At 36.3% G+C, this 61,048-nt stretch overlaps 1 protein-coding gene and 1 pseudogene across 4 annotated transcripts; both read left to right on the top strand.

Moving 5' to 3' along the window:
- Positions 1–14,269: 14,269 nt before the first annotated feature.
- LOC136205139 (non-functional pseudokinase ZED1-like) lies at positions 14,270–17,979 on the top strand. Of its 4 annotated transcripts, none has more exons than XM_065995626.1 (3): positions 14,271–14,457; positions 15,656–15,823; positions 15,964–17,929. In XM_065995626.1, exon 3 carries the CDS (start codon positions 16,006–16,008, stop codon positions 17,047–17,049), a length of 1,044 nt encoding a protein of 347 aa, XP_065851698.1. In that variant the 5' UTR covers positions 14,271–14,457; positions 15,656–15,823; positions 15,964–16,005; the 3' UTR covers positions 17,050–17,929. The 4 variants fall into 4 exon arrangements, with proteins under 4 accessions (XP_065851701.1, XP_065851698.1, XP_065851700.1 ...); XM_065995628.1 differs by having other exon boundaries at positions 15,598–15,823; XM_065995627.1 differs by having other exon boundaries at positions 14,614–15,823.
- Positions 17,980–40,799: 22,820 nt separating this feature from the next.
- On the top strand, positions 40,800–44,076 carry LOC136207316 (uncharacterized; annotated as a pseudogene).
- The last annotated feature ends 16,972 nt before the right edge of the window (positions 44,077–61,048 follow it).

Raw genomic sequence — 61,048 nt, 5'->3', positions numbered from 1 at the left:
GGTTACTGACTAATAATTTGATTTAGTCCCTAAGTTACCGACTAAAAAGTCAGTCGTAAACCCATAAAACGCGTTCAGTAACTGTGCTTCGGAACTATTTCCAATCCGTTGCTTACCGACGGAATTCACATAATTCCGACGAAATTAGCCGTCGTAAACTAAATTTTTTTTTTCTTATTTAAATGTTTTATTTTTTACAGAAATAGAAAGTTAAATTTGGATTGAAGAGAGTTCCTTTACAACAACAACAAAGCCTTAGTCCCGAAATGATTCGGGATCGGCTAACATGAACCATCATATCAAACCGTGAAATCAAGTCGGTAATAGTAATACAAGCTATAAGCATAGATAAACAACTCAATTAATCCATCACGAAGAAAAAGACATGTAACAATTAAAACATTTCATTCTATAACCTGGCACCACATCACAAAACTAGTACAAACTCATGTATCAAATTGTTATTACCTTATAATAAAATTAAAATAGATCAGATGGACCTTTAGTACAATGGAACTGGGAGACTGGAAACCAGATAATATATGTTATTTAACAAGTAAAATAACATGTAAGACCCAATCATACATTTATGATGAAGCACCACAACCAACAATGAACGGAGCCCCAAAAGGATCCTTTGAAGAAGCCCAGCATCCTGAACCATAATTTGCTGCCAAACCCACATGCCCACTGACCTGATACCAAAAAAACATCTTATAGTTTGTCTATGACTAACTTGTACGAGACTATCACTATAACAACAACTAGCAATAATACAAATCAGACTATAAAGTCAGGCTTTTTATTATTAAAGGCTATTACAAGTGCTGAAACGAACGCATAATATCAACATAAATTTTAAAGCGAGAACGAATAATATATTCAAAGACAATCAAACTGGTTAAAAAAACTAATGGCATTTTGCAGATACCAAACGTGAGAATGGCAACATATCTTCAACCGCAGATCCTTATGCCTCGCCGCTCTCTTGAACTGCAGAGGATCTCCCAAGGCAAAGCCCTACACTGGCTGCAACAAGGAAAAGGAATAAATAAATACTCCACAAAGCAACCCCCCACCCAACCCAAAATAAAATAACTACTGACCTTGACTCTTTTAAGCTAAGAGAGTTATCCACATCTTCTGCAGTCAATGTAGTTCTCCTTGAGTGACACATGCAGTTAATAGCCACCTTCAAAATCCAAAAGCCAAGTTAATTTCAATCTTCCAAGTGACCAATTGCCTAAATATTTATCAATTTTTTTTTCTTGTGAATCCTCTCCGTGGTGTTACGACATTCAAAGCTAGGTTTTCTCTTTGCTATTTTTCAATCGATGTTCATTCTCAACCAACATCAGACTTACCGTACGTTCTCCTTCATTTTCTTTCCAAATCCAGGTTTGTAATATTTTTACCTGTAGGATTGCTTTCTAATCTATTTAAATTTTAAATTATTTATTCTTTACCAGCTACTTTTCCTCGTTTAGATCTCAAGATTATTGTTTTCTTTTTGTTTTCTTGATATCTCTACGGTACTTCAAAAAAAAAAAAAAAAAAAAGAATATATTGGTTAAATAAATTAATAGGATGGAAAGTGTGGATTTGAGAACATCAAGTAGCCATCCCAAATGTTTGGGAGATATTATATTATAGCATCTGCAATATACAAGTAACTTCAAAATTGATTAAAAAAAAAAAAATAAGAAATTCGGGTGGTGATCGAAATGGATACGGAGGAGGTGGTGCTTGCTGTCTATTATTTTTTTCAAAAGGTCTGATAACCAAGTTGCTCATTTGTTAGCAAATGAAGCCTTGTCTCCGGTCACACCTAGTTTTTGGCAACAGGAACCGGAGTTTATTCAGTCCTGTTTGTTAAAAGATGTAATGACTATTCATTAATAAAATTCAGTGATTCTTTTTCAAAAAAAAAAAAAGAAATCACAATTTTTTATTTTTTCTGTTATTTACAATACATTTGTGAAAAAAAAAATAAAAAAATATTCAACGTTGAGCAATTCTAAAAAGTTAACATTGTAGTTCCACAAATCATTATTTTTTGAATAATTTATTTTAAAGAATGGTAAAAAAGGGTAAATTTTAAATAAAACCCATGTAGTTTCACTAATTTTCAGATAAATGACTGCGGTTTACTTTTTGTCAAAACAATGATTGAGATTTTCAACTTTAGCAAAATAAGGACTTTTTTTATTGATACTATTAAAATCACCCTTCACGATTTCAAAAATGACAGATTTTAAGAACAACTAATATTCTAAGCAACTTTAATTCTTCAATTTTTTTATTTTAAGATTGTTTAGATGATGTTTGGTAAATAGAGAGAAAGTTAATGTTTAGAGAGAGAAAGTTCCAAAAAAGATGATTTTTGAAAATCGAAAATGTAGTTCCATAAAAAATATGATATTGAACAACTTTAATTCTTGAAAATTTTCATTTTCAGATCGTTAAAGATGGTTTTAGTAGCATTAATCCAAGTGTGAAACCTCAATCCTCGTTTTGACAAAAAGTAAACCATAGTCATTTATCTGAAAATTAGTGAAACCACAGAAGTTTTACTTGAAATTTACCCTAAAAAAATAACGGTAGTTTCAGCTATTTTGTGTTTTTAAATGTGACAAACAAAAGTTTTAAATTTTATTCTGTTAACAAATAAATGTGTTAAAAAAAGTCAAAGTCAAAACTATATCTTTTCTCTCTTTCAAAAACTAATTTCATAAACTGAGAAAACTTATCATTATTGTCCTACCAATAATGTATAGGGATAATTACTAATCTAGCCCAATGAAGAACCCCACTTTACATATCTAACCCACCTTCCTTTCATTTTACCAAATTAGACAAATAAACCCATTTTGGACAAAACTACCCTTATTTTAGTTTGAAGGTTCATCTCCTACCTCCCGCTCCTTCCACTTCCACTTCCTCACCTGACCTTTCCCATTCAACTTCATTGTGGTTCATCTTCTTCATTTTCAGTTCGTTTCAACTGCATTTTACGTTTTGAACTCATCACTATATATAATCCGGGTTGTTCTTCTCTACATTTTCATTTTCATTTTCTCCTACCTCAACATTTTCATCTCCGGTTTCTTTCTTCCCTGCGAAGCGCGACTGTGATGGCAAGAAAACGGAAGGCGACGGCGACGGCGGCGGCGGCAAGCGAAGAGGAAGGACGGACAAAGCATAAGGTAAGCATGCATCATCTTCTTCCCTGTTACCGCCATTAATGGATTAAATGCGCTCGAATGCGCTCGTATGTTAACTGTATGTAGATATGGTCGCATTTGTTACCTAAATGCGCTCAAATGCGACAAGGTATAATAGGCGAACATAGTGTCGCATTTGTTACCTAAATGCGACACATGCGACGAGCCATTCCATTAAACTTTATTACCTAAATGCGCTCAAATGCGACATTATACACCATGAAACATTGTCGCATTTGAGCGCATTCACAGACGAATGCGACATGATTGTAAGCCTTATACATAGAATATGTCAGTTTTGTTAGAGAATTTAATATGTGTATGTTTAAAATTGTTACAGCATGATCCCAGTGAATCTAAAAAGAGAAAACATAGTTCCATTTTCAAATATCCCAAGGCGGTTAATTCGGATGCTCAAGTAACAGTCAAGTTTAATATGGATTCTAGGGTCATGATAAAGAAGTATTTGAGTGAAAAGCAGCTAGAAATGTATAGGAAAACATGTTTTGGTCAATATTTGGATATGAAAGTTGCTAGTTTCTCTGCTGGAATAGTGCATCATGTCCTATCACGAGAGATTAAACATAAAGAAAGTAAACACAGGGAGATGTGGTTCAGGGTGAGGGGAGTTGATATGCGGTTTGGAGATTGGGAGTTTGGCCTGATAAGTGGTTTAAGGTTTGGGGTAAACATTGGGGAATTCATGGAAAGAATGTATGAATTAGAGATGCCGCATAGGTTGCAAAATAAGTACTTCAAGAAATACGAGACAATAACGACAATTCACTTCTTTGAAGTTTTGAAAAGTGTACAATGGAAGAAGAAGGATGCGACCGACCGATTTAACCAAGATGCTGTGATGATTGCCATGTTGTACTTTGTGCATGGCAATGTATTGGATAATGCTAACGAGAGGCATGCAAAGGATTGGGTTTTGGATCTTGCAGATTATCCAAGCCTGTTTAATGAGTTTCCATGGGGGACGTTGGCTTGGGAGGAGACGTATAGGTTCTTGGACTGGGCCATTAGCAAAAGACTGAAGCAATTAGAGGCAAATGCAGCGGGAAATAGGAAACGTGTGCCATATCAACTTATTGGATTTGCACACGTATCCCAGGTATGATTTGTGTATAATTTGTGTATGATTTGTCTATATATGTTTAGTGTTTGAATGCGCCCAATTTCCATCTGTGTCGCATTTATAATGGAATGCGCTCAAATGCGACATGATTGAGTTATAACCGTGTCGCAGTCGAGCGCATTGAAAATGGAATGCGACATGATTAGGTTATAAACCGTGTCGCATTCGAGCGCATTGAAATTGGAATGCGACATGATTAGGTTATAACCATGTCGCATTCGAGCGCATTCAAATGGAATGCGACAATGTTATAATTCTTATCAATGGATACATCTTATTTGCAGACTTGGATTATTGAGTTGTGGAATGTGACTCATGCATATTACACAATGAGAAGTGGCAGCCCACTTCCACGCTTGTTTAGATGGTCCCAGAGAATAGTCCCCTCAAACAAAGCAATCAAAGAAACGTTTTCTGTAAGTGGAATGAGATTCGTGTGTTTCTCTTTACTTTGTATTTGTTTACCAATACATTGCTATTTTTTTTTTCAATGTAAGGTTGCTGATCCTCCAAACGCGTGTCTTGTGGTTGAGGATAGAGAGAAAGAGTTCGATTGGTACACGTATTTGGTGGACCATGTTGAAGGACGGGAAGTTGATATAAATGCTATATTTGCCCCAATAATGAAAGGTAAGGAGAAGGTTGAAGCTGAGGAAGAGGAAGGTGATGGGGAGGAGGAAAGTGATGAGGAGAAAGGTGATGAGGAGGAAGGTGATGAAGAGGAGGGTGATGATGGAGGTGATGGAGGTGATGATGAAGAGGGTGGTGAGGAAGGGGATGAAGTTGATAGATATATCATTGCATCACGGTCACAAACGACCGAGATAAAACAACTTCAAAAAGTTCTAACGGATGTGCTTGAGAGGCATCATACGTGGTGCAAGGGACAATTTAGTAAGGTCGGCAGTATGTTAGACAACCTAGATGAACGGGTATCATTGATTGAGGGAGATATAAAAGAATTAAAGGCGATGGGTCGACCCAATGCTAATGTGGAGAATGAGGAGGCTGAGGCCAGTAAAATTCGGGAGGAGCCAGTGGTCGAAGAGGGGCGGATGAAAGATGGAAAGGAACAAGAGGCAGGTATGGTTCAAGAGGAGCCGATGAAAGATGGAAAGGAACAAGAGGCAGATATGGTTGGCTGTATTTACTTAGACGACAGTCAATACAAACTGATGTGGCTGCAGAATGGACCACTGTTGATACTGACTTTGTTGGATGTATGTGCCAAGCCATGTTTGTGAAGGGGTTCAATGAACCGGGGTGGGATAGTGAAGACTATTTCGTACGAAGGGTAAAAGGTGATGCAGATAATTTTGTACGCCCTTGGCACACAGTGAAGAGAGTGTTTATTCCGATAAATTACAAGCAAGAGCACTGGATCCTAGGAGTGTTCGAGTTGGGGAATATGCACTTATATATATATGACAGTCTTGTATCAAACATGTCGGAGCAACCTTTGGATGCGGTTCTCCAAACACCCTTGCAAGTCATTGTTAGAGTAATGGAATTGAGTGGCTATTTCGTAGATGGACGGGAAAATGTGCGACGGATGATCACTTGGAGCAGAGTTACAGGGGTGCCACAACAAATGTCCGGCTCAAATGACTGTGGCGTTTGGACTTGCATAAACGCACAATTCTTAAGTGGATTACATGATCTCACGCATGACGACTCTTATGTATATCCATACAATTCTACGGATGGCGCTTTCTTTCGTTTACGACTTACGGTTGAGTTGTTTCATGGACGTTTGTTAGACTTCAAATGATATTGTACTCTGATTCATGATGTTGTTATATGTGTAATATTTATGCACAATTTGTTATAAACCCTGTCGCATTTGAAAGGAATGCGCTCAAATGCGACGTCAAGTATTCACAATGAATTTCCTGAGTCGCATTTGAGCACATTCAACGCACAAATGCGACTAGGATTCTTCTAAACCCTGTCGCATTTGAATGGAATGCGCTCAAATGCGACGCGAAGTATTCACAATGAATTTCCTGAGTCGCATTTGAGCGCATTCAGCGCACAAATGCAACTAGGATTCTTATAAACCCTGTCGCATTTGAGTGGAATGCGCTCAAATGCGATGTGAAGTATTCACAATTTGTACAAGATAACAAGATAAAGTATTATACAATATAAATTTGTTTGTCCCCAATAGAATCATACAAGCACATGATAAAGACAAATGATCATAAATGCTTCGAGGTAGTAGTGTTAGAACAACTTGCTGAACTTGAGATTACACTAGGAAGCCGACTAGTGTTTGGAAGCATGGATGGACAATTCAAACGATTATGACCGATGCTTCCGCATCTGCTACACCTTGTGTGAATTACATCTTCACCCACAGATGGCCTTCTTTTTTGACCTTTTGGTCGACCAGCAGACCGTCCCTCCTTCTTAGGAGGAAGCACTTTCATAGGATTCTCGTTCACTTTCCATTCTGATTGATGACCAAGTGGATATATCGACTCACCCCATGCCAACTTAACTGACTCGTTGGTGTAGTAGCGATGTACCCACCTATAGGCGTTATCCATCCTATGTTTGGAAGCAATTTTGCATATGTGTTCACATGGAAATTGTGCTAGTTGCCATTTCCTGCACATACATGTTCCTGCATTTAAATCAACAAGTCCCCCCTTAACCCGATCACCGATTTGAAAGGTGTGATTATCCACAGGGAAATATGAACAACGTATCGCTGTCTCTACACGCTTTATCATCCTTTCTTCCGGCTTCCTTGCCAAATAGCCCACACATTCTTCTGCAGAAACATATTAATCTCGTAAATAATTACGTATGTCTAAATAAAATAAAATAAAATAAAATACACGTTTATAACCTGCTTCTGTACGTCTCTCGTAAAACCATTTTTGTAGTGTCATGCGTATGAACTCAACCAACATTGTGATTGGTAGACGTCTAGCCTCCACCATTAACGCGTTGAATGATTCTGCCACATTCATCGTGATAATGTTATATCGACGACCACAGAAGAATGCACGGGACCATTTCTCTTTTCCAGCTTGCAGTAAATATTCGGCAGCACCGGAATGTAGTGAACGAAGTGTTGCAAAGGATTCCTCAAAATCAGATACCCGATAGGATTTTTCACATTTCCAAAATGCCTCATCTATCTTACGAATTCCACGAAATTTGGCCTTAACATTTTGTTGCAGATGACGTGCGCACGTCCCGTGAACAGCATTAGGAAAAACCAAACTAACTGCATGTATAATGCTTTGGTTCCGATCTGATATAATGGCTAGATCTTCAACATCATTCAGACACTCTTTCAATTTGTTGAAAAACCAGAGCCATGATTCATTACTTTCTTTCGGTCCAACTCTAAATGCAACAGGAAAGATCATTTTGTTCGCATCAACACCAAGTGCAATGTATAATATGCCGGGATATTTACCTTTTAGAAACGTTCCATCAACGGCAATGACAGGTCGAATATGTAGTTTAAAACCTCTCAATGATGCACCCATAGCCATAAAGAAAAATCTAAATTGATCATCATCATCTGTCTCGATATGTGTCACGGTACCCGGATTTGTACTTTTCAACATCTCACAGTAGTCCGACAACAACATGAACGATTCCTCCGGGGAACCACTTTGTGCTTCCAATGCCCAGTGTCTTGCTCTCCAAGCTTGCATATAAGAAAGATTGACGGAAAAATCTCGTTCAAAATCAAAAACAATATCCTTTGGTCGATGCACCCGATTTTCCAAATCAAACCTGCTTCGGAGTAGTATCCCTGCAACACGTTTCCCCGCTTGCCTATGGTGCGGACATATCTGATCTCTCCCACAAGCATGCATGTCCATACCATCTATTCTTGAAAGCCTGAACAAATTGGAACCTGGAATGACGATCCCTCTAGCCCTCCAATTGCATTTTCCCACATCCTTACATTTCACCTCAAACAAAGACTTGTTTGATTTGTAAACCTTCCATTCAAACTTATTTTCAATTGCATATTTTCCAAGTGAATCTTGCAATTCAACTTTGTTTGAAAATATATCATTGACCCTCAAAGCAGTACCTCTGTTTGATTGTTTAGGTGCAATCATATTCACGGGCGCATCGCATGGCTTTGGACACCTTCGAAATGGATCAGTCATCCTTTTCATTCTATCTTCATCGCCATCCTCATATGGGATACGTTGGACGCATTTAGATTGCTTAACTGTTTCGTGAACACTTTTAACAGGAATTTCATTCTGAGTGGTATCTTCATTCTCCACATTATCACCATTATCGTAACAATAATCATTATCATAATGCTCATCATAATGATCGTGATTATCATTATTCATATAATCATCGATGCCATTTCCACAATCGTTGTCATCCTTACCATGTATAGGAGCATCCAGTTCGATGGTGGGATCATTACTTACTACTTCCGTTGGTTTGCTTTGACCAACATGTCCATCCTTGTTAGGTCGCAATGTTGAAGCTTGTATTGTTCGCATGTTTAGAGTAGCATACAATGGAATCAAATCGGTCGGATTCATTCGGCAGTACTCTATGAATCCCATGACATCTCCATCGTCATCAATATCTGCTATCCCACCACGCAGTTTATTTGGACCATATGTCGCCTGCATTGACATTTGGAGATCATACGAGGTTGAGTCAACGCGGAGTGCACCATAAACTTTCTCTTTCAACTTTTGCAAGTCAATGTCTATTGGCAAAACCAACAACTTCGCTTTACCACCCACGTATGTCATCACTTTTCCTTCTGTAGTCCACTGTCCGTTCCAAGATAAAAAACACGTACACCTCTCTTTGGTTGACATACTTCTACATTTAGTAAAATGGACACGTGATCAAAACATAATAAAGCCAATTCATATGTAAATGAAGCTCAAATGTGACATGATACACCAAAATGCGACTCAAATACGACAAGCTATACCAAAATGCGACTGCCAAATGCGACATGGTACATCAAATGCGACCGCCAAATGCGACCGCAAATGCGACATGGATATGAATGCGACAAGCTATATATTAGTCCTTGTCGCATTTTATTATCTGTGTCGCATTTGACCATCGAATGCGACAGATCGGGAGACAATGGCGGAATCGGAAAATGTCAAGATTCAAACAAATGTATTCGAAAACCAACTGTGTATTTCTAGTAATATGTATGAAAAATGAGGGAATGATACTTACATGAACTTGAATGGGGTATGGATATCTTTAGATCTTGGGTTGAGTTGATAAATTTTTCTGTGAGAATGTGAAAGTAAATGAAAGGGAAAGAGGAGATGGTTGTTATATGAGAATAAGGGTAGTTTTGTCCAAAATGGGTTTATTTGTCTAATTTGGTAAAATGAAAGGAAGGTGGGTTAGATATGTAAAGTGGGGTTCTTCATTGGGCTAGATTAGTAATTATCCCTAATGTATATGCATAATGAATTTGGTTGATTATAACTACTAGTTTTCAAATAATGAGTGTAAAACTAGTTTTCTGATCGTTGTTGAACTTCTGCTTATTTTCTTTGCGACAATAATGTTGCTAATTACTTGAACTTCAAGGGCTTGCTTGATTTGACATGCTAGACAATTGTAGACATGATCAAAGAAAAGACACCAAAGGAAATTCTCGAAAAACATTTAACATCAAGAATGACTTTACTCCCGAGGAGGAAGAAGAGGTTCGTCGTGAGAATCAATGGGCATTCGAGTGAATCATGGTGTATGCAAGCAATATCTGTGTGGTTCACAGTGAATTCCGTTAAAATTTTAGGTTAAATGAGTGATTAGAAACTGAAGTCATTATTTGAATTAGTGTTTCGAGTTTATTGTTGTTATATTATGATAACATATTCTCTTTTATCAGTACTATGTCAATTATCTGTTCTTTAGTTTTAGCCATATATAAGATATTCTTCTGGTTGGCATTAAGCAAATATATCACTTTCTAGAGGTAATTATTAAGTGTTATTACGATATGCTTGAGCTTCAATTTGCTACAATATTCTTAACATTGCAAATCATTTCAAATTATAATAAATTCTAGCTAATGTCTATTCAAATTAGTTTTTGGAAGAGAGATTAGAGAGAGAGAGAAAGAAAGAAAGAGAGAAAAATGAGAGAGGGAGTTAAAAATAAATAAATTTCAGTAGAAATTAGACCTGATTATAATCTGAAATGATTTGCAATGTCAAGAATATTGTAGCAAACAATATGCATTAAAGTCCAGGCACATCGTAAAAATAACACTTAATAATTTCCTGTAGAAAGTGATATATTTGCTTTAATGCCAACCAAAATATCTCACATACAAGACACTGATAAAAGAGAACATGTTATCCCCCATAATGCGAATATTATTTACATAATGTAACAACAATAAACCCGAAACGGTAATTCAAATGATGACTTTAATTTCTAACCACTCATCTAAGCTAAAATTTCATCCAAATTCACTACGAAACCACATAGCTACTACTTGCAATAAACCATGCTTCATTTGAATGTCCACTGGTTCTCACGATGAACCTTTTCTTCCTCTTTGGAAGTAAAATCATTCTTAATGTTAAATGTTTTGCGAATCTCCTTTAGTGTCTTTCCTTTGATCATGTCTAGAATTATCTGACATGTCAAATCAAGCAGGCCCTTAATGTTCAAGTAGTTAGCAACCTGGAAAAGCATTGTTACAAAGAAAATAAACAGAGGTTCAATAATGTACCAAAAAACTAGTTTCATGCTCATTATTTGAAAATTAGTAGTTATAATCAAACAAATTCATTATGCATATCCATTGTTGTTAAGATGAGAGTGACAAGCTTTCTCATTCTATGAAATTAGTTTTTGGAAGAGAGAGAAAAGAGAGAAAAAGTTATAAAAAAACTAAAAATAAATAAAAGAATAAAAATAACTATTTGATCTTGAACTTTGATTGCCACTTAGATTTATTTTAATATTGTAAGTTAGTTTAGACTACCTTTATTAATGGAATGAACCTCAAACCATGTTTATCATGTTTTGAAATATATGACTCTATTTGAAAATAGCTGAAATCGCATGGTTTATTTTTTGTAATTTACTCTTTATTTTAATTATAAATATTATCACATTAAATAATAGAATATTTTAATATTTAATTGTGTTTTTTTTATTTAAAAAACGAGCTAAATGAGTTCCAAACACTCTTCCAAATATTTCTTATTAGAGATGCTTTTAGTAACTAGAGGTTTCAAAGGTTTTAAAGAACCGATGATGAGCGCATCTTAATGATGAACCCAAATTACATATATTTATTAGTTTTCTTTCAAACTTACATATAATTCTATGTATATTCTCAATTCTTATGCTTACTTAAACGTGCATATCTCAAAAACTTAGTGTAAATTTCCTTTGAATAAGAAAATAGTCCATTTATTCTATTTTATAAGTTATTCTAGTAAATTAGTTTTCTTTTTTTAAATATAAATCATTCTAGTTTTTTTAAGAATTTTTAGTTTAACTTTTTGATTCAAACATTAAATTTTTGTTTTGGTATATGTTTTTACTAATATTCCAAAGCTTATTTCTCGAGTAAATTACACCAAAGGTACTTAAACTATACCACAACTCGTACTTTGGTATATGAATTATATTTTTGTCTCAAAAATATACTCTAAGTGTATGTGACTTGACATTTAAATACATTTCTTCGGTAAATGGTTGATCAATGACTTTTTGACCACTTTTACACAAATAATTGGTCTCACTTTACACTTACTAACCTAAAAAACTATCATACACTTAAATAAATTTAAAAAAAACTATCTATCTCCTTTGAATCTTTCTCTCTCTTTCTCTCTCCTTCTCATCCTTGGCTACCATGGATTCTTAATTTTCAAATTCTAATTCTCATCCATGGTTATCAATTCCCAATAGGAAATTTATGAAAACACCAATTATGGACAAATGCTTTCTTTCTCTCTTCTCTCTTTCTCTATCTCTCTCTCATTATCACTGATCTTCTTCCACTTCTTATCAATCAACAATGCTTCCTTTTTCCTTGCTCTATGGAGTTCTTCACTGATTGAAAAAAAAAAAATCCACCATCTACATTGAAAATATGAGGAGATGAAATGACAAACGACTTGTAAATTAAAGGGATCCATTAATTGGATCAGTTTTGTAATTTACTCAAATTTTATTCATTTATGGCTGTTAACAACGGTTAATAAGAACTTTAAAACATCATCAAGCAGTGCATGATTTTAGGACTTTCTTTCTGCACCCTACTTTTCCATCTTATCTTGAACGTTCCTAATTGATCATCCTTATCCTGCTATTTCCTCTATTTCCAATCTCCCGAAATTATTTCTTCAATTTCTGACTTTTTTTTTCTTTTCCAAATTTCCATTACAATTCAGAAGAAAAAAAACAATTCAAAAACCCGTTACAAAATGGAAACATTACAGGGAGCCCAATTGATGATGAGCGAAGGAATGGGGATTCAAAGTACATGAGAGAGACGCGGTGAGAGATAGATTAAAAGGGGGAGAGAGAGTAAGTCTTCTCAAATTTTTATTAATAATTGTCAAATAAATAGTCAAACATTTAAAAATGGTCAAAATATATAAGGAAATTCAAATTGACTGGTTATTACATGTTAAAACAATTAAATTGTCCAGTCATCCATATTTCGGATATATTTTTAGAACAAAATGTAATTCAGGTATCAAAGTGTGAACTGTGGTATAATTTAGATATCATTAATGTAATTTACTCCTTATTTCTTCAACCATTATATTATATTAGAAAAAATAGTTTTTAGTTAACTAATATAAATTTATTAATTTAATTCTATATTAATTATATTTTTTAATAAACCGGAGGAAGTATAAAATATCATCACTATGGTTGATATTTTAGTCAATCTTATATTTTCAACTTTATTTTGTTTGTATTAATGATAAAATTACTCTCCTTTCAAAAGAAATAATAATAAAAAATTAGTTTAATACATCATTTGTTCTTAAACTTGTCTAAAAAACTTGAGTAGCTTCTTGAACTTTTAAAGTATTCCGATAGCCTTCTCAACTTACATAAAATGTCCAAATAGCCTCCATAACTTACGTAAAATGCAATCAAACTCTTACCCATTAATTTTTTTTATTACTCGTACCCATCACATTACCCTAATAGGTACACTTCATGAATTTCATACCCGTCTCATTTTAATCACAGATACTTGTGGGTATCCCCGTTTGAATCAATAATAAAATAAAAAACATTACAAATTAAAAAAGATAAATTTAATAAACCATCCATAAATAATTTATTTACAAATTTAACAAATATTCCAAATTCTAAAATTCTAAATCAACCTTAATTAATTAAAATAAACTAGCTTAGTGGTTAAAGATAAAAGTCAAATATATGGCGTACTTAGATTTTCATACATGTCTCATACGTGTCACATATAATTTTTTCTAGCCCATATCACGGTCTCTTTTATACAGGGCACGAGTAATCTCATTAGGATCAGGTACCCGTGGGTAGAGTATTCGTTGGCATCCTTAATGCAGAAGGTGCGTTATGTTGCATGCGTCTTAAAAAAAGTAAAACGATCAAGGTTGGGGTATGAGATTCTAATATTAGAGAAGATAAGTTTTACCGTTAAGCAAGTAAAAACTTAATTTTTAATATGTTTTTTCTATGAATTATGTAATAAAATTTTAAGACATATGCAACACATTCCTCATACAGCTTATTTTTTTATAACCATACGATAAATTGATTATATTTTAATCAAAATATGGAGACTATCGGAACATTTTAAACAATATGTACATACTTTAAAAGTTAAGTGAACAATGGAACTTTTTAAACAAGTTCTAGAACAAATGATTATTAAGAAGTAAAATTAGTCAACCTTAGAAAGCCATAGTAAAGCCTTCCTCAACGGCCGCCTGATATTCCCTTTTTCTAATGAACTCACTCTCAAAGTGTTTGACCATAAAAATTCGACTAATAATTGAATCTCGTTCAATTGTCCTCTCTTCATTCACCTGCAAGCTGCTCTTCAACATCTAAACTCTCCATAAACAGGTCATCAATCTTCTTGTGCTTTGATTTATATATGTATCTCTTCTTCAATTTGTCTATCAAGATATATATGTTTGATTTAAGACTTAGAACAAATTTATTTTCTCTTATATAGTTTTGCTAACTGAAAATTGAATTTTTCAATGAATTTGGGGGCAGAAAACAATATGATCTCATTCTGTGAACAAACGTAAATGTGGAGAAAGATGAGGGAAGAAATCTAATCAGAAATAGAGAAAAATGATGACGCGAAATACCTAATTAGTTCTAATTGAAGAAGAACTCAATCCAGAAGAACTATTGCTTTTAGTAATGCTTTTACTAATGGAGGAATTAATTGCTTTTACTAATGCTTTAGAGTCGTATTACCTTGTGAAACTTAGAAAAGGATAAGATAACTAATTAAAGAACTTCAGCCACAGAAGTATTCATCACTGCTCTATCTTCACTGGCAGTGACAATCAGGATTTCCTGGGCGGGGTGCTTATTATGATTTATGGGTGCTATATTTTTTTGGAGTATTTTTGCATAAAAAAAATTGAAGTCCGTTCACATTTTTCATAGAATTTTCGACGTTTTTCTCAAGCACCCCTACTCCTTCCTGGATCTGTCCCTGTTCACTGGGTCAAGAATCCTTACCGAGTAGGATTAGGAATACTGTGAAGGAATTGTTGATTCAGCCCTTCAGTACGGGAAGGATCCGGTCTATAGTGACAGATCCAGAATTCAGGGGTGCTTGTGGTCCTCTGGTGTTCTAAGGGTGCTCATTTGATATTTTTTTGAATACTTTTGCAAAAAAAAATTAAAGCCATATACACAGCTTTCGGCCCTAGCCCCCTCCTTAGTTATGTCCCTGCCGGTCCATAATCCTAGAAGGACCGAGAGATGATATCTGCTATGTTATCAGGCAGAAATTTGTATTACTCATCACAAGGGAGAAGTGCATAAAAATGTTCTCAAACTGTTAGGTTGTTGCTTAGAGTCTCCAATTCTAAAAAGCTAAGTCTTTCCAGGTACATTTGTAGAGCTGATTTAGGACCATTATCATGGAAAATTGGGTTAAAGATTGGTTTGGATGTAGCTAATGTGATTACATTTAACCCTTGGTTCATAGTGACATCAAAACCATAACTTTCTTGTTAGATGAATGAAGATTATGGAGCCAACCTGACTCACTTTTCATTTCCTTTATCTATACCAGAAGGGGAAAGCCACATAAATAAATGATATATTACAAAAAGGAAATATACAATCAGGCGGTATGTTCAACAAGAAGGTTGATGTTTATAGTTTTGGCATAGGGGCCTCTGACTCAGGGGAGAATTAAAGAAAAAATGAGAATTCATGATAGAAATTCCCGTCTCTACAGGTAAATTTTTTGTTGGGAAGTTTAGTCTATTTGTAATCTGCATCAGTGGTGGAATCTGGACGGAAATAGCGGTTTCTGATGCTTAGTAAAACAATCTGCAGTTTTCAACATATTCTAAATTTCATGGTTTCTTCTTCCAGATTGTTACAGTTGATTTATAGCGTTTACATTGCGATTTGGTGATGAGTTGGTGCTTCAAAGTCAAGAAAGAAAGAGGAAAGGATGAGAAAGCACTAATAAGAAATGGAGGAATGTTATTAGAGAAATTAATAGCTCTTAACAATGGCAGAAGTAATCCTATCCGTTGCTTTTCCATCAAAGAGCTTAACGATGCAACAAATAACTATGATCAAGATCAAGTGATTTCCAACGATGAACACTACACAATGTACAAGGGTTTCCTCCAAGACCGCCCTGTAATTGTCAAGAAGTATAAAGGCGAAAGCTTCCTAGAAAATTCGATAAATGACATCGTGTTTTCGTCGCAAATGAGTGTGCACAACAATGTCCTCAAACTGTTAGGATGCTGCCTGGAATCCAATACTCCAATCCTCGTTTTGGAGTATGCAAAGAGAGAAATTCTCAAATATTATGTTTACAGACACTACCGGACCGAGTTCAAACCATTAACATGGAAAAACAGGTTGAAGATTGCAGTTGATGTAGCTAATGTGATTGCTTATCTCCACACTGCATTCCGAAAACCCATTGTTCATAGAGATCTTAGAATCTCAAATATAATGCTGGAAGAGGAAAATATGGCAAAGGTAAACGATTTCTCGTTTTCCATGTCGATTCCTGAAGGCGAAACACATATAATCGACACGGTTAAAGGAACATTAGGATATATGGCTCCTGAATATTATAGTTCAGGTGGTACTTTCAATGAGAAGATTGATGTTTACAGTTTTGGTGCACTTCTTCTTGTGCTTTTGACAGGACGAAAAGCACACGAACGTGTTCCTATTCCTTGTCCGTCTTCTACAACCGATGAGTATTATTATGGTCTAGTAGATTATGTAAAGAAAAATGTAGAGAAAGAGAAAGTGGATGAGATATTAGACCCCATAATTGTCGAAGAGGAGCTTTCGCGCCCGCGACTAAAAGCTTTTGCATTGCTTGCTCTTCAATGCACTAGCATATGTGCAGAGGATAGGCCAGAAATAACTGATGTTGGGAAACAACTTGGACAGATGTATAGATCTCTTATTTCAGATTATTCATGATCCAGCTCTGTGAGTTCTTTTAATATGCAAATTTTGAGTATGTTAGTGAATATAATTAAGGTAAATTGCATAGCTAATACTGATCATTTGTTATGATAAAGAAAAAAGAGTCTAGATTTGATTGCATAGCTAATACTGATCCTAACTCTCACAATCCGGCGTTCCCTCTCCGACGCCTAAGTCGGTAAGATACTTGGAGAAAGTAATGAGACTTGAAAGCAAAGTGTTTGGTAGAATGATTATGTACCTTGTGATATCTCTGGATGAGCTATTTATGAACACTCAAAATATACATGTTAATGAGCAACCTTACCATATGGAAGTGATTGATTGGCAATTGCACCATGCTTTGTATAAACGGCGTAGCATCAGGATTAGGAGCATATCTTTAGAATCTGGTATTATCATTAGTCATCGTGTCCAGTTAGTTATTCCTTTTGTTTAAAGTATTTTATTAGCGCACGTGTTCGGATCCAAACACCAAATTTCATATGATATCAGATATTGTATTGTACAAGAAATAGTCATATATTTTGCTGCAAATATTTTCAAGAAAATGTTTTAATATTAAATAGAACGGTTTGGTTGATTTACAAAATCGCAGAATTTAGGTTAATATAATATGTGATGCTGCTGACATGGTGAGAGATAAAATGGTAAAAGAAAATATATGTTTGGCTCTCCACGCTATCTCTCAATCCGACAAAATCTCAAGGATTGCCTCCTTTTTCTATCCTTATAGATTTAGGATCTGTTTGGTGTACATGTTGTTTGATGTTGTTGTTACCGGTTGTTGTTGGAAAAATAGAGTTTCTACTTTTAGAAAAAACTATTTTTCATATATAAAATGTTTGGTGTACATGTTAGAAAAATAAAGTTTGTATTTTCAGAAAAAACTACTTTTCATATATAAAACAATAATTTTATAATCAGATATTTAAAACTCTTCTTTTTAATAATTCATCCATTCATTTATATAGGTCATTAGTTTTTTTTCCAAATATAAGTTATTCTAGGATTCCAAAAACTTTTAGGGGGTGTTTGTTTACCTACTTTTCACCTCCTGTTTGCCTTTTCATTTTAAAAGGCAGAGTTTTAGGTGTTTGGTTAGACTCCTCACGTTTGCATTTTACAGTTGAAAAACAGTATTAAGTGTTTTGGTTAGTGATCTCCTGTTTGCCTTTTACACCTGAAAAACAGCATTTTACAAAAGCAGACAATCTCTGCTTTTTGGAAAAACAGCCTTTTCCAACAGCAACCAGCAACACAGCAAACAGCAACAACAAACAGTAGGTAAAACAAACGGGCCTTAGTTTAGTTTTTTGGTCTAAATATTAAATTTTTTGTATTGGTTCATGTGTGTTTTTAATAGGAAAAAGTACAAAAATAAACCTTGTGGTTACACCTGTTTTCGAACAACACTCATGTGGTTTAAAAGTTTGCAAAATGGTACTTTGAGATTCATTTCGTTAGCAAACACATACCAAATTGACTAACGGTGTTAAAAATCAAAGGAAAAAGAGTTAGTTTGCTCCTTATATTTATTTATTTTATAAATTAACCTCATTTATTATTTAATTATCACAAACAAACTCCAAAATAAAAAATAAAAATCAATTATACCATTTTCTCCATCTCATTGATTTCTTATTTTTTTTTGTTCTTTCTCTCTCTTCTCTCTTAATTTTTCTCTCTCTAAAATCAATAGGAAAGAATACAAAACAAGATTCTTAATCTTAATCTTCGCAACAGAATCAGGATTAAAATAAATTAATTGAGATTAATGACAAATACAACAAAATAAGAACAGCCGACATATGATAATAATAACCTAAAGAATAACCTAAAGAAGAGGAAGAGCTGGTCCTTATTCGCACGTTCTCTGAATGTGAACATTCCTGTGGAGCCGCTAGAATTGAAGAAGAGGGAAATCCTGAGAGTTTGTGGTGGATTGCCAAATGCAATTGTCAAACTTGCAGAGCTTCTAGCTAGGATAATGGCCTTATTGTCAAACTTGAAGAAGCTAATTTTCTGAACGATAATGGCCATATTGGTGACAATTTGGGCACAAGCAGCGGCACAGTTCGCCGTCTTGTTGATCATCTGGACCCTAGGCAAACCAGCTTTGATCACATCCATGGAGACAATGCTAATTCCTCATCTTTGTACTCTTGTTACAGAGAAACTGTTTCGTCTTTATCGTTTGATACTCGAGATGGAAGCAGACCTGGATAAGATGTAGGTAATTTCGTTATTATTATCATATGTCGGCTGTTCTTATTTTGTTGTATTTGTCATTAATCTCAATTAATTTATTTTAATCCTGATTCTGTTGCCAAGATTAAGAATCTTGTTTTGTATTCATTTTAGAGAGAGAAAATGAGGTGGAACAATAGAGTGTTTGTTTGGTGGTTCAATTGATTTTAGAAAGAGAAAAATTAAGAGAGAGGGGAGAGAAAGAAGAAAAAAAAAGAAATCAAAGAGATGATAAGACGGTATAATTGATTTTTATTTTTTATTTTGGAGTTTGTTTGTAATAATTAGATAATAAATGAGGTTAATTTATAAAATAAATAAATATAAGGATCAAACTAACTCTTTTTCCTTTGACTTTTGACACCGTTAGTCAATTTGGTATATGTTTGCTAACGGAATGAACCTCAAGGTACCATTTTGCAAACTTTTAAACTACATGGATGTTGTTCGAAATAGGTTTGTACTTTTTCCTTTTTAATATTCAAATGTCTATTCTCCAACAGTGACATGAGAAATAATTTTTTTTAGTTAATCAATATTTTTTTTAATTTGTGTGAAATACCCTAAAATGATTTATATAAGGGAACGGAGGAAGTATATATATATATATATAAAAGTAAAACATGAAAATGAAGTAACAAACACCCTTAACTTAAAAAGATATTTAACATTTGTATTTCAGTTGCATTCACATGGACCCTGGTGACCACGTAAATTTAGTCATTCACCGTTAGATATAGGCGGATTAAATATAAGTCTTATAAGAAGCTAGAAGTTTTGAATCTCCACCTTAGGATTTTAATCCGTCTAGATCTAACAGTGAATGACCAAATTTACATGGTCATCAGGGTCCATATGAACGCAACTGTTTATATTTTCAATCAAATTTTTTTATATAAAAAAGGTAAAATCTATGCACTAATATATCTAGCATTTCTATGTGTGAATGATTTTATTTTTTTAGGAGTAAAACATATTTTGATTTTTTAGCATTAGAACTTATTTTAGTTTTGTGAAGACTAATATTTACTTCTAGCTTCTTTTCTTTTTCTTATGTAATGTTTTCTATTTAATTTTGAATTATCTTTCCTCTACCAAAAAAATCTTCTCTCTCTTATTTCCAGTCAAAATTTTGATTTACTTAGACCGGACTATTTAATAAATATCTTTCCTCTACCAAAAAAATCTTCTCTCTCTTATTTCCAGTCAAAATTTTGATTTACTTAGACTGGACTATTTAAACACCAGTCGACTATTTAAAATAGTACTTTATGACATGTATTGAAAAAACTTTGAACCCTATGTTGACATCGTCGCTCACCAACTCGTTGTTGGCCTCCTCCCCACCCCCTCCTCTGTTGCCAATCCCTTCGGACGATGGTCGCTACTAGCCTACGCCCCCAATCGTTATCTTCTCGAACTTCAGACACATCTGTTCGGATGCACAAATGCAGGAAAGTTGTCGAGTCCCTACTGGTCTCAGAGCCTCAGGCAAAGGTTGGATAGGTTGTGTGAATGGAGACATGTTCTTCCCCGATATTACAATAGCAGCTGAGTTAGTTGATGAATGGTCGCAAGCCTGGTCTAATGCTTTGATAATCAAAATCCTAAGTCGCAACGTGGGATATATTGCTCTCTGTAACTGTGCTACTAAGATATGGAAGACTGAAGGGGATTTCTCCATGATCGACCTTGCTTATGGTTTTCATCTGGTGAACTTTGATAATCTGAGTGATCGTGATCATGTCATCCAAGATGGTATGTGGCTGGTACAGGGACACTATCTTACAGTCACGACCTGATCATCGCCCTTTGTTCCTTCTACTGCTACGATGGATTCGATGTTAGTCTGGGCAAGATTCTTAGATCTTCCCTTACAATATTACCAGGAAGATGCATTGATGTTTATGGGCAACTCCTTCGACAAAGCTATCCGAGCTGATAAAAATACAACAGGGAAAGCTCGGGGGAAGTTTGCCCGCGTTTGTGTGGAAGTGAACCTGAATCAGCCTCTTGTTTCCCAATTCTATTTGAATGGCCATACCTACCACATCGAGTATATGGGCGTATATACTGCATGTAGCAATTGTGGTCGATACGGCCATTTGAAGGATGTGAGTACAAATCCTAGCATCTGAAATAGGGAGAAATTGAGATCTTTCCACCCCTCCCACAGTCTCTGGCAGGGTGGTCCCTTATGTCCCTATTTATTCATTCTATGCTTAGAAAGGTCTAACCACATGATCACTGATGCAGTTCAATGAGGCTACTGGAAACATGTACATCTTTCTCGTGGCGGGCCTGCTCTTTCCTATATTTTCTTCACAGATGACATTGTTTTGCTTTCTTAAGTGTCGGTTGAACAAGCTTATCTGATTCGGGATATTCTGCATGGATTTTCTGAGTGCTACGGGCAGAAGGTAAGTCTTCCTAAATCAAGAGTTTTCTTTTCTACTAATGTGTCTGATGTAACTAGATGAGGAATCTGTGATACCGTGAGCTTTGCTAGAATATTTAGGGATGCATGTTTTACATCAGAGGGTCATGAAGGAAACCTTCAGTTATATGGTGGACAGGCTTCATGCTAGACTCGCAGTTTGGAAATCGAACTGTCTCAATCTAACAGGTAGATTAACTCTGGTGAAATCTATTATGTCTAATGTCCCTACTTATGCTATGCAAACTACCCTCCAACACAGTAGTATATTTAATAGGCTTGATGGGTGTAATAAGCATTTTTTCTATGGGGCTCTTAGGGACACATAAGAAAAATCCACTTAGTCAATTGGAATATTGTTGTAAAAAGAAGAGCAATTGAGTGCTAGGAGTTCGTAAGATGCACAGTTTTATTTTAGTGATGCTTGCTAAACTTACTTAGGCGGTTCTAACCGAGAAGAAATCGCTTTGGGTGCAGGTTGTCAGAGCTAAGTATGGTGGGAAGCGGAGAGGAATGGACGTCTTCCGAGCAAACTCATCGCATTCATTTCCTTGGCATAACATAGTTATAGGGGCTCGATTTTGATCCCAATGGCTACAAAATTGATTTTTAGTGGTCTGGGCACTCATTTTTGGACTAATACCCGGTGTGGTAACTCTCCTCTCATTGCTCTTTGCACTACGACTACTAAAGAGGACCAGGAGGAGACAACATGCAAGTTTTGGGTTGACAGAAACAATAGATGGGACTTGGAAATCTTGCGAATGCGACTGCCTGCCATGACTTTGCTAAAAATCGCTACTTTCGCTGTCAGTCCGAGCAGTCATATAGCTAACACGTGGTTCTAGCCGTTGAATGTTGTGGGATAATTGGGATCGGTCAATAGGGTTAAATTAGTCATCAACTAATGCAGATTTATGTAGATGTTTGTGAAGATAACATCTCTTAATATTTGGTTAATCTTTATATTTAAATTAGATTAGATTTTATCTAATTTCTGTTGGAACAATTCCCATGTATCCTCCTTATAAGCACACCTTTATCACAATATAGATTTGTTCAAATCTGGACTATTTCATGGTATCAGAGCTATCTAATGTCTAATAACCCTGCAAAAATTCTCTTCTTCCTTCCGCCACACCATGTCCAACGGTAACCCCACCACCGAAACCACCACTCCCGCCTCCCAAATCTCCCACAACATCCTCACATCTCAGGTTTCTAAAAAATAACTTCCACAAATTACCTACTATGGAAAACGTAGATTATGTCCATCTTAAGAGGTCAATAGTTGGCACATCATATTGATGCAATCGAAATACCTCCTATCAAAGAATTGTCAATCGGAACTGTCAATGTGGCTTAAAAAGTATGGGAACAAAAGGATCGACAAGCAACAATTTACACCAAATTGTTGGTGCTGAGACTGCACTTGCTGCATAGAAGAAGCTAGTGAAGACATATTCCACTGGCTCTCGGTCGCATATACGCGATCTGAAACATATATCATAATTTGAAGTGTGGCAATGACTCAATTTCATCATATCTCCAAAATGCAAAGCACACCAATGGTCAACTCACTACACTTAAGAATCTTGTCTCATTAGATGATCTTGTTGAATCAATTCTTGACGGCATTGGTATCGCATAAAGACCATTTGTGCATGCTCTAGAGGCTCGAATGGAGTCTGTTTCCTTTGATGATCTCAATGGACTCTTTCTAAGTGAAGAAAGACAGCTTGCTCGTGAAACTCCTTTTTTGACTTTCATAACCTCTGTTCATTTTGCGACATGCAACAGTAATGGAAGAGGCCAATTTTACTATAATCAAGGTTGAAGTAATTTTTCTAGCCACAATTCTAATCGGAATAATTTCACAACAAATTCTCCTTTGGATATAATTACTACGTCTGCTCCGTTGGAACTGTCTGTGCTTGATCCGCCGAACCTCAATTCCCAAGGTTCTTTATGCACCAAATAAATTGGAAGTTCTGCCTCTTTGGGGTATTGGAAATTAGTGGGGTGATCGGCTACGAAATATGCAATAACCTTTCCTTTTACAACATCTCGGGAAGATAAACTAGCATGAACTCGACCAATGCTAGGGACCACTTTCCTATTATTCCAAAAAGAATGGATTAATTTGGTATATACTTGACCAAATATGTGCTAGCAATCATGTACACTCTTAACATGATTTTCAAACATATAATTTTGAATAGAAATATGATTTTCAAAAATATAATAGTAAATTTAGATTTATTACTTGGCATTTACCACTAAAGTATAGCTAGATGAACATATTTATCATGTTATTAGGTTAGTTTTAGTAAAGATATAAAACAACATTTATTTTGGTAAAATGTAGTAATTAAAGATTACAAAAAAAATTCTGTAAAATAGATGTTGCACTAAGCTAATTGAAAAAACTCATAAAATTAACTTTTTCAAAATTAGAGGTTTGAACTAAATAAGATCTTTCAAACCACTTTTCATCCAACACCACTACTAGAAATTTGACTAATCAAAACATTTAAAAGTGATCCAAACCTCTAATTTTATCTCAAACCACTTTTTGCCAAATAGGATCAAAGTGCATTGTAAATTTAAAAAACGAAAATTTTAGAACACCATATCTTTGGACAACCCACTCATTCTGCGATATGGAGCAACATGTGTCATATAATGAGTGTGGTTTCTTGAAAGGACTCGGTCCTCTCTAAAAAAATTCACTACAACAGTCAGTTTACGTGGTTGAACGTAACCTCATAGACTCATATATTAATTTTTTTTTTCTTTTTTGGTTGAGTAAAGGAGGCTTAAAGCCCAGTGAAACAAATGATTATATAGAAACGGTCCTATTCAAAACAAATCCTCGACAATGATTGGTGAGGAGTTTCTGGAGGTCTGCAAGTGGTTCACCAAACTCATGGTGACCCAAATAACAAGAACTTGCGAAGTTCGCCAATCAGTCAGCAACCATGTTACCTTCCTTATAAGTGTGAACAAATTCAAGGCTCCAGTCCCTATCTCTAACAGTAATGCAACACCGCATAAGCCACGAATAGGGATGATGATGAATTTCACACATACATTAATTAATAGCTAGACTAATTAATCTGAAATTAATGTTATTATATTGACTAATTAGACTGACTTCTTTGAAGGATATGTATACTCTGACTAATAATTAGTCTGAAATTAATATTTTTATATCAACTTGACACATAATCTTTTGTTTTCTTCTATCTATTAGTAGAGTTCAAAAGAATGAAGGTTATTAGTCTGAAATTAATATTTTTATATCAACTTGACACATACTCTACTAATAGTTAAAATTCTTGTTAAATGACAGGTCGCTATTTGGTCGCTGTCATGTGAGGCTATTATGGATGACAGAACGCGATCGTCATCTGAAGTATCATCAGATGGCAGCGAGCCCCGTGACAGGTTTATATCTTGCGTAATTGTCATATGAAGGGGTTTTTGGCGTAGTGAATTAAAGGAGAAAGAGACCTTTGCAACCAAGAAAGAACCAAATTATTGCACATCTTCCACGCAACATGCAAAGGAGAATTTTGAACAGGCGTCAGCAAGGTTCCATCCATAAATTCAAGCTTGTTCTTGAAAAGAAGGGCAATTGTCATATTGCGACACCAAACATGATAATCCAGACCCAAAAGAGGAAGGGAAACCAAAATTAAAGAGGGGTTTTCCCCTAGATGAATATAATAAGGGCTGGTAGTTTGCTCTTCTACTCTCACCATTGAAGAATTAGCTATGAAGAAATAGATCGAGAAAGCATACCCAAATCGAGAAACTAAATATCAAGAAAACAGAGGTAAAAAATACCCAGATGAAGGCAAAATACCTAATCGCAAAGAAAATCACAACATGCAAAAAATCTGGAAAGAAGAAATCGGAGAAAAAGAAGAAATCAGAGATAAATAGGGTAAATTTCATCAATGGTGTACAACCTTTGCCTCATTTCACACTTTGGTGTACAACCTTCAATTTGTCTCACTAATATCTACGAACTTATAGGTGACCTCCCACTTTGGTGTATAGCAGGTAAAAATGACCGGTCAACGTGAAGTCAACGCGCCATGTCAGCAGTTTGACCGGTCAAAAAGTCAAAATTTAACAACCTAATATAAAATTATTTCTTTACCCTCTTCTTCTTCTTCCTTCCCCTTCCCCTCTCCCTTTCTCTCTCTAACATCTCTTTCTACCTTGTTTCTCTCTCTACCAAAAACAGAACTAATATTTGTCTACCAAAAACCATTATACATTCAGTTATTAGCTATGAAAGATTTATAAATCCAAATTATACAAAATTAGCTACTATCATAATGTTTTTCTGGACAAGTTGTTTTTCATTGTGATAAACCATTTGAGAGCAGAACTATAGTTTATATATAAATCATTCCAACATCTCCTAATTCTCAATCATCATCATTTCCTATAGCTTTCACAGCCCAATTCTCATTGAATCATTCAAGCTAGGCATTAATCAGTTTGCTGATCTTACTAATATGAAGAATTCAGAACCTCAAGAAACAGATTCGTATCACCGAGTCTGCTCTTTCCGATTTCTCTGTTCTTATTGGCTTTTGCATATTTGGCGTCTTCCTATGGATACCATGAACATCGTCAATTCCTTGCAGAACCTAATCCTTCTCCTCCTAAGTCTTTATGTGGGTGCTGCTGTTTTTTTCTTTTCTATTATTTTAATCTTTTTCTTTCACTGTTCAATTTATAACTTTCAAGTGTTCATAACTTCTACTTGCGGATTCTATAGTTTGATGTCATCAATTTCATGCCAATTATCAAAATTTCAACCATTACTCCGGGAATCTTACTAACCATTTCCATGAGCTCTTTCTGCCCTTTAGCAATCGCTTGAGCTCTGGAAGATGGGTAATGGTTTCTGGGTCTGGGTGCAGAAAATAAAGAAGGTTATTGAATGGTGCAGAAAATATTCCGACGATATCGGAAATAAAGAAGAATACAGGGAATGGATGAGCTTTATTATATTCTGAATGCTTCCAATTATTTTTGGGGGGCTGAATTCTCAAAATTACCTTAAACATCAAAGAAGAAAGATAAAGATCAAGGGGCAAGAAGGAGTTAGAGAGAGAAATTTCGAGAGAGAGAAAGAAAGAGGGGGGAGAAGATGAAGGAAGATGATGAAGAGATTGAGGTAAAGGGTAAAAAAAGAAATAGATAAAATTAATTTTTTTTAATTTGTGGGTTCCACTTTTATTAATTAATATGATAAAAAATGCTGATGTGGCGCATTGACTTCAAGTTGACTGGTCAAACAGATCATTTTTACCTGCTGTACACTAAAGTGGGAAGTCACCCCTAAGTTCGTATATATTAGTGAGACAAATTGAAGATTGTACACCAAATTGTGACTTAGGGTAAAGGTTGTACACCATTGATGAAATTTACCCGAGATAAATAGGAAAAAGAGATTGCGGAAGCGTTTGACCACTCAAATACCATCTTGGTAGAAAAACTCGTTACACCAGAGAAAGAAGAAACCAAAGTGAACTTAATGAAGAAAGATAAAAATACTAGAAATTCTGAATGAATGAATAATAAAAAAAACATCGATAACTTACCTATATACCTATAATCACTATAGTTAACTTAAATATAGTTAGCTTACGTTTTATCTATATGGTTAATACCATCATTATCACTTAGAACTACTACTTGTTCAAACCTGTTACCCGACACAATCCGCTATGTTCAAACCTTTTACCCGACTCGATGCGCTATGTTTGGTTGTAATATCTTCATAAAACATAAGAATTGTCAAGAAAAAAAAACAGTTAATAAACCGTTTTTTTAAAATCAAATTGTACACATTGTTTAAGAATATTTAACACTATTTGAATATTAAACATTTCATATATTTTTTTTTTTGTCTTTACCATATGGTTGGATGGTGATTTTACTATCCATAATTGCATTATAAAATGAAGACTAAAGCATCTAAAAAAATCCAAAGATTGCAGGCCAGCAAAACATTCCCAATAACAATAATATTTCTTGGATGGCAACAGCTTTATGAAATAAATAAATATAAAAAAAATAAAATAAATATAAATTGTTTTTACTATTTTTGTCATTTTAAGAATTATTAGAATGTCTAATTTTATTCGAAGCGAGATGAACACCGCCGAAGTTAAAGCCGCCTTAGGGCTTTCTTCACCGGACCGCCGCCGTCATTCCCACTCCGTTCCTCCCGACGACCCTATTCCCCCCTCTCCAAATATACCGCAAACCCAGAATCTCACATGGAAGGATATCGCCGCTGCAAAATCGTCTGGTTTGCCTCCCCGAGCTCGTAATGACCTGTGCGCCGCTGGGCTTATATGTATTGAAACCAGCGGAGACGACCCGCTTATCCCAATCGTGAAAATCGACCCTGAGCTGAAGAGAAGATTGGCCAAACCCTGGGAGGATGCACTCATAATCAAAATCTTGGGTCGGAACCTAGCCTATGTGGCCCTGCAACGAAGAACTTTGGAGATGTGGAAGCCTATTGCAGGGGTGAGCATGATGGACTTAGGAGAGGGATTTCACTTGGTCCAATTTGACAATGAGCTGGACAGAAGCCATGTGATCAATGATGGCCCCTGGATGGTCCAAGGCCACTACTTAACGGTCCAGACATGGTCAGTTGCGTTCAATCCGTCGGAAGCAAGCGTGGAAAAGTCGATGGTTTGGGTACGTTTCCCTCAGCTCCCTCTTTTATACTATGATGAGGATGTCCTTTTGGGAATTGCAGCTACCATCGGGAAACCGATTCGTGTGGATGAGAATACGGCAAAGAGGACTTGAGGAAGGTTTGCCAGAGTTTGTGTGGAGATTGATCTTCTGAAGCCTTTGATTGCACAGTTTGAGCTGGATGGGGAGATGCAGCGTGTGGAATATGAGGGGCTTCATACTGCTTGCACAAATTGTGGAAGATATGGGCATCTCAGGACAGAATGTTGTTGGCAAAGTGCGGTACCGACGAAGACGACAATAGGAGGTCACGACATGGTGACAGAGGAATCTGATAAAGGAGTGGATAGCACAGTACACGGGACCGCAGCCCCCCCAATTTCTAAAACCAGAAGTGAGACTCAAGTGACAGATTCTGAATACTATGGCCCATGGATGCTTGTGCCTAAAAGGAAGCAACCGACCCGTATTAACAATCAAGAAAGTAGCAGCAAAGGGGGGAAAGAGCACTGGAAAGATTCTAACCGGAACCCTTTTGCAAGCCATCCAGATCGGGATCATGCGAGTACGAGTAAGGTGATCTTTAAGGGCTTTAATGTGTTGGATAAGGTTTGCAATGAAAATGGAAGAACATGAGAAATTACAGCGCGCAAACAGAAAGGCAAGGGAGTAGGAAAACAGACATCTAAACAAAAAGAGAACAGGGAGCAAGGGCAGGTTGTGCATTTGAATAAGTTTGCAAACCTCTACCAAGATTCGATGGAGATAGAAGAGGGTGATCGCATACCTGGCAAAGGGGATCCTGTATAGGAGAGGGCTGGGACCTTGAATAGGAGAGGAAAACGATCTCGTTTTGAACCATACGTCAGAATGCCTCTCAGTGAAATGAATTCCAATGTGATGGCTGAAGCTCCGGCTATGAAAGGAAATGACCGCCTGATCCAGAAATTAAAAGAAAGGTCAGCAGGATTGGGTTTGGGGAAAAATGTTGGAATGGAGGAGCAGCCTCTAAGGATGAACTCTACTTGAGTTTGCCCGCTATTTTGACTCTCTTTGCTCCTTTAATTATGAAGGCCATCACCTGAAATTGTTTTGGTGTAGGTGGCACTACTTTTCAGAGAGCTTTGAGGCATATGGTGAGTGTGCATAAACTCCAGATTGTTTGTCTTGTGGAGACTCGGATTCCTGGAACCAGGGCCCCTGCAATTGGTAAGCTGATGGGTCTTGCGAATTGTGAAATTGTTGAGGCAGAGGGCTTTAGTGGCGGAATTTGGCTCTTCTGGGATGAAGCTCAGGTTCAGATTAATGTTAACGAAAAGAATTACCAGTTTATCCATTGCTTTGTTGTTCTGAAAGAAGGTGAGTGGAGGGATCTTACCTTTGATTTTACTGCAGTTTACGTTCGACCCCAAGTAATTCATAAACGGAAATTTTTTGAGGATACGGAACAGCTGCAAAGGAATATGACAGGCCCTTGGCTTCTATGTGGGGATTTCAACTATATTAAAGAGGGGAGTGAGAAGCAAGGAGGGTCGGTTCGGACGCTCAACAGGTGTGGGCCGTTTATTTCCTGGATTAATCAGCTTGAGTTAGTCGACTTGGGCTATGTAGGGCCGAAGTACACCTGGTATAGGGGGTCCACACCGAGGACCCGTGTGGCGTGCAGGCTGGATAGGGGTCTTTGCAACTCCGAGTGGCGGATTAAATTTCCTGCTGCTGTTGTTCGCCATCTTTAGAGAACCAAATCTGACCATACCCCGATTCTAGTATATTTGTTCAATAAACCAAGCAGACCAAGGAGCTCTTTTCGGTTCATGTCAGCATGGCTTGAGGATAATACATTGAATGATATCATTACTCATAACTGGAGCGATTCGGTTACTCTTGGCAGCGCGCTCAGTAATCTGGCTGACCGGCTATTGGTTTGGTACAAAAAGGAGTTCGGAAATTTGTTCATTCGGAAGAAGAGAGCTTACGCTCGCCTTAGTGGCATTCAGGCCAGACTGGCTAGTCGGTGCACTAACGGGTTGCTAAGACTTGAAAACAAAGTGAGGAAGGAGTTGGAGACTATTCTGAGCCAAGAGGAGCTGTATTGGGCTCAACGGTCTCGAGTTCAATGGTTAAAGGAGGGGGATAGAAACACCAAATTCTTCCATCTTTCTACTATCATCAGGAACAGACGCAACTATAAGATGGGCCTAAGGGGTACAGATGACCAATTTTAATAAATTAATAAGATAATAATTTTTTAACTTGCTATTAATTTAAACACGTCCCAACTCAGTCGTGAAAATCATATCCTAAGTCCATCCTACGTAAATTCATAATAATAAAAATCAAAATTTAGATTTAAAAATAAATATTGATATTAAATAAACTAAAATTTTAATTTTAAATATTTTTAAATATTTTTTATGTTGTAAAATATAAACTAATTAATATTAATAAATTGAGTTGACTCGTCCTACTTCTAGAAATTTTAAACTTGGCTCAGAAATAGACATTGCTTAGATGAACCTATGTTGAGAGTATATTTAGTGTTATTTTCTTTTATCCAGCATGACTTCGGGAATGGCAACGGGTATTGTACTCGCAGGTACCCATCACTATTCAATCCTAATGGGACTACTAGTACCTTATATAAAAGGGTATAAGATCAAAATGGGATGGGTATGAGAATACCCCCAGAGTATCCGGTACCCGTTAAACGGCATAACTTTTTCATATGATAAAAAATATTGTTGTTGTTTAGATGTAAAATGGGAGATTTGAACCTCAACATTTTTTGTTTAACCATTGAATGATACCACTAAACTGTTTATTTTTATTAATTAAGGTTCAATATGTTCAATTTTTAAATGAATAATTTATTAAATTTATACTTTTTTAAATTTGTGATATTTTTTGTTTTGTTTATTAATTCTTAACGAGTAAGGGTACTCGTGAATTAAATGGGACGGGTATGAGATGCAAAAAGTATACCCGTTATAGTAATGGAATGAGTACAGATAATTAAAAAATAAACGTGTAAGAGTTCAGGATTGGCATTACCCGTGATATCCTACCAGTTGACATCCCTAGTCTGACTCATTGAACGCTATAGATCTAATTATATCAACCTTTTGTCGGACCAATTAAATATTTTTCGCGAATTAAGCACTAAAATTTGTTCGCATGATAGACCCAAACCTAACGCGACCGCCGCCGTCGTCCTCCTCTACCTCACCACAATGTCCTCCGCTAAGCGATGGCCCCGGCCAGTCTGCCCACATCTCTTGACCCCGATCATATAGTGACACTGTTAGTATGGATTCTCAACGACCTGCGTCAAGAACTCTGGTTGATCTACGGACCTCTGGCCTTGGAAAAATTGAATATACGAATGGTAACCCCCTTTTCCCAAACATCACGATTGCCCCCCCCAACTGCTCAATGAATGGACTCAACCATGGTGTGATGCGTTAATTGTGAAAATTTTGGGCCGGAATGTAGGATTTATAGCACTGTGAAACCGAGCAATAGAACTTTGGAAACCGAAAGGTAAAATGGACTTCATGGATTTGGGATTTGGTTTCCACTTGGTGAAATTCGAGCTTGCTAAAGACAGAGATAACGTTATCCAGAATGGTCCATGGATGGTCCAAGGACATTATTTAACAGTCCGTACATGGTCTCCCCAGTTTGTCCCCTCTACAGCCTCAGTGAATTCGAATCTTGTTTGGGCTCGTTTCCCAGAACTCCCGTTGCACTTTTACAATGAAGACTACCTCATGCTAATCGGTAATTCCTTCGGCAAAGCGATCAGGGTTGATAAAAATACCTCCTCTAAGTCACGGGGTAAGTTTGCTAAAGTATGTGTGGAAGTTGATCTAGCTAAGCCTCTGGTTGCACAGTTCTGTATTAATGGAGTGGCTTACCGTATCGAATATGAAGGGCTCTATGTGGCATGTGTGAAGTGTGGCTGCTACGGTCATACTAAGGAGGAGTGTTCGGCTATTGCCCCGATCCAAAGGGAAATTTCTCCCCTCAGTCCGTTAACAATGCAGGACGTCTCTCCTCCTCAACATGCGAAGACGCCCACCCAACCAGATAGTTCACCTGATACCAATCCAGATACAGCACCAAAGAAGACCCTTCAGAGTAATGACAGAACAGCTGCAATGGACCCTAAGGACTATGGGGTGTGGATGATAGTCCCTAGGAGACCCTATAAACCGCGTCCAAAGAAACAGGAACCACCAGTGCTACCTGCTGACCTCCCTCTTGACACTAGCGTCGGGCCGAATAACAAACTGTCTACAACGAGTAAATTGATACGGGGCCATAAAGGAAAGGCGACTGCAGCTGATCCTGGAAGCTCCAATTCTAAACCCATATTCACGTTCGGTAGCTCCCCAGCTGAGGCAGGCCATGGAGATAATGTACAGGGGTCTCGAACGCCAGGTTTTGCTCCCTTACAAATACGCAACATCTTCCAAGAGTTATGTGATAATGCCCCTGATGCATCCATGGACATTGACAATGCTCAGAAAGGCAAAGAGAACCAGATACCAAATGAGAAATCCCCAGGGAGAAATAAGAGAATTCGTGCAGATATAAATCTGAAGGACCCCCCTTGGACCTCGCGATTTAAATGTGGAAGAAGTCCCCATGGGAACCCTGTAGGGAAGTGTAATTGACCAGGTTAGGTCAGCTTGTGTCAATTTTCGATCTTGATATGTTTATTACATGGAATTGTTTTGGAGTCGATGGTAATGAGTTTCACCGGGCTCTTCGTCATCTAATCTCTGCTTTTAAGCCTGAAGCTCTTGTTTTGCTTGAACATCGTCTTCCATCAGCCCGTGCTGAAGAGTTGAGGAGGAAATTGAATTTTTCTAATGTTGAGGTGATTGATACTGAAGGGTTCAGAGGTGGCATCTGGATGTTCTAGAATGGATTTGGGATGAACAACAGCTCCGAAACATGGCGGGTGAGTTCTGTCAACATCTTTATTGTGAGGACCTTCCAAGAAGGATCCAGCTTCAATCTGCACATGGCTTTCCTGCGATTGATAGGACTGGCTATCTGGAGTTGAGCCGTCCATTTACAACGGAGGATGTGAAGGAGGCTCTGCGAAGCATGGCGCCTTGGAAGGCCCCAGGGCCGGATGGGTTCCAGGCGGGCTTTTTTCAGAAATTCTGGGATAAGGTTGGAGCTAGTACCAGTGATTGTGTCCTGCAAGGGCTTAATACAGGGGTGCTTGAGGATGGTCTGAATAATACGTATATCTCCCTTATTCCGAAAGTGAAGGACCCCGAGAGTATCACCCAGTTCAGACCCATTAGCCTATGCAATGTGAGCTACAAGCTAATCACTAAATGCATCACGAATAGGCTGAAATTGATTCTCCCAGGTATTGTAGGGCCTATGCAGAGCAGCTTTGTTCTAGGAAGACAGATCTCGGATAATATTGTGATGATACAGGAGACCATTTTCTCCTTCCAATGCAGTAAAAACAAGAAGAAACATATGTTGCTGAAGCTTGATCTCGAAAAGGCCTATGATCGGATAAACTGGAATTTTTTACAGGATACTCTTAGGTTGCTTGGCATTCCCCCGGGGCTTATCAGGGTGATTATGAACTGTGTGACCACCCCCGTGATGCATGTTTTGTGGAATGGAGAAAAAGGGGAAGGATTTAGACCAACACGTGGGCTCAGGCAGGGTGATCCGTTGTCCCCCTATCTTTTTATCCTTTGTCTGGAAATATTAAACCACTTGATTCAGGATGCGGTGGAAGCTGGGGAGTGGAAACCGGTTACTCTCTCTAGGAATGGCCCTAAAATCTCTCATTGTTTCTTTGCTGATGATATTGTGCTATTGGCAGAAGCATCAAGGGAGCAAGCGGAGGTGATCAAAACAATCCTGGGTGTTTTCTGTGATGGCTCGGGGCAGAAGGTGAGTCTTGAGAAATCATGCTGCTTCTTTTCTGCTAATGTCCCGTTACAGAACCAGAATCAGATTACTGAGACTTTGGGAATCAGAAGCACCAAAAACCTTGGGAAGTATTTAGGGGTTCAGCTTGCTCATGAGAAGATTAACATGCACTCATTTGATTATGTGATTGACAGGGTCCGGAGCCGCCTTGCAGGGTGGAAAGAGAAGAGCTTGTCCTTCGCCGGGCGTACCACATTGGTAAAATCTGTTTTATCGGCCCTCCCAGTCTACACCATGCAAACTGCGGTATTCCCGGTCAGTGTTAGCAAGAGACTAGACAGCATGAGCAGAAGTTTTTTGTGGGGAAGCTCAGATAATAAGAAGAAGACGCATCTGGTAAAGTGGGATGTAATTTGTAGCTCTAAAGACAAAGGGGGGCTAGGAATTAGGCAGACCAGAAAGGCTAATCTCGCGAATGCATCGAAACTGGGTTGGAGGCTACTCACGGAGCCGGACTGTGTTTGGGTTAGGGTCCTCAAGGGGATTTATGGGGGTAACAGGAGTGACATGGAGCTGTTTAGAAAGAAGAACCCCCAAAGTAGCATTTGGAAGAGTATTGTTCAAGGGGCGGCCATCCTAAAAAAAGGTATTAGCCGCCTAGTTGTAACGGGGCGGGAGACTAAGTTCTGGAAGGACAGGTGGCTGATCGACGGGTTATTATGCGAGAAAGCCAGGGCTATGGTTACAGACAAAGAAAAGGAGAAAAGAGTGGCGGACTACTAGCATGAAGGTCAAGGCTGGGATTGGGACAGCCTGCGTCTGACCCTTCCGCAGCATGAGCTCTTTAGGCTCGCGGCTACTGTTCTATTTGGTGAGGAAAACAACATGGATGGTTGGACCTGGGAGCCGAACAAGTTAGGGAGCTTCTCGACAAAAACCGCTTACGAGTTGCAAGGGAGCCAGTCCAGCGCTGCGACTAGCGGTTGGTCTGATACAAAGTGGAAATTGATATGGGGTATCCAGGCAACCGAGCGGATCAGGTTCTTCCTTTGGACCGTTGGACATGAAGAAGTTCTCACTAACGTGAATCGTGTTCGACGGCACCTTAGTGTCGATGACAAATGCGTGTGTTGCGGAGAGAAGGAGGACCTGATACACTTACTGCGTGATTGCATTGAAGCCCGGAGAATCTGGCTGTTTCTAATCTCGGTAAGTAGGCGTTTGGAGTTCTTCTTCGGAGACTTAAGGGCGTGGATGATGGAGAATATAAAGTCTAAGGAGAAGTGGAACGGGATAGCCTGGGCATCGGTTTTTGGGATCTGCTGTTCGCTTCTCTGGAAATGGAGGAATGGATTGGTGTTTGAAGGTGTTGGGCGTGGGTTGATAGAGAGGATCGATGAGATTATTCGGCAAGCAAAGGAACAAGCCGGGGCTGGTCGTTGCTGTCATAATAGTAGCATGGCGACACCGATTTCTGCTGATCGGCTGGTGCAGTGGGCGCATCCGGAGGAAGATTGGATTAAAATTAACAATGACGGTGCGAGGGGTAAAGAGTCGGGATGGGCTACTTGTGGGGGCTTGGCTCGGGATAAACGCGAAAACTGGATTAAAGGGTTCTGCTGCAATTTGGGGATTTGTTCGGTAGATCTAGCAGAACTTTGGGGATTGTTTTATGGTATTGAGCTAGCTCGGAAGATGGGTTGGAGAAAAGTCGTGTTTGAAATGGACTCAAAGGTGGTTGTGGATGCAATGAATAAGAGAAGCACTAGTTCTTTTCGTTATGATTGGCTGATCAAAGAATGGAGGAGACGTATTGATTCGGATTGGGAAGTCAAAGTTGTTCATGTCCTTCGTGAAGGAAACAGAGCAGTGGATTTTTTGGCACATTTCGTAGGAACTTTGAACTTGGGGTATCACGGGTGTGACAATCCCCCTGCAGGCCTAATGGACATCATCAAGACGGATATTTGCGGCTCTGGGATTCTCAGGAGAGCTCGGGATCCTTCCTAAGTCTCTTTGTTTTGCTTTCGGGCCTAGGCCCTTCCTACTGTTCAAAAAAAAAAAGAATTATTAGAATGTCTAAAATGAACAATTATAAAAAAAGGTCTAATATACAAATAACCCCTGAACTTATCCAAATGTTGCAATTGCCCCATCCAACTTTCAATTGTAACAACTTACCCCTTAAACTTGTCTAATTGTAAGACATAACCCCTCAAACTTGTCCAATTGTAAAACATAACCCCAAATTGATGACATGGACTGCAATTGAAGAAACACGTGAAATACAAAAGATGCAACACTCGTGGAGTATGATAATTAGATCTTTGGTGTGGTACGAATCCGGGGAAACGTTTTTACGGTTGCTTCAAGTATGAGATAAAAAAAATTCCCAATTTGGGGTTATGTTTTATAATTGGACAAATTTAAAGGGTAAGTTGTTACAACTGAAAGTTGGAGGGGGCAGTTGCAACATTTTGACAAGTTCATGGGTTATTTGTGTTTTAGGCCAAAAAAAAAAAAAAAAATTAGTGTAAAATGAACAATAATAATTTGATGTAATTTTCCCTAATTTGATCACTTGTGAATCTGTACTCTATATGGCCCAATTGTATGCACTATGCAGGCCAAATCCGGCTTGAGTGAGTAAGAAATTTATGATAAATTTACAAGTTTATATCCATGGCTTGTTAATTATGGCAATACTAATATTGTGGATTTTATACTTTATTTATAACATAAAGAAATTTTGAACTTTATGTAATGTTAAATTTAAGCAATTTTTTAAAATAAAAGTTGGGAAGCGGTAAAAGCCCGAAGCGAGGACATCCCAACTAGATTGGCACTCTCATACCGAACCAAAGCAAACCCAAAATATATTGAAAAAGGAAAATACAGGAAGAGAAAAGTTTAAGTGAGCCCTATATACTATCGACCGAGAGGGAGGAATAACATAATTCCAGATGAACTTGTGTCACTGGACATGAACCGTGATGTTTTCCAATGAGTCATAAAAATATTTAATCGAAAGTGCCGGTGGAAAAAATGTTATTATTTCATCCATAAAAAAATAGTCAATTTCGACATAAGTAATAATTTATTAATATTAATAATTGAACTAATCATTATGTTTGCACCAAAAATAAAGTTTTTTTTTTATTGCATACCCTGGTTTACTCTTTTCATGGGATAAACTTTTCTTTTTAGGAAACTTTTTCTTAAAAGACCTGTTTATGAAACTTTTCATTTCGGGCAACTTTTCATATTTTCCTAGTACATCGTTCACTTAGGATTTTCTAGAGTGAACCTTAGTTTCCCTCAAGGGAAACATCTAAAATACTGTACCAACTTCCTAGACGGTGTACCTTAGGGGAAACCATGGTCTACCTTAGGGGAAATCATGTAGTGTACCTCATGGAAAATCATAGTGTACCTCATGGAAAATCAACTTCCTATAGTGGACATCAGGGGGGACTTAAAGTAAACATATGGGAAATCATGTAGTGTACCTCATGGGAAATCATAGTGTACCTCATGGGAAATCAACTTCCTATAGTGGACATCAGGGGCACTTAAAGTAAACATAGGGGAACCAAGTGCCAGCTAATATTTTAACGTGTTTTCGTGAGCCAATTAAAAAGCAGGAACAATCAGAAAGTGTACGTATCAATCCATCATGGAAGTTAAAGTGGAGGTTACTCAATGTGGTGGAAAACGTGGATTAGTGGAAGCAAGCAGGAAGTTACCTCCAACATTTATAAATGGAAGGAATCACGATGAAATAGCCCCGACCGATCAACCAACTCAACAAACCCAAGCAAAAACTCTAGCAAATTATCCTTAGACTTCAGCATCTTTAGATTTCTTAGCTTGTTCCCTTAGTTTCAATTTTCAGATCTAAAGTTCATTCATTTCCTAGTACATTTTTATTTTATTTTGTTGTTCAATCGTTTCTGTAAGGTCGGTATCGTTTTGATAATCGAATCTTTGGAATTTTACGGTCTCTTTTATTCCATACAATCGTTCTGATATTTAGAAGTTAGAAAGCGCACTTAATTTCATTCCATAGTTTGATAATACTATAATTATCTGGCACGCCCGCAATTTTCCACAAAAGAGCCAAACAAAAATTGGCACGCTCGGTGGGACCCACAAAAGAGCCAAACACATTATTATTATTTAATAAAGTGTTTCTAATTATAATTTTCTAATAATAATAAAAAAACATGAAAATTATCCAAATAATAAAAGATATTAACATGTTACAGATGGTCAGTGCTTTCTATCTGAGTCAAATTCGCAACTAAGGAGGAGGCGTGATATTGCAACTTGTTTGGGTTAGGCCGTGAATTATAGTTCGGGACCAAATAATGTTCAGATCGGTTCAACTTCTGGCTTTGTGGATAATTCAATTCGGGTATATTGGCAGCCTCCGATATTTAGAACATTTAAACTCAATTGTGACGCTTCCTTTTTTATATGATCATCACAAGCTTCTTTCGGTGTGGTGGTTCATGATTGCAATGGTTTGGTTTCAATTTCAGGTGGAAGGTCTATTGGTTTCACTATGATTGCTTTACATGCTGAATTATTAGCCATTCTATTCTCTTTGCGTGTGGTTAAAAATTGTAGTTTTCAAGAAATTATGGTTGTACTAATTCAATTTCAGCGATTTCATTACTAAAAGGAGATCAAAACCTATCCAATTGGCTTGATGTAATTCTTGATGATATTATTGAAGTGATATGAGTTCTTGTTTCAGATGAATTTGCTTTTTAGAGATGCCAAGCAAATGTTATTGCATATAATTTGATAGTTTAGACACGATCTCTTTCTTCTATGAAATTTTTTATTAAAAAAATTCATGTTTGTATTTCTTATTGTATTCAAGATAATGTTTCTTTTATTGTTTAATCTCCTAAAAAAATAAAAATAAAAGACATTAACTAAAAGCATGTACACATTTAAATACAAAAATTAAAAATATAAACATATTAATAAGATTTAATTAATAAGATAAAAATTTATGTTATCAAAAAAAAAATTAATAAGATAAAAATTTATTTAATAAGATTTCAATTTAATATTTAAAATTATAACATATAATAGTCTCTACCATATACCTCATCTGTTTCATATTATACATGTCGTTTTAGAGAGTTGCACAGAAATTAAGGATATTAGAAAAAAGATATTATTGCTCCTTATTTATTGATTCCACTATTTATTTATTCTATAATAAGTCCATTATTCTAATTATTTTTCATAAACCCATGTTTTATAGTAGGAAAAAAGATGATTTAACGTGTAATGATCATATAAAATGAAACAAAAAAGAGTATATAGAAAGACATGTAATATGAAACGGAGGTAGTATATTATTATAATTTTTTGGAAGAATATATTATTATAATTTTTAATTACAATAAAAAAAAAATTATCAGAATACTAAAAATTACATTAATTAAAAAGTACGGAAAATTATTCAAAAAAAATACGAAAAATTTAAAATTAAAAACTAAAAAATCTTTTTTTTTGAAAGGAAAAAAAATATTATTTTCATATTATATAAAATAATATTTTTATAAACTAGTAAAAAGAATTAATGAACTTACTCTAAAAATATATTAAGACGTTATTATGCTTTTCAATCAAAGTGGAGCCAGCCATCTGGCCATGGGTCGGGCTAGGCCGGGCCAGGCCGACTTTTGTATAAAAGTCCTCAGCCCAAGCCCAGTCCAGCCCACTAGTAATTTAGGCGTGGCTCGGGCTGGGCTCGGGCCGGGCTGGGCTCGGACTTAAAAATCAAATCCCAAGCCCAGCCCATGTAAACCCATCTAAACATATATATATAATTTTTTAATTATAAAAAATAAATTTTAATACTTAAAAATAAATATTTAATATATAAATATATAAATATAAAAAATTTATTAATTAATATTAGTAGGCGGGCCGGGCTGGGCCGGCCCGTGCTATTTGCATTAATCCCAAACCCGCCCAAAAAATAGGCGGGCTTTAACGGGCCTGGACCGGGCTGGACCTAACATCAATTATCATTGTCCAAGTCCGACCCAAGGGACATGGGCCTGGACGGGCCGGACGGATACCCGGACCCGTGGACAAGTCTAGCCATCACTAAGCTCCTACCTTTCCTTAAATCTTAACGCTAATCCCGACGGGGACAATTTTTTCTATATTTTATTATTATATCCATTTTTAATAAATAAATAAATAAAAGAAACGGTACTAAAATTAATTTTAAACGTTAAAGTATCTAAATATAGCTCCAACAAACAGCACTTAATCTTTCCCTCCTTTCCTACTCAAAAAAATCTTTCCCTCCTTTCTTCTCTTCTTCCCCGTCCTCTGTATATGCGATAATACCGATTTCGAAATGACTGTGTTCGGAAAATCCGGCACCGGAAAACAGGTCTTCCCTGTAGATTACCAATCCGAAGCTTCCCCAGCGTCTCCTCGACGCTTCCCATATTAACGACTTGAAGTCGGCTTTCGAGTGTCTCGACGATCCTTTCGTCGACGTTAATTTTGTTGGTACGGTGAGCTTGAAGGCGAAGAAGACAGAAGTTTTGCTTCGCCATGAATCGCCGCACGAAGTTCGCGTTGATTATCAGGAGTTTAAGACTGATGTCTCTGCTCTGTTTCTCGCTGCTCATACCGGAAATTTAACGCTCGTCAGAAAATTACTGGTAATGTATTCATCTTTTTTTTTGGATATCGAAAGGATTGATGAAATAAGAATGTTCTGATTATTTACGTAATACTGAATTCATCATTTTGTAGACCTGTGTTGCTTTTGAACTGATTAAAAAAAAAATCAGTTTAGGGTTAATCGGACGCTTTATATGTGGTTATGCGGTATAAGCTTCTTTTAAAGAGATAATTTGATTTAATATATTATGATCAAGCTCTAATTAGTATTTCGATTGTGGAATTAGGTTGCTGACATGTAATATTTTCCTGGATATCTTTAGTGCAGTCTTGTACACAAGGAAGATAAATCCATATAAAATCTGACAGATTTCTTTTTATCAATTCCATTTTAAAATGATTAACAACTTTATTTCACCATGGGATACTTTCATCCAGAAATCCAATGTTGTCCTTTAGCGGAAGCAATAATAATTCTTTATCTAGAATATGGGTTCAATAATTATCAATACATGTCTTGTACTAAGCATAGGTAACAGAGATTTTGGCATTATAAACTTTTGTTTTTGTGTTTTATTACAGAAAAAAAAATGGTGATATGGATTTTCTGATACAATTTTGGTGTAATTTGTGTGGCAGAGCGTTGGAGCCGATGTGAATCAGAAGCTGTTTCGAGGCTATGCCACAACAGCAGCAGTAAGGGAAGGACATTTAGATGTTTTAGAGGTGCTTATCAAATGTGGGGCATTTCAGGAGGCATGCGAAGAGGCTTTGTTAGAGGCGAGCTATCTGGGTCAGGCCAGACTTGCAAGGCTGCTTATGAGTTCTGACCTTATAAGCCCACAGGTTGCTGTTCATGCTCTTGTTTCTGCCTGTTGCAGAGGCTTTGTCAACGTTGTAGACACACTCATCAAGGTAAGCAGTTAATGCCACAAGATTACCTTCTTTATATATGCACATCAAAACAATGGAAATGTATACATCAAGGTAAGCAGATAATGCCACAAGATGACCTTCTTTATATATGTACATCAAAACAATGGAAATCTTATACATGATTCTGTATAGACCACATTACCTCTCAACCTCGAACCCGATTAATCAGATCAACCTAAATGAAAGAGTGGCTTTAGTATTCTAGTACATTCTTAGCAATTAGATATTTTCTTCATAGGTTGATTTGCAATTGCAGTGAAGGATATTTCTGGACTTGCTGTTTGCCTTACTTATAGGTGCCTAAATTTAAGCCCAAATCTGAAATCATATGCTTCATCAAATTGATAATGTTGATCTGACATTGGTGATCTTAATTGGTGGCAGTGTGGAGTGGATGCCAATGCAGTTGATAGGATTCTCCTTCAATCTTCCAAGCCATCGTTGCACGCGAATGTTGATTGCAATGCATTTGCTGCTGCAATTATTAGCAGGCAGATTTCCGTAGTTAGACTTCTCTTGAAACAGGTCAGCATTCGGGTGGACATCAAGGTGAGGCTAGGAGCTTGGTCTTGGGATACTGATACAGGTGAAGAATTTCGAGTTGGAGCTGGATTAGCTGAGGCTTACTTAGTCTCCTGGTGTGCAGTTGAGTATTTCGAAGCAAGCGGAGCTATTTTGCAGATGCTCCTTCAACACGTCTCTCCTAACATTCTTCACTTGGGGAGGACTCTTATCCACCATGCCATCCTGTGTAACAATGCAAGAGCAGCAGAAGTACTTCTAAAACATGGTGTAGATAAAGAATCACCCATTGAAACAACTTCGAGGAATGGCTAGCGTCCTGTTCATTTAGCTGCAATGCTCGGATCAGCCAAAGTTCTTGAACAGCTGATAATTGATGGCTGCAGTCTCAACTCCAAAACAGATTTAGGCGAAACCGCGCTGATGATTTGTGCTAGATATAAACAACATGAATGCTTAAAAATTCTAGCCTCTGCCGGTGCTGATTTTGGCTTGGTTAATTCAACCGGTCAGTCTGCTAGTTCGATTGCAACATCAAGCAGATGGGCAATTGGATTACAACAAGCAGTGATAGATGTAATTCAAGCTGGGAAGAATCCCAAATCAAGCAATATTTCAGTGTTTTCCTCCTTAACCTTTGTGATTCAGGCAAATGATATTGAGGCCTTGAGAAAGCTCATTGAGCAGTTGGAGATCGATCTCAACGAACAAGATGAAAACGGATTCTCTGCTGCTATGATAGCTGCAGCAGGTGGTCATGTGGAAGCTTTCTGGCTACTTGTGTATGCAGGTGCTAATATAAAGCTGCAGAACAAACGCGGTAAAACAGCAATCACTTTATCAGAACTAAACCACCATGATGAAGAAATTGAAAAAGTACTACTAGAGTATGCACTTGAAGAGGGACATAACTACTCTGCCGGCATCCACGCTCTACACCGAGCAGCCAGCCGGGGAGACTTGCATTTAGTTTCAATGTTAACCAGAAGAGGCTACGACATAAATGCAGCAGACATTGATGAATACACTCCACTTATGTTAGCTGCAAAACAAGGCCATAGCAAGGTATGTGAGCTTCTGATCTCATTTGGGGCAAGCTGTGAAATTGTGAATTGGAGGCAGGAAACTGCACTCTTGCTTGCCAGGGCGAATGGACATGGAAAAGATGCAGAAAATGTCATACTAGACGAACTTGCGAGACAACTAGTTTCAGAGGGGAGTCGAGTGAAGAAGCATACAAAATGTGGGAAAGGAAGTCCTCACTTTAAATCATTGAGAATGGTGAGTGGTACAGGAACATTGCAATGGGGGAAATCAAGCAAAAGAAATGTGATCTGTAGAGGGGCTGAGGTTGGTCCTAGTATAAAATTGATGTGGAAGATCCTGGAATGTTTCATGTGATGACTACTAAGAAGAAAGAGGTGCATTTTGTTTGTGAAGGAGGGGTTGAGATGGCTGAGTTGTGGGTGAGAGGAATTAAGCTTGTGACAAAGGAAGCCATCTTTGGTAGTGATTTTTTAAATGGTTTGACTGCTACCTCCTAGCCTAGTTTGTTACTGTAAAGATAATTAAACTTCATTCTTTGTCCCCAAAATACAATAATTAGACTTCATGTAAATTCAATGAAATTGTTCTGATCAATTAGTGTTATTTTCCACATGACATAACTGGGTGATGCTTAGTTATTATATAGTTTAGTTTGTTATGTACCACATCATAATTCCAATGAGCTGTTATAGCATGTTTAGTTGTAATTTTTGTTTTGGCTGCTCTCATCTTCTGTAAATAATCTTTTGTTATCAGAAGTTATTTTGTAATCATCTAGAAGCACAAAGATGAAAATGAGAACATTGGATATCAGCTTCGTTTTGTGTTTGGGAATCCATTCCTTTAGTTTGATCAGCCCGGCTCAAAATCCGATATGATATGAATATAATACGAGTTGGATTGGATTTGAATTTTTTTATATAATTAAGTGTATAAAGAGGTCTACTATCTTATCTCAATGACCTATTTATGAACTTGTTGGGCTTTGATATGTGTGTTTGATGTTTGGATTGGCTTGGCCGAGCTGTTTTAGCCTACACATAAAATCAGGTGGAATTGAGATTTGTCTCAAAAACCCGAATCAAACTTAACGTGTGTGTATGTTTCTAAAAAAAGTGTGTATGTTTTTAATTAATGTATTTTTACTATTTGATAATTTTTTCATTGTTATTAAAAATTAGGGTAATTAATTTATTAGTCCCTATATTTTGACAAAACACACTGTTTAGTCCCTGTATTTTCAAAAACACACACTAAAGTCCCTAACGTTTTTCTCGGTGAACTGTTTAGTCCCTAATGTTTTTCTTGGTGAACTGTTTAGTCCCTGCCGTTAGACTCTCATGAAGATTCTGTTAGTCAATTTGGATTTGTGTTCTTCTTTTCCTTTATTTTGCTTTCCTTTAAACTCTAATGCATCTGAAATCAACTTTGAGTGTTCTTGTTCTTAATTTTCTTCTTAATCGTTCAAATTCGTAAGCGTTGAGTCTGTTCTTTTTATTGTTCTCCATGCAAATAGCTTCTTCTTCTAAATTGGATTACTCTTCTGAAGTTTGAAGGTAAATAGTAAAGGGTAATTTAGTCATTTCCGAAGTCATAAACGGTAAAAAATGTAACAAACAGGCGGAAGGACTAAACAGTTCACTGAGAAAAAGGTTAGGGATCCTAAAAATTATAATAATATAAATTACTATTGTGTGTTATAATTTTAAATATGATTTCTATTTTTTTTTACAGTTAGTTGTACATTTTATGGTTTTTATTGCTTTTTTGGGTCGTTTCGTACCTTTATAGATCATGTACTGGCTTTAATCTGTATGTGTCCGGGGTTTTATTTCTCCTAATTTTCATGTTATATCTATACTGTTTTGATCACATTGACCTTAATAATAATGTTGTATTTAATCATTCATCGTTAGGTTCATTCACCATGTAGTATACAGTTTCGTATCTGTACTTTTTTATCTAATGAAATGATATATAACATTTTATAAAACAAAATGCAATTTTATTAATTAAATTTGTATCTAATTATAATAATATAAAAATAAATATTACAATATAAAAGAAAGTACATATAATTAATTGTGAATTGTTTTTAGGGATAAGGTACAAAAATACTCGTAATGTTTACAGACATGAGCAATTTTACCCCTAACGTCTAAAATGATGTAATTTTACCCCTAATGTTGACAGTCAATAGCACTTTACCCCTAACGCTGTCAAGTTGGGTCCATTTGAGAAGTAATTCATCAAATTGTTTTCTTGATCATGAATCTTGTCCTCTACACCTCATACGTGAGTCATTTTTATCACTTATTAGTAACAAATCATAAACATATGATTAGATGTAAATTAAAAAAAATTAAAAAACATACTGTCTATTATACGAGTTTGACAAAAAAAAATTCAAAATATTTCGTCGAATTTATAAATATTAATCTTCAATTCTATTATTAAATCATAAAAAATATAATTTTTTTAGAACGAACTGATATACAATTGGTGCAGAATAAAGAATAAAATATCTATGTTTTATAATAATGGCTGAAATTGACCCAACATACCAATATTAGGGTAAAACTACTCTTGGTTGCCAACTTTAAGAGTAAGATTACACCATTTTAGACGTAAAACGTAAATTTGCTCCTGGCTGCAAACGTTAGAGATATTTTTAGACATTATCTCTTATTTTTAATTTAAATGTGCCTATATTTTTAATTCTTGTATTTAAATATTTACATGTTTTTAGTTAATGTCTTTCATTATTTCAATAATTTGTAAGTTTTTTTTTATTATTATTAGAAAATTATAATTCGAAACATTTTGTTAAATAATAATAATTATAATTAATTTTTAATTTTTTTATAAAAAATTTTTGGTAACCGGAGGAGGAGGGTGAGAACCCAAACAAAACAAAGAAAAGAAACTAATTAACGACCTATCCTATATAAGTGTCGGCCAAGCCGATCCTCACAAAGAATAGCCTGGATGCCTACAGGAGGCACATCACATTCGTGATGACCCAAAGGAAATGACCCTGCGAAGTTCGCCATCCAGTCAGCAGTCTGATTACCCTCACTGAACATGGTCTTCAAATGTAAAACCACCGATCCGAATAACTCTCGATGGATATAAAATCATAACGTGCTCAAATTTCCTTTCACAATCCAATTCCAAACTATTTCATAATCATAAATAATTTGGCTTCAATTAGCCCTTTTGTATCATAAAAATCATATTTGGACTTCAACCCAAAATAATAACAACAATAACCGCAACAGATTTCTCAATTCAAAAACAATTCGTAAGAAATCATCAAATTCATTTTGTTCAATATAGATATATATTGAAACCAAAAACATATATGTATATATGTAAATCAACCAAATTAAACCTTAAATCAACATAATCAAGTAAAATCTGAAATTCACATAGAAGCATAATCAATAGCTTCATTTGAACCGTAATTTCACAATAAAAAGCAAAATCATGAAAAACCCCAATTTTACAAAATTCATGCATAACCCTAAAATATCAATTTCTGAAACTTCTTTGATTATATATATATATATACATAAAACTCAAAATATAGTTGATAGTTACTTACCTTGGCTATTAATTGACCCGATCGATTCTTCTCTAAATTCTGTCTAAGACGTTTCCCTCCAAACGTTTCTGCAACTCAAAAACTCTTTGATTAGGACTTAGATCTATATATAAGGATGCTATGTTTTAAATTTCGAGTGATTCGGACGGTCCAATCTCCATACATCAAAGAAACGGTGGAGAAACGGTTCAAGAACGATAAAAAGTCGAAGAGGCAGAGAAAAGAAAAAAAAGAAAACAATATGATGATCATCAATCCGATGATTCTTTTGCCATATATATCCAAATCTGGAAAAATTTCAGTTTAATCCTCCATCTTTATATAATCTTTTTAACATTATTCTAAACTTTTAATTTATACGTAAAACCATCGAATTAACTCTAACCTTTTCATATAACACCGATTTAACTTCACACACCCAATAATTATAATATATATTAATACCACGGTATAAATTCTAGAAATCTAGACACGGACGTGACAATTAGGTATTGTTAATTAATTATCAATTTAAATATATATTTGAGTTTAATTTAATATTTTTAGATGTAAATTAAAAGTTTTGAGTAAATAAAAAAAAGGACTTTATTGAGTATCAAAAATGGTATTGATGCTGTAGACAAAATTGGAATTTCATGATATATTTCCAAAATTTTATAATTATTTTAATATATAAATATGTATAATTAAAATATATATATATATATATATATATGTCCTCATTTAATAAATATGAATTATATGGGTCAAGTTTTATGTTTTTAAGTGTCAAAATGCATGTCACATGTTTGCCACTTGTAATAATAGAAATGTTTATAGGTCGTTTAGGGTCGGGTGTGACACCTTAATTGATTAAATTACACTTTTAGAGGGTTGAATTTGAGGTTTGTGAGCAAGCACCTCGCTAAGCATGAGGTGTCACCCAATAATAAGACAAACTATACCTCTTCACTTTTAAAAGGATGTATATAACTCAATCCTTATCATTTGCTGCCCAAATTTCAATCATAGCTTCAACAAACCTTCATTTTTCATACCCTAACATCCTCCAAAGAAAACTCTTCCAATTTCTTCCATTTTCAAGCCAAACAATTCAAGTTAGGAAGCATACTAGGTGATAGACACAAATTGAAGGTTAGTATGTTGTTTTAGCTTCATTTCTATGAGTTTGAGATTCTGAAATACCTAGATATGATGATAGGATTTGTTGTGGATGAGTTATGATTGAGTTTGTTGAGTTTTGTTGTTGTTTAAAGTGGTTATAAGCTGTCTAAATGAAAGATATGTATCAAGAGCCCTAAATAGAAATATAGGGTACTGCTTTCAGTCATCTTGATATTATTCGAATTTGGAATTACATAAAGAATAAACTATTTTCATATATATGTTAAGAAACTCTATGTAAAATATGGGACTTTAATTCAATATATGGATGAAGAAAACCTAGATGGAACATGACTGCCTCGAAATTGAATGTCATGTGAGGCAGCCATATTGATGTAGCATTTTGAGGACCTTAGATTCATAATTGGGGAAACTTTATTTATACTAAAGTGTTTCTAACTACTTGAATTATATGTCTGTAAAAGGATTTGTCAATTCATTGTGTTTAGTGTGAGCTAGGTTGAGAGAATTCTGGTAGATGCAAAGCTGGGTAGTCTGTTTCTTGGCTGGAAACAGGACATAATCCTTTTGCATGCCATATATTGTGTAGAAGTGATATTAATGTGAATTTTGGATATGGTATACCCATATATGTATAGTTTCACTAGGTTCAAGAAACAGGGCATTTGGATTCATATAGAGAGAGTTATGGCAGAATGTGCAGGTAAGTCATGTGATGATTTAAGACAAAAGGATTAGATTGCATAAAATTTGTGGATTAGTGTCTTGTAAATCATATAACATTCATTAGTTTATATTTGCATTAAGTTTATGTTAAGACTAATTATATAAATGTTATATGACATTAGTGGAAACACAAATTTTGGAAGTGCTCGGGATTCCTAAAAGGCTTGGTAAAGGGCCGAGAATCATCCCGGTTGTCTGGCAGCCTCCTCCGAGGGATTGGTTAAAGATTAACATTGATGCCTCTGTCTCGGGTTCTCTTGGACCGACCGGGTGCGGAGGAATTTTTCGCTCTAGTACTGGTTTGTGTCTGGGTGCATTTTCTTTTACAATCACCAGTTCGTTTACCTTTCTCGTTGAGCTGTCTGCAGCTATTCATGCTATTGATTTGGCTTACAATAAGGGTTTGCGGAAGTTTTGGATTGAAAGCGACTCTATATACGTAGTGCAGATTCTGAAAACCAAATCCACATCGGTTCCTTGGGTAATTATACAAAATTGGTTAAATTGTTTGTCACGGGTAGAAGCTATTAACTGTGTTATCTCTCATACTTTTCGCGAAGGCAATCAGGTTGTTGAGTCGCTGGCAAACTTTGGACGGACGACTTCTAGTTTTACATGGTGGGATGATATTCTGGACTTCTATGGATTGGCTTTTCTTCACAATAGGGGAGGACAGTACTTTTACAGTTTCTCTTGATCATGATCTGTATTTTTTATCCTTTCTTTCTTTTGTATTCGGATTTTTTATTTTTTCTTTTAATAATATTGGTTCGGGGGCCATTGGGTTGAGGTCGAGGTACCAGCATAGCTGGGATGTCCGTCTTCTGGTCCTACTCGATAACTAGCCTTTAAATGAAAAATATTACATTGACTTTTGAAAAAATATAAACAATATTTTTATGTAAAGATGGATCGGAAATTGTTATTTATGATAAGAAAATAGTATATATAATTGTACTAAAAATGTACTATTATATTATTTAATTTTTTTAATAAAATATAATGATTATTATGTTTTAAAGTCAATTATGTTCTTCCAATATGATCTAAAAGAAGGATATAAATATATTAATCATTTAATGACCGCACTATAATTTATATTAAAATATTATAATTCGAAATACTTTGTTAAATTATAATAACACTAGTTAATTCAATTATTAATTTTAATAAATTATTATTTAAATTATTAAAAACAAAATAAAAATATTAAGTTATAAAATTTGATTTTTTTGAGATAAGTTACAAAATTTGCTAAAAGTTAATTTTTGATATATTTTGAATAAAAGAAAAATCAATATAAATGGTATGTCAAAAAAAATATCAGAATAAAATATTTTTTTGTTAAAAATTCTTTTTAGAGTTATAAAGCAACTCTAATGGTCGGAGAGTTATATACCCTCCAACTATTTCAACTCACTCATTTTTTTACCAGTCGTCTCCTCAAAACACCTTTTATCAAAAAAAAAATTGTCCAGTGGTTAGTGACAATTATACTATTCAATGGGTTTCGCACGTCATATAATATTTTATTTCCTTTATTTTAATAAATTAAAATATTTTTTAATAATAATGAAATTGACAATGAATTAATATTAATTGAATAAAAAATATCTATAAATATTTATTATTGATTGAATAAATGTTTATAATTTAAATAATTTTTCTAATGAATTAGAAACAAAATTTAAAATCGTAATATAAATTTTTATGTCCCAATTTTAATGAATATTAGTAATTAACAGACATGCAAAATATAAAAAAAATGAAAAAATACATTAAAGTAATATACATTTGAAAAAAAAAAGCGAAAAAGCTATTTGTAAAGTGTACTCTGTTTTGAGAATTTGTAAGTAAGAGTAATATTGACGATATTCATTATGGGGATCCAGTTGACACTAAATATTAAAAGTAGAAAAAGAATGAAAATTAGTATGGTTTGTTATGGGTGATACAGTACTAAGTCATTTGGACATTTGGAAATCAGGCTCCGTTATGATCTGAAGTCCTCGGGTGCGCCTAGTTCCTTCAAAGCTCGTTACAACATCAATCTTGGACGTAGCCTTGCCGAAGTCATGGCTTCGGTCACCTTTCGTCTGAAGCATGTCTTTGGGAGATGTATTTGGAAACACGTGGACCAATGAGCATGCTGGATTCCAAATACACGCTCCCCATGTTTAGAAATATTGTAGCATGGAAAGATAAGGTCTGAAGACCTATCAGATGCTGCCATGTGTCTAGGTACACTTTATTTCATCTATAAATAGTAGAGACATTCCACAAGTTCATGTATCTTACTTCAACGAATACATACTTCATTTCTCCGTTATAAGTTAGCTAGATATTATCTCTAATACCTTCCGACTTTAGCATCAGAGAGGGTTCGTCAGAACTTCAGTCCATTTTCTAACGTCTTTTGTGATTTCAGGTAACTATATAGAGCTATCAGAGAAGAACTTTGCAAGAAGTGTGATATCAAAGACAATAACAACTCTCTCTATCCGAGTTAATAATGACATTCTCTCCCTCTCAAAAACTTAGTTAATTATTAATGTCCTAACTGTATTTTTGCAAGTCAGTATAAAAAAAATTGGGACTCTAAATTTTTTTAGAAAGGTAAATAACAAATAAAGAATTATCACTAGAATTTTAATGTACCATGGAAAGTAATATACCCTAGTAATCAACATAGTGTTGTATACATTCATTCGAGATGATTGTTGTTAGAGAATTTTATTCTTATCATTTTATTAATATGTGACGGATTTTGTTGATTTAAACTTTAATACTATAGTAATGTACAATTTAAAATTTTGTTGATTTTTAGTCACGAAATAAAATTTAGAAGCTATAATCTTAATAACATTACAATTAAGTAAATAATTTACCCAAACTTATAACATGTCACATATGTATTTTTTTATTAATCTAGAGCCTAATAGAATTTTTAGATATTTAATCATGAAATATGACAAAATCTTCGTTATTCAGATATATTTTTCAATATTTTCTTATGTTTTTATTTTATTTAAAAGAAGAAAAAGACAAATTCATTTTAGAAAATAAATTTGTTTATTAATAACCGTCATAAATAATAATGGACTTATTGTCTAAAATAAGATCTCATCTCTTACATGAACGATAAATCAAATTATCTAAAATAATTACTTGTAAAATCTAAAAAATGTGTTGAGCACACTTCCACATAGAGTAAAACCGACAGTAAGCAATTCATCAAAATTAAATTACAGGCCACTAAATATACGACTCAAATGATAACAACTATATTACTATATCTAAAAGACATTTAAGATTAGATAAGAGCATTCCTAAAAGGTGTGTTTTTTGTTTTGTCATTTTGTTCAAAAATAAGTAAACAGCCATTAGGATGGATTTGTATAATTTTGGTTTGTTAACAATATTGATGACAAACAGTAATTTGTACGCACAAAGTAAAGATAATACACCTTTAAGGGAAAATGGAGGCCACGATGCATCTGGCGTGTGAAAGCCACACGCACCTAGCGCTAAGGAAAGCAAAAATTTCTGCTTTCCTTCGGTGGTCCCATTTCACTCTTCTTTTGTAATTAGTTGGACTAATTACGGTTTCAGTCCAATTTATTTAATTAAAAAAAAAATACCTATCAATTAGTGAAATAATAAACGTTTCTAATAGGACGTAATCTTTGGATGTGCTTTTTTTTGTCTAGGTGGCACCCAAAGTTGCAAATATCGTTAGAGGTGCTCTAATAAACAACTCTCTTTATCTAAGTTAATGAGTATATTCTCTCCATCTAAAAAATCTACCAACTTTATATTTAAATTTCCTAACTCTATTCTTGGAAGTCTATATTAAAAGATTGAGACTCTAAAAAATTTATGAACGTAGAAAGCAGCTCCTAGTGAGGCTACGGATATGGAAGAAGATAGGGAGCCTGTAGGTGAAGGAGAGATAACGATCGGTAATACAGCGAAGGGGACCCCGGAGAGTGCTGATGCTAGGGAACTTCCACTCGTCCAAACCAATGTTAATATACTTGAAACTGGACAACCGATGGATATGGTGTTCTCGGCAATGGATAGGCCCGTGGGAAAGCCTGCAAGGAAAAGAGCCAAGCTCAAATGTCTGGCCCGTGCAGCAGCACAATGCAGGGACGAAACAGTTTGACGGGTTCAAAACTTTCCAGGGAAAATGATGACAACGATATTCGGAAAAAAGCTTTAATCAATGTAGACGATAGGGTGGAGGCCAAGAACTGGCTCCACCCTGCATTATGAAAATACTGAGCTGGAACGTCCAAGGGATGGCTAATTCATGGACGTTTCGAACCCTCAAAAGATTGATGAGGGATAATTACCCCGATGTGTTTTTCTTGATGGAGACCCGCCTTTAGAAAAACGATTGCAATCATTTTTATCGCACTTTTCCTGATTTTCATTTTTTCATTATTGATGCAGTAGGACTTTGTTGTGGGTTGTTGTTGGGATGGAAGAAAGAAATTGACCTTACCATCACACGATATTCGGCTCACTGTGTATATTTTATGATTTGTGCTAATAGTGCTCCGGTTTGGAGAGGGATGGGCATTTATGGCTGGCCTGAAAGAGCGAATAAAAAATTCACATGGGATTTAATAAAACAGATTCAGGGCTTGGACGCATTGTCGTTCCTTTGCTTTGGTGATTTCAACGAAGTACTTTGGCATTCAGAGAAAAAGAGAGGAAGAAGTCGTCTACAAAGGGACATGGATGATTTTCATGACTGTATAGAAGAATGTCGATTAATGGATTTGGGGTATGCAGGCTCCGGCTTCACATGGTATAATAGGCACAAGGTGATAACGCCATATGGGAAAGATTAGATAGAGGGCTGGCTACTCAAGATTGGTTTGGAATGTTCCCTGCAACATGAGTCTTCACATTAGCGCGGGTGGCGTCTGACCACCATCCTATTTTGATCAGTTGCGATAAGGAGGATATAGAGCTGCCACGAAGGAAGAAGTTGTTCAGATTTGAATCAATATGGACAAGAGATGGTAATTGCAAGGAAAAATTATAGCGCAAAGATGCAACTGCGAGCGGGCTGAACAGTCAGTGCAAGGAAAAATTAAAAGAGTGGCGGCGAGATTAAAAAGTGGAGCTCTCAATCCTTCAACAACAATGGGGCTGAGATTAAAAAAACTCGTGACAGAGTTTGGCAATATATAGAAAAGAGCAAATCCCAGTATGGTTGAAATGGAAAATAAAATCGTCGGTCGACTGGCCGAGCTACAAATTCGGGAGGAAATGAAATGGAAGCAGAGGGAAAAGACTGAGTGGCTGAGAGCTGGAGATAGCAACACCGGATACTTTCACGCCAAATGTTCAGCGAGGAAGAGGAATAACAAGCTAATGGGCTTGTATGATCAGAATGGTACATGGAAAGAAGGCTCGAACCAGGTGGCTAATATCATGTCTGACTACTTCCAGAACCTATTTAACAGCTCAACATCAGATTCTGGCGAGAATTTTTGTAACATCCCCAAAACCCTAACATATGAGTCTTCCCACATTCATATATGTTTTCATGATTGAATACATACATTTTAGATTCATCTCATTGTCAGTAGAAGTTTTGTATGCATAATGCGATTATCGTGCGATTAGTAGGCGATTAGTGTGTCGTTAAGATGTAACGATTGGTTAATTGAGTTAGGACTTAAATGAATGAATGAATGAATGAATTTATATGTCCTAAATTGATTAACTTACACTTTAGGAGGGCTGAATTTGAGGTTTGTGAGCAAGCATGAGGTGTCACCCCAATATTAAGACACAATACACCTCTTCATTTTACAAATGATGTGCACAACTCATTCTTTATCTATTCCAGCCACAATTTCGACCAAAGCTTCAGCAAAACCTTCTTTGTTCATACCCTAAACCTCTCCAAAGAAAACTCTTCCAATTTCTTCCATTTTCGAGTCAAACAAGTCAAGTTAGGAAGCATAATAGGTGATAGACACGAGTTGAAGGTTAGTATGTTGTTTTAGCTTGTTTTCTATGAGTTTGAGATTATGAAATACCTAGGTATGATCATAGGATTTGTTGTGAATGAGTTGTGATGGAGATTTTTGAGTTTTGGTGTTGTTTCAAGTGGTTATAGGCTGTCCAAATGAAAGATATGTATCAAGTGCCCTAAACAGAAATCTAGGGTACTGCTTTCAGTCATTTTGGAGCATGTTTTTTATATTGATATTCTTCGAATTTGAAGATACATAAAGAATAACATATGTTGCTATATGTGTTATGAAACTCTCTGTAAAATATGGGACTTTAATTCCATATATAGATGAAGAAAACCTAGATGGAACATGACTGCCTCGAAATTGAATGTCATGTGAGGCAGCCATGTTGATGTAGCATTTTGAGGACCTTAGAGTTATAACTTGAGAAAGGTTATTTTTACAAAAGTGTTCCTAACTACTTGAAGTATATGTCTGTAAAAGGTTTTGGCAATACATTGTGTTTAGTGTGAGATAGGTTGAGTGCATTATGGTAGATGAAAATCTGGATAGTCTGTTTCTTGGCTGGAAACAGTACAGAATCATTTTGCATGCCATATATTGTGTAGAAGTGATATTAAAGTGAATTTTGGATATGTTATACCCATATATGTCTAGTTTCAGTAGGTTTAAGAATCAGGGCATTTGGATTAATATAGAGAAAGTTATGGCAGAATGTGTGCAAGTAGGTCATGTGATGATCTAAGACAAAAGGATTAGATTGCATGAACTTTGTGGAGTTAGTGTCTTGTAAATCATATAGCATTCATTAGTTTATATTTTTATTAAGTTTATGTTAAGGCTAATTGTATAAATGTTATGTGACATTAGGAGGGCAAGGTGCAACTGAACGCACACCCGATCGTGTTGAATAGATCGAACCAAGAGCGACGGTAAGCATATTGCTTATATATGTGTATGACTGTATTGTGCCTTGTGACTTGCTGAGTGTGAGATGTGGTTGAATCTGATGTGAATGATGTGGATAATGTTTGAGTGTTTGTGATACGTCATGATTGATAAGAAAGTGATATGATTGAGTATGTTGCAGTGTTATGAGTGAATACGACATGTTGAGCCTTGTGCACATACTGGAACTGAATAATGGTTAGATTATAAATGAATATGAGCTTGCTTAGATGGATATGTGAAATGGTCCAAGTTGAGAGTGCTATCCGAATATTGTGAGCCGAAAGCACATGTGTTGAGATATATGAGTACGTGAGTTGAGTGTAACTCCTCCGTAGCACGGATGATTGTATTCCGAATTTAGTGAGCCGGAATACAGATTGGGCCCAAGGACCATTTTATATATATTGTTTAAGTACAGCAAGGCCTTTCTAAAATAAGTATTATTATAATAAGTGAAACAAATGAATAAATTCTAACTTGGTACTAATGATATATTTTGCTTTGTGCTCTTTACATTACTTTTGTATATACATATATGTGTAATATGTTTATTGAGTAGGCAGCTCACCCCTTGCCAACAGATTTTACAGGTTAGGTGGAGTTCTTCTTGCTTAAGGTCGCACCAGCAGTGTCAGTCCATTCTCATCTAGGCATTTTGGAGTCTTGTGATGTACTTTTGTTTTGTAAATCCTCTATGCAGGATAATGACTTAAACGTGTATTGTAAATTGTAAATGCTTTCTCTTGTGTATAATATGTAAAGTTTATATGAGATTGAAGTTTATATGATTGAGAATTGAAAGCATGTCTATAACTGATATTGTGTGAGATATCATGTGATCCAAGTGAGGGGGTTACAATTTTATTGCAGCAGTGACAAACAGACTTGATTCAGAACAACAGCTCGCACTTTCGGCACCTTTCAATAGAGAGGAAGTGATTCAGGAACTACATCAAATGCACCCCACCAAGGCACCCGGACCTAACGGTATGTCCCCCATCTTTTATCAAAAATTCTGGAGCATTGTTGGTGATGATGTAGTGAAATTGATACTAGATTGCCTGAATTCGGGTGAGATGCCAGAGAAACTCAGCCCATTTTCTAACGTCTTTTGTGATTTCAAGTAACTATATAGAGCTATCAGAGAAGAACTTTGCAAGAAGTGTGATATCAAAGACAATAACAACTCTCTCTATCCGAGTTAATAATGACATTCTCTCCCTCTCAAAAAGTTAGTTAATTATTAATGTCCTAACTGTATTTTTGCAAGTCAGTATAAAAAAAATTGGGACTCTAAATTTTTTTAGAAAGGTAAATAACAAATAAAGAATTATCACTAGAATTTTAATGTACCACGGAAAGTAATATAACCTAGTAATCAACATAGTGTTTGTTGAAACACCTTTCCACATAATTTTGATTTGACAAAATTGTTTAAGTGTAATTAAAAACATATTCTAAACACACTAAGTTTAAATGCTTTGATTTATTCTACTAATGTGTTTGTTCAATGTTGAGTTAAATTGATTATAAGACAGAAGGATTAAAAGGCCCAAGCCCAATACGAAAGTCAAAGCCCAAGTCAAACAACTCAAGACAACTCGGCCCGCGTTTATCAAAACGATGTCGTTGTGTACAAAACGCAACTCAGCAAAAGAAGGATCTAGAAGACCTTCAGGGAACAACTTCGGAACGAAGCTGCTGAGTTGATTCGACAAAACGTACAAGACAGCAGCTAGCTAAGGAAAACTTCCAGACAAAGTATTTCCACTTTGGGTAAAGTTCAGATGACACAGTATGCTGTCCAGTTGACTTTACCATAAATAGTGAGACACTCTGCCGAGCTGACCAAAAGCTGACCGAGGACAGAAGATACACAAATCTGATTGGCCGAGAGCTCTGAGCAAGTCAGGATGACAACGACAGGAAGCCGTTTCCCTCCAACGGTTATTTCGAAATTCGAAATGACCGATGCCTCAAGACGTCTCTATAAATAGTGCCATCAGAAGCTTCATTCCACACAGAACTTGATCAAGCCATTACGCTGACCAAATTTCTACGCAAGTTCTGCAAGCAAGAAGCAAAGCAAATCTTACACTACATTTCATATATTTGTGTAAAAGTCTAGAGTGATTATTCAATCATCTAAGGTGTCTTAGCAATCATTGTTTAGGACAAACACTTATCATTTCTAGAGATTAGAAAGGAGAGGCTAAGTACTCGGTTATAGTACTCAGCGAGAGATTAGGATTGAGTAGAGGTATAGAGGAAGGTACTCTTGTTATACTCAGTTGCTAAGATTGTAAAAGGTTTGAGGCTCTACCTTTAAAGAGCTCAGTAGAGGATTCGAAATCTCAGAACGTGTTCCGGGGACAGGACGTAGGCTTAGAAGAAGCCGAACCTGGATAAATCTGCTGAGTAACGTATTTCTTACCTTAAACTCCTTATATATATTGCTTGCTTAAATAACCAAAAACTGACCAAGTAAAGAGGTCAAGCTGAGTTGTGCGCATCGAACATCTGAGCTCAGGAATAGACTTTAAGTGCTATCTCCTGACTCAAGTCAAGAAACTGACCTAGTCACTAGTTGACTAAGCCAGTATCTTACTGATTACTCAGTGCCGCTGTTAAACCTTTTCTCTTGAGAAAAGAAGTCTGCCCTAAACCTACAAAAAGTTTAAATAGTTCCTAACCCCCCCCCTTGGAACTATACTTGTAACGTTATAAGGGACCAACAAGTGGTATCAGAGCTTAAAAGCTCACTGTAAAAGGTCTAACAACCTTGAGCTGATCCCTACCATGGGCGAAAACAGTACTCGGTTTCTCCCAGGAAACCAAACAACTCAGATACTGCCTGAGGGGCTGTCCATCACTCGGCCTCCCCTATTCTTCGGGTCTAACTATACCTTCTGGAAGAATAGGATGAAAAATTTCATTCAGGCTACAAATATGAGTGCCTGGCTATCTATAGTTCAAGGCCCATTTGTACCTGTCGAAGTTGTGGCTGGCCAAACAGTTGTAAAAGCTGAGGCCAAATGGAAAGAGGATGATCTTAAGAAGCTTCAAAATCACGCCTCGGCTATCAATATGCTTCACTGTGCGCTCGATGCTGCAGAATATAATAAAATCTCAGGTTGTGAGTCGGCGCAAGAGATCTGGAAAAAGCTGGAAGTCACCTACGAGGAAACCAATAAAGTAAAGGAGTCCAAGGTGAATCAGCAGATGAGACTGTACGAGCTGTTCGAGATGAACAATGATGAGGGCATTTCAGACATGAATGCAAGGTTTACCAACATCATTAATGAGCTCAAGAGACTTGGAAAAATCTTCACTGAGGAAGAACAAGTCAAAAAGATACTCAGTGAAGACCGCTGTTGAGGAAGCTCAGGATTTAACCACCTACAAATATGACGAAATCATCAGCTCGTTGCTGACCCATGAGATATCTATGAAAAACTTCGAGGTGAAGGAAAAATCTGAAGACAAGAAGCAGAAGTCTCTTGTCATGAAAGCTGACTCCACTGACGGGAGCTCAACTGATGACGAGGAGATGGCTATGTTCACAAGGAAGATGAAAAGGCTATTCAAGAAGAATGACAAATATTCTAAGAAGCCTTACAGAAAGTTTGATAAGTATAAAGCTGACTCAAGCGACAGCAAATACAAAAAGGACAGCTCAAAGCCCATTACATGCTTTGAGTGCCATCAAACTGGCCATATTAAGTCAAGCTGCCCCACACTAAGGAAAGACAAGAAGAGCGACAAGAAGTCAATGGTGGCTACATGGAGCGACAGTGATGAGTCCTCATCTACAGAAGCTGAGGCCACCGAGTCAGCGAAGATATGCTTCATGGCTGACGAACTTGCTGAGCCGTGCGTCTCTGAGCATGCTGACCCATCCGTCGCATCAGATGACGAGGAGCAATCAAATGAGGTAATTACTCTTCCCCAGCTCAAAAACGATATGGTTAATGCCCTGAGTGATCTCTACACACTTGTCAAGAAGTGTAATAAGAAAGTTAGAGCACTCAGCAGGCGCTGTGACGAAGTGGAAGAGGTCAAGCTGAGTGACCTCAGATTCCTTCTTCAGGACAATTCAACTCTGCATGATAACATGAAGATCATACACGAGTCTGTCTCTGAAGTCCAATCAGTTTCAAAGAAACTGAGAAAGGACGTCACAACTATCCAGAACCAATTAAAGGTTCCAAATAAAAGAAACATTCCTCTGAGAACTCAGTACCAAGGTACTCAGCAGAGATGGAATCCCCAGTGAAAAGTCCAGTGTGACTTTTGTGGGAAGAAAGGACACACCACTAAGGTGTGCTGGCACGCTCAGCACTGGGGTGCTGACAAGTCAGTGAAACATCCTAAACAGAAGGTCAGCTGTGACTTCTGTGGAAAGAATGGCCATACTGTCCAAGTATGTCCCCATAAAATAAAATATGATGTTTTACCTGTTGCACCTAACAAGCAAGGACCCAAAAAGAATTGGGTACCTAAAAGTAACTAGTTACAATGCAGGTAGGCCTGAGATGTGCCGAGAAGTCAAAGATGTGGTATATTGACAGCGCATGCTCGAGGCATATGACTGGTGATGAAACTCAGTTCATCACGTTTGAGTGTAAACGAGGAGGAAGTGTAAGTTTTGGAGACAACAAGAAGGGTAAGATTGTAGGGTCAGGAACCATTGGAGGTAATCCTACTATTGAATCTGTCTCCCTAGTCAGCGGACTCAAATATAACTTACTCAGCGTAGCTCAGCTATGTGACAATGGGAGAAAAGTTATATTTGATGCTACTGGATGTAAAATATACGAGGGTGAATCAGATGAGTTAATCTTAACTGCCCCTCGCATAGATAATGTCTTTATGCTAGACTTAAAGAAAAAGTTTTCAAAAACTGTATGCTTTGTATCAAAGGAAGAAAATTCCTGGCTATGGCACAGGAGACTTGGTCATGTAAGCATGGACCTCCTGGCCAAATTAGCAAGAAAGCAATTGGTTGAGGGACTGCCTGAACTTAAATTTGAAAAAGATCAATTATGCCACGCT

The sequence above is a fragment of the Euphorbia lathyris genome, chromosome 9, assembly GCF_963576675.1.
Source record: "Euphorbia lathyris chromosome 9, ddEupLath1.1, whole genome shotgun sequence".
Lineage (NCBI taxonomy): Eukaryota > Viridiplantae > Streptophyta > Magnoliopsida > Malpighiales > Euphorbiaceae > Euphorbia > Euphorbia lathyris.
This window is presented reverse-complemented; position numbering and strand designations above follow the sequence as displayed.

Bases quoted from the DNA above. Each gene is read 5' to 3' on its own strand.
- LOC136205139 (XM_065995629.1), top strand. From the start codon at position 16,006: ATGAGTTGGTGCTTCAAAGTCAAGAAAGAAAGAGGAAAGGATGAGAAA.